This window comes from Carassius gibelio, chromosome A13 (assembly GCF_023724105.1).
Source record: "Carassius gibelio isolate Cgi1373 ecotype wild population from Czech Republic chromosome A13, carGib1.2-hapl.c, whole genome shotgun sequence".
NCBI lineage: Eukaryota > Metazoa > Chordata > Actinopteri > Cypriniformes > Cyprinidae > Carassius > Carassius gibelio.
The window spans coordinates 16132305-16204393 of record NC_068383.1 but is presented as its reverse complement, the minus strand read 5'-3'; the positions used below and the strand labels follow the sequence as shown (position 1 = coordinate 16204393).

Genomic DNA, 72089 nt, shown 5'->3' with positions numbered 1-72089 from the left:
AGCATTCCTGCCAAGCTCATTAAAGCTGAAAACACTCATCCCACAAACACTGTAGCCCTCTCATGCATGGGGTGACGAAACATGTGTCTTTATTTTCCCACTAAGGCTATGATAGTTGCGACTGGAGTGTCAACTGAGGAATCTGCACTCTGTAGAAAAAGTTGCCAGGTTGCCTTGACACTTATTTCTTATTTCTATTACAGTATTACAATCCTCCTTTTCTTAAAACAAATACAAAAATAAAATCTCAGAAAAGAAATCTAGTCACGTTGAGCTATTAACATAGAAAGTGAGCGGGCTAAATCGGTAAAACTTAAATTACTCAGTATTTTTGATGAAAATTTATAGATACAGTACATTATTTAAGTAACAACTTCAAATATATTTTTCTCAAGATGTTGTATAATAAATTATATTTAAATAAATAAAAAACCTGAGGGGACAAAATTTGATGAGGAATGTTAATTTCAGTTAATTACAACGTTAAACCCTACAATGACCATAAAAATAACACATACAACGGTACGGCTGGAATAATACACATTTTCAAGCTTCATGTTGGTTCTGTTTACTTCTACTGTAAGTGCTTTTTTGTGATAATAAATGGTAACTTCTATTGACTGAAACAAACTTGTATTAAACAAGTTCCCACCACTTTAAAATATATATATTTTTTGCTGTCCATTCATCCGCCTGTCGTCCAGTTTATTTTTCCACAATTTTCAACCAAAAGAGACATTTTTGGTGTCTCTCCTGACAAGTACCACAAACAGCAGCAATGAATAAATCTGGTAATGCTGTAAAACTTGACCGACATGAGAGGACTTGTATTTGCATACACAACATTTTGACACGAGATTTAGCATTTCTAAAAGCCTCGAAATGTTTTCACTTAAAAGTGACATGAAAAAGACAAGAAAAAAAAGAATAGAGAATAAAAACAAAATGGCCACCAGGGAGGTTCTTTTTCTGCATGCGAGGAGACATCTGGCATGATTATTTTTGAGCTCTTCTGCTAATCTGCTAGAAGTGTAAACTGGTGAATGGAAGTGCCAAATGGCTTTGGAGTAAGACTGCCTTTTGGACTTGTGGAAGATTCAAATGAGTTTTCATAGAAGCGTTTGCGGCATTATTGGAAAACGCAGTGAAACAATTGTAATTAGTTTTCATGCTGTCACATTTATCATCATTATCCTAGTTTTTAGACATGACAAATTTACTCCACCATTTAATGCCACTGCCATATGCAAGGAAGCCTCAAAATATGCTTTAGCGTATCTGTAGCCCCCCTCCCCCCTTCTTTCCCTTCTCTTTTGAAAACACCAAGCCTTGTCAGATGTATGATATGTGGCACTGATGCTCGGCGATGCTCGTCGCCATGGCTGCATGTCGTGTGGGTACCATTCAGAGGTGGCCTTGCCTCCACTAATCCACTTGTCAGTGCTGACTGCCAAGCAAGTCGTCCCACACACTCGACAATGTGAGTTTATTCAGTGATCTGGGACAGAGAAGGCATCTGCCAACAAGGCCAAAAGAGCCATTGAAAAATGCCCACAAGCCTAAACTCACAGCCATCCACAGCTCGCTTAAAAAGGATCATGAAAAACTCTTTATCTTAAACGCCGTAGCTTCATTTCCAAATGTTCTCGAGTAAACTTTCCATTCTGCCAACTGAGAACTACCGTTTTTTTTTTTTTTTTTTTACTGGATGTAGAAGATGCTGTTTTGTCTGTGTCTGTAAGCTCTTGAAGAACTATTGCTATGTTACAGTACATCCTTTCTGTATTAATCATGTGTACATGTGTAAGTGTAAGAGAAGACAAGGCAAATTTAGTTAAACAGCAGTAATGACTGCTGGTAATTCAGCTTGGCCAAAACAGTCTATTAAAATAGAAAACAGTTATTTGAAATTGTAATGATATTATAAAAATATTTCTTTATAATTACAATAAAACTACTTTTACTGTATTTTTGATTAAACAACTCATTTAAAAAATAAAGAAAAATTAATAAACATTTAAATGATTCTGAATTTTTCATTAAGTATTGTAGTATCTAGTACATCTATGCTAAAAAAAATTCTGCATTTATTTAATAAAAATACAGTAAGCTTATAATATAAAACAACACATTTAAAGTTTTTGTTTTCCCCTTTATTATTTGGGACAACTATTTGTTATGGACCCTTGTACTCCTTTTACTATCAAAATGCAAACACATTCTGATCTCAGAAGTTCTGTATGTCTTTGAATACTGTCCCACTTCAAACTCAAAGATATAAAGAGTCCTAAAGAGACCGTAAAACACTGGGTTACAAAAACAATTAGGCTTATTCATCCACTTGCTTTGACATATACAGGAACATGTTCTGCATTACACTGTGGAAGTTTAGATGGAGCTTTTTTAATACTGAGAATGAGGGATGGGCACAATCCACTGAAGTGTGCCGTCTACACTGATCTCTGAATCCCCCTTTGACTTCAAACAAACTTCCACAATTTACAGAGAGTGATGCATTTGACGGAGGTTATAACGGTGGAGTCACAACAATGCTAAAACAGCGTGGCGTGATAGATTGGGCTTCTGTAATTGTTCTCAGTTGCCGTTTCATAAATCTTCAATGGGCCACTGACCTCAGTCCCAAACACTTCATAAATCAACATATTCAACATTGAAGCGACGGAAGGGGGGAAGGGGGAAAATGCAGCAGGGATCATGTTTAATCTAACTTTGCAGCTATTTAAAGCATGCTTCAAGTTCACAAAGGCAGGGTTCACAGATGCACAGGGAGCCACCTGTTGAACAATCATTTAGGAAGTAATAAATTGTGAGTCTTGATAAAGAAGAACCGAGGCAGGCATCTGCTGCTGATTACAATTGCATAAATTAACAATGAAGAGGATGCGTTTGATGTCAAGTATTAAAGCAAGGCTTACTGTTGTTTTAGTGCAGCTTTCACTTGTGCATAAGGTGTGCGATTCATTTAAGTCTCTCAATTTTGCATTCCGGTCAACATGCTGTAACCTAGGAGCTAAATTATCTGAAAATGTTTGTATCTGTTTGTACGGGGTAGTGGTTGCTTGGTACCTGCCAGGACTTTAAATGGATGAGTGCTTGTGCGCCCATCTGAACAAGATTGCTTGCTGAACAGAAAAATCAAATACCTAAGAGTTTTTGGATTGTCTACTTAAAAGCGGAAAATTTGTTATTAGTGTTTCTAATGTGCCGTCTGCAATTAAAAGAGTGAAAGGCCATAAAAAAGTAACATTTAATTTTCTATGCTTATGAAACTTAAGTGGATAATGGTTGAGACTGGTTGATTTCTGTTTAAACGGCCAAATTCAGATTCCATGGCTAAAACAGTAGCACCTGGGCAGAAGAATTCTCTGCATACCTTGGCGTCTGAACGTGAGGCTCTAAGCAGATCATGTGAAACCTGCACTGTCTGAAGAAGTTACAATTATTAAACAGGATTGGAGTTCATAAGCACATTCAAAGCACATAAATGGCTAGTTTAAATAAATCAGATTTAATGAAATCATACTGTTTCCTCTTCCTGAAAGAGGTAAACAAAGTCTGTATGTAGTTCAGTTTCTCACCAGCAGGGGCAGTAGAAATGTTACTCCACAAAAACGTTTCTAAAAAATTATGTCATAATTTACTCAGCCTCATGTTGTGCCAAACCAATAAAACATTCTAAAAAGTTCATAAAAGTTGTGAAAAGTCTTAGGAATAAGATACTGTTGCTTAATCTTAAGAACAAATTTTATTATTTTAATTTGATTTACAGATTTAACCAAAGTCTTATGGATTTGAAGTGATTTAAGGGTGAATAAATTATGGCATAATATACATTTTCTAACTAACCATTTAAGTTACATTCAGGATATTACCATTATATTATTTTTTGGAAAACCATGTTTAATCATGATAAATAAATAAATGAATAAATAAATAAATACAAATTTAATAATTTTTTTTTAATAAATTTAATAAATGATTATTTCAGGTTAAAACAGAAAAATGTAGAATAATTTGTCTAATAATGTTACAAAGTGAGTCAGGACTGCCAGTGGTGTCTTCTCAAAAAGAAAATTGGTGCATGATTCTTCCGCAGTAAAGGTTTGTTATGTATCTAAAGGTGCATTTCAAGGCCTTACAGAAACTTTCATCAAAATATGCCTCAAACAGGAATGGGGCTGTTATTCATCCCAGCTGTGCATCCCTACACTTCAATATCCTTTGCACTCACCTGCCCCCATTAATCCTAATATCTAAGTTATTTCACTCGGGCAGTATCTACAACAACATTAATAATCTCTGAGAGCGGGAGAGAGAGAGAGCGAGAGACATGAGGGCCTGTCATATGCAACACAGTCTTAATCATTGCATCAAAGTGTTATTGTGCAGCACAGAACTGAGGCAGCCCATGGAGAGCTTTTCTGGATTCTCCATGTCAGATGGACTATTAATATGAAATACAGGCTGGTTGAGGAGACTAATATTTAAACCTGCTGTGACGCTTGGAGGGCAAAGATACTAAAACATGGTTATGTTCTGCAGACAATCACAGCACTAAGCTTTTAGTGAGAAAACTGCCACATAACAATGTCGGACAATCACAGTGCCTGCTGTGACCGTTGTGAAATGCTGTTTTTTATTATTGAGATTCAGTTTTTGTATGATATGTCGAGTAAATGACATTTTAGAGCATCATTGATTATATTTAAACATAGGCAGCGAAATTAACCAAGAAATTAACCAAGATTAACCAAGAAATACACCCTTCAAAATAAAGGTTCTTTATTGAAATATGCAGCAAACACTTCTGATTCAATCAAAATGTCCTAAATGTGCAAGGCTAGAGCATTTCATTGTTTTAAATCATATGCATTAATAACTGTTACTTCATATAATTAATATCCAAGTGTTCAGTCTGACAATTTATTTAACCTATTTGAAATTAATTCAAACTTTTTATTATAAATGGATGGACATGTTTCACATGGTAAGGGAAAATGCACTTATACAAGTAAAAATGGCCATGAAAATTAGATATGATTTCAGAAATGTCATTCATGTGAAGTGTAATTCATACAGACCAATGAAAGCTTCCATTTAAATGGAATATTGCACAATATTGCACCATACTAGAGGTGCTGCGGGAGGGAATGATCCAGCGATGAGCAGATTAAGGGAATAGCTACGGCAAAAATGAAGGGGTGTAACTCGATGTGTGTGACCCTGGACGACAAAACCAGTCTCCAGTTGTTGGGGTTTATTTGTACCAATAGCCAAAAAAAAACATTGTATGTGTCAAAATTATCGATTGTTCTTTTATGCCAAAAGTCATTAGTATATTGAGTCCAGATAATGAAGATATTTTGTAAATGTTCTAAAGTAAATATATCAAACCTAAATTTTTGTTTATCAATATGCATTGCTAAAAGTTCATTTGGACAACTTTAAAGGGGTTTGTCTCAGTATTTGGATTTTCTTTTTTCACCCACAGATTCCAGATTTTGAAATAGTTGTATCTTTGCCGAGTTAAAAATCAATGGAAAGCTTTCAGATGATGTATAAATTTCAATTTTGAAAAATTTACACTTAAGACGGATTTTGTGGTCCATGGTCACACACACACACCCACGTGCGCACACACACACACGTTTGTTTTTGTGAAAAGTGGGGACATCCCATAGGTGTAATGGTTTTTATACTGTACAAACTGTATATTCTAAGGCCCTACACCAACCCTACACCTAACCATAACCCTCACTGGAAACTTTGTGCATTTTTACTTTCTCAAAAAACTCATTCTTTATGATATATAAGCATTTTGAAAAATGGGGACATGGGTTATGTCCTCGTAAGTCACTACAGAGTTGTGTCCTGATAAGTCACAAAAACAAGAGCACACACACACACACACACACACACACACACACACACACAGTATATATCAAACCATATTGCCAATTTTCATTTAATTCATTAGATTAGATTGTTTCAGAGAAAATGAAATACACAGGAGCTGTAATATAGGTGCATGGCATTGTCTGTTTGTGTATAGGGACATGTGTGTATATGAGATTTGACGCATTAATGCACTTTTCTCATTTGAATGTATCAAACACAACACAATATACTGCTGTCTGTATTTACTTGAACTTGAATCCTCAAATCGGTTAAGGTGTTTGCATGCTAAACGCTTTTTACCGAGTCTCTGTAGTATGTAAACACTTTTTTTTCATGCAAATGGTTTAATCTCCCTGAATGTATATATGATTATGATAATGTTTATCCATGTGGATGTATGTGCAGCTATGAGCATGATAAATCTATGCTGTTGTCTTACTCATCCTCCGACCCAATTTAAATCCACGGCAGGAGTCAGGGCAGGTCAGGGGTGAGGTGATGTGCATATATTCATGCACATACACAGCAAATGTGTGTGGATGGGGTAGTGTATCTGTGTTAGTAAAAAGTGGAACGGAACTCGATAGCATGAGCTGAATCACATTCAATCTGTGTACCAAATTGATGGCGATGAAAATTGGAGAAGAGGGATACAAAAAAACAGTTTTTTTTGCAGATTAATGTTCTGAATGCCGGTCTGTGAGTCTGCCCTTTATGGATGGCTTCACATGTGGTCCTCAAGACCAAGTCTGAGGATTACTTTCAACTCACTCCTGTTACACACACACACACACACACAGTCATACATATACAGATAGCTACAATACCTCCAGTACATATTTTATTGCATCCATAAAATCATCAGCAAGCATTGAAGTAAAAAAATCATAATGCTTGCTTTTTAATTATTTATTTATTTATATATATATTTATTTATTTATTTTAGAAGCATGCAGCTTTTTGCTTCACAAAACATTTATTGATAGACTGTGTCATGTCGATTACTTGTGGAATATCAACATTCACTGCAGAGGATCCAATGATGTTATGCTAAATTTCTTAAACTCTGTTCAAATGAAGAAACAAACTCATCTAACAGTACATCTGGGATGGCCTGAGGGTGACTACATTTACAGCAAATTTTCATTCTTAGGCAAACTATTCATTCAAAGACTAAAAATAATTGAATGTCTTTATGTGCAAATTTAGGGATTAATATGTTTTGGACCCACAGATGTCCCAAATTGAATGTTGGACCTCACAGAATGGGTACATACAGATGAAAAATGTGTCTAAAGACAATAGATTTATTACTTGCTTCTATTTATTGCACTATTTTAAAATGCAATGAATTTATCTTGAGGATTCATACAAATGTCTGTTGACTAACAGCAATAAATAATGCCATAAATATTCAATATTTTTAATCTAGTTTATTATATCCTCCCGTTTTATGCAAATTATGAGTCATTAGCATAATCACATTTGACTACATCCTTATAAACCAAGTGAAAGATTACGGCACATTTTAAAATACATGTATATCAAAGGCGCATATTCAAATGTTAATGTAAACATGGTGTGGACTGTGAAGGAATTAGTGAGCAGTGTGTTCGGGCATTAGTAGACTCATATACGTGTGACAAATCACACAAATTCTAGGTCAGAATGCTCATGAGGAAAGTTTCCAATTGCCTAAATGTTTCATCAGATTGTTTTAAGACCTCACTCTCATATGCTCAAACAATGTAAACTCTATGTGACTTTCTCTGCATTCTTTATCAACTTTTTCCCCTGCAAAATTCATTATCGGATAAACTAGTGTAAATGTGGAGGGGGAACAAATTACAGCGATGGGGAGAGAGAGTGATCGTGAAAAGAACATTATATATATACCTGCACTTAAGTTGACATGGGCCCTGTTAAAGCTTCAGCCAGATATCAGGCTGGATAAAGATGCCAGAAAAAGGCCATTATGTAGCCACAGGAGACTCTCTCCCTCTCCCTTATTTCCCTTGTCCCTCTCTCAATCCCTCTCTCCAACCTTGAACTTGTCAGGAGCTCAGTGGCTGATTTTCTGAGGGGCCTCTCTGGATGCAAGTGAGGAAGAGGTCCCTTTGGATTCATCCGACATCTCGCCAGCCCAGCTTCGTTTTCAGTCTCTTGCCCATCTCTCATCCCAACTTTCAACTCTCTCACACACACATGCACGCAAAAACAACAAACTGAGCTTTATCTTTGCCCCAAACATAACATTAACTACCGAAGAACTGGTAAGACACTATAAATCCGCCCCCAAAAGCCTGGATGGCTTCCTTCTCAAATAAGATCATTATTGCACTAGTAATCCCATTAAATAGATAATTTTGCAAATATATAAATCCAATTAATAATGTGTTTTCAGAGGAGGTGAGGAAAAACAGTATGCTATAGAGAGTTGACACGCTGTGACTCACAGGCCTTTGTTGCCCGCCTCAGCGTTAGCATTTGCACGAAAGGCTGAAAAAATCAAACTTAAGCCTGGAGCGTCATGTTGGGGAAAACAGGATGATGAAAGCCACACTCATTACAGGAAAAAAAAGACATTCACTTTCCACAAGCTTTTTAATTAATGCGTCAGACTCCGAAAAGGCCTTTCCCCAGAATCCATGGTGCTTTAGAGAAGCCAAGCTTTTTTGATATCCATGAACCCTTGAATTCATGAGTCAAGGAGCACTCTGGTTAAGTGAATTAACATGTAATTAAATAAGTGAGCATCTGTTTTGTGGATTTTAGCGATATATATTTTTTGGATTTTCATAAGCACATTCTAAGTACAAGCCAATTAAATGACTAGTCTGAAGATAATTTTAGTAGTCCAGAATGACAGAACCGTGAAATACTGTGCATACTTACCACGGGTGCAATAAATCACGTCTGCTATGAAATAACAGAAGTACAGTTAATTAGAGCAATGCTTTAACAATGACTGCATGCCATGAATTATGCCTTTTGTACAGCAATTTACGATTAATCCACAGTGTCATATAACATTTTTAACAAGTTTATTTATTTTATACAAAAATAGTATTGCATTAAAATTGAGTTTTTTCATAACTTTCAGATATGCTGTTTTAAATATATATATGATTTTCCAGTCATCCAAAGTCATACAGGTTTGAAGCCACATGGTGGTTACTTCAATTTTGACTTTAACAATATATTTAATTTCTTATCAATAAGAGAAAGCTACTCAAAAGTCTATATGAGATCATGTGCAGAATGGCATCATGTTACAATTTCACACTTAATATCACATACAAGCATTTTCAGAAAAATGATAGTGCTAGTTAGTACTTCAGGTGGGGGTCATGAGCAACACGCTACTGTCAGAACACAAGCCTATTAAGAAACAGGAAATAAATGCACAGAAAAGAGAAGCTGTTTATGATGAATATTTGTGACCAGTGAAGATATAGCACCTGTTACTTAATGTTGCCCCTGTATCTAAGCAGTTAAGCTTTACGTACAGTATCTCATTTTCCAGCTCTTCCACAGGAAAAAAAAAAAAAAAAAAACGTGGACATGTTATCTTAAGACAGGAAAAAAGAAAAGCGTCTTGTGCATAAAGAGTGCTGTTTTCATGTGTCTGAACATGCAGATTGCTCCTTCTTGTTTGTTTTGATCAGTTAATGAGTGTGCCATTTAGATCCCTATCATGAATGAGCATTCAAGGCTCACGGCCTTACTGTGCCTGAAGAGGTGTGTGTTACTTTTGGGGAATTTATGCACAGGCACTCATGCTGTTGATTTCATGGTTTTTGCTATCTCTTAGTTAACAAATGTAGTTAACAGAACATTGTTATGGTTGAAAGGAAAAAGAGAGAAGCACTTGAGGGTGGTTATGACATTTCTCTGTGCTTGGCTGTTCTTATTTACACCTTATTTACAAAAAGTTAAAACTAAGAGCTCAAAAATGTAACGATTGTGACCAGCTGCACTGTATTATACTGTGTAACCGAAGTTTGAGAGCATATCTTATTTAAGTATATTCACATAAAAATGTAAATACTGAATATATATAAATTTTTTGAATAAATGTACATATGTACAAACATTGTATATTTTGGCAAAACATAAATACATTGAAAACGGAACTAAAGAGCAGATTTTAACAAAGATAAGTTGTAAAATTAGTAAGAAATACTTCTAGATATATTTTACATGTATTTATTTTTATTTTAAAATAACCTTTTGATTAAAAAAACAATAATAAAAGTAATAATATTAATACTTCCTATTATTATTTCATAATCTAAATGTGTTAGAGTCTCTGCATAAAAGTGCCAGCCAAATGCATAATTTTTGAAAAGTAAAATAAAAATAATAATTATTTAAAAATATATATTGAACAGTTTTTTTGTCACTTTTATTATGCTGTTAAAATATTTTAATTTAAAAAAAATATATAAGCTAGTGGTCTCACACTTTTGGATCCCATGGTACATCTGTAAACTCTTGTCATCATGAAACAGAATCATATTAAACAAACAATCAGTACTAAATGTGTTTTAAAAAGATGATTCTGGCCTTGACAAAACAGCAAAATGAAATGACCAGAAATGACCAATTACCATCATCCCAAAATAAAATCAGGACAAGATAATAGAGGCTAGAGAAAAACATGTTAAGGAAAACGTAAGGGAGAACAGTGAGAGAAAGAGGGAAAGATTCCGAAATGGGAGCTGAATCCGAGCAGAGGTCAAACTCTGGAGGTTAATACCTGCTGTTGAACACGGTGGCGAGCCTGCGCTGAGCTCATCTCACTAATGAAACAGAAACACATCCTCTCCTCAGCTCAAACGCCAATAGCTGCCAGCTAAAAAAGCAGCCCATTCATCCCTCCTGGCAGTCTGTGTTTAAGTATGTGTGCGTGTGTATGTGTGTATAAGGGGAATGTTACCTGCCCTAGTGGAGTTTGATTAATGAAGAGAACAATAGTGCTCTTGTGGATGGCTCCATCAGCCCCACTTGGTTCTGGTCCAGTGAGTCAGAGGCTACTCTATACTCCGGCCTCAAACTCATCCACATCTATGCATCTTGCTATCTGCTTTCTCTCTCAGTATCTATGCTCATCCCTGTCTCTCTTCTTATTCTATTCAGCCCCTTCCTGCTCTTTCAGGATATACAGTGTGTCACGTCCGTGAGTGTGCTGATAAGCATTGGAAACTGATGCAGAGTTTCAGTCCTAATGGACATTCTCTGTCAAGGAACGGGAAAATACCACAGCACTAGTTTATTTAATTTGTATGTTGACATTCAGTATGTGTTATAACGAAAAATGATCTAATACAAATTTCATTGATAGAATAATGTATCCAAAAAAAAAAAAAAAAATTAAAAAAAAAAATAGTTTTTCACTTTAGTGTAATAGTTTTACTTTTTGCACAATTTGATAAAATTACAGCTTGGTTAGAACAAAACAAAATCTGCACAGTAAAAATATGACATTTACTTTTTTTGCCACTAACCTCTGAATACAAATTATTGGGTCACAGAAAAGGAAACTACAAATGAAAGACAGTAGTGAGTTTTGTAAAATATATATACATTTTTTTAACACAAAACATAAAATGGTATATAGTACAATGAATGTACATTTCATTATTATTATAATTTTTTTTTTGATTATCATAGTCTTATTTTTTTATTTATTATCATTCATATTTTTCAAATTGATTTTTATAATGTAAGATCAAAACTCTGACACAAAGATAAAAAAAAATCTATAGATAAAATAAATTCGAAAAGGTGGCAAAAAACATGATGTAAGAGTAAAAATGTAAATTTATAGTGACCAAAAAAAAAAAAAAAAAAAAAAAAAAAAAACCCCGGAGAATACTTTTTGGGGAAATAACCTCATATTATAAACAAGTTATGTCTGTGCTCAAAAAGCAGAATAATAATAAAAATCAATCAACAACAAATAAATAAAATTATATATGCATAAAGATTCTATTCATAAATTCTAGAACATGCAACAAAATACTGTATTGTTTAGATTTGTAGTTTCTTGAAAAATGATGCATCTTTCTTTGCCCTGTTTCTTTTCCTTCTACTATTCAGGTGTATCCTTCTGCTCTTTCAATTCATCATGTGACAGCCAGCAATTACTCCATTTGGATGAGGATATAAGAATCTCCATTCTTACAGTTTGACAGCTTAATTCTCGGCCCGTCAAAACTGATGCCTCACAATTAATTACTCATATTTTCCCAGCTCTCACAGTCAGAGACCCCCTTTGAACCCCCCTCCCTCTATCTGTTGCCTAATTGTATCAAAACACCCCTTCAAATCGAACCACCTGCGAGTAGTTTACAAGGCCGTCTCTTGTGCTCATTTTACTTGCAAATCAAGAAGGTTTCGGAGAAAAACATGGATGGGAAAAAAGAGGGGTGACTGAGGGTCAGTGATATTCCATCTAGCCATTGCTTGATGGCTCATCGCCCAGCTATGTGACACTTGCAAAACATTGGAGAATTTCCACCTTGTTTTCACTGTGGAAACGGAGCGCAAGAGACCCAAATGAGGACATATGGGTGAAAAACGGCCGGAGTGACGCTGTGGGCCTGTTTTGAGAAGTACTGCGCGATTATCTGCCATGTTCTCGTGTTTATAAAATAAACCTTGGCATGTTTGCAAGCACGCCGCTAAGAGGGGATTGTGAGAGCCTGGGGTTGTTGGCCGTGACTGGGAACTGAACGATCATTCTTCATGTCAACACCACAATCATTTAGAAAGTTTGCCACAAAGGCTGAAAAATAAATGAAACATTGGGAGGCCGTATTGGCTCTCCAGGATAATTACAGCATCAAAGGAAGAAGAAGAGACATCTGTGCTGACTCATATTCAGCAATGCTTCGTTTCTGCACCAGAAATTAACTCGGCATGATTTGGCATTGCTGTTTAACATTATAACCGGGGTGACCTCATGACCTTTGGGATTACTTGGAGATGGGTTTTCAGTCCACGTTGTGTTGAAATGGTGTCAAATCAGCAGAGTACTTCTCTAATATAAACGGTCTGGCATACAGAGGGAAGAGAGAGAGAGAGAGAAAATGAGAAAGTCTCTGCATAGCAGAGAAAGAGGCAGACGTGAATGACTCAAGCTAATTCATTTCTTAAACATCACTGTAATCCTCACTGGTAGCAGTTTTATAGTGGGGTAAATGATTGTTTATCTCAGATTAATTTGATTAAAGAGCTTTTAAGTCTCTTCTGTGGAGCGCCCATGGAGCTTTTCTTTGTGAGCAGCGGAAAGCAGCAGTGCATCTTTCCAGCCAGTCATTTTCTGTAGATTAGAGAATTGTAATTAACTGGGCAATTGGCTAATTGTCCTGTTTCTTAATGAGGGACCACCGAGAGACGGATGTCTCCTCTCGCACTGTGACCTTTTTCACGCCGGAGACACTGCCAGTTTTATTCTGCAAATATGTTCGGTCCATGCTCAGCTATAGAGGTGTCTAAAGAATATCCAAACATAAAACATCCCAAAGAATGATTCTATTGAGGTTCAAAAAATGAGAAGAAAGGGAAAGAATACGGCTGGGAAATCATATCACCTGTTGTTAGCGGCTAGCAGAGAGGATTAGAGTGAAATTACACTAAGTATCTTGACACCTCTAATGCAGACAGAGAAATGAGAGTTTTCACATGAGACTGACTGTTAAAGCTTTATAAAGATTTCAGACATAGTGAGATGCAATAAAAGTAAAGTGACATTCAGCCGGATTGATTTTATGCACCTGTAAAACTGAGGTGGCATGTATTAGTGGGATTGGGTCCCCCTATCATGATCTATCAAAACCAAACTCACATATCACTCCACCTGCAGTTTTCTAAAGCAATATCTTCCATCCCATTGAGAAAGATCATACTGCTTCACTTTGTGATGAAGTGCACAGGACCATCATTGGTCTTAAAATTGACATCATAAAAAAATCTAAAGAAAAATCAATAAACAATTGGGATATTTACAGGTGCATCTCAATAAATTAGAATGTTGTGGAAAAGTTCATTTATTTCAGTAATTCAACTCAAATTGTGAAACTCGTGTATTAAATAAATTCAATGCACACAGACCGAAGTAGTCTAAGTCTTTGGTTCTTTTAATTGTGATGATTTTGCCTCACTTTTGACAAAAACCCACCAGTCAGTGAACAGAGAAGAAAGTCCTTAAAAACACTGCATTATTCTACAACCAATAAGATTCAACGACAAACCATAAATCATTGTATGAAAATACAGTAATAATGAAAAATAAGGCATGTACACTGTTTCCTTGATTATGTGTTGACATTATAACACTATGTGGTGCTATTATAACACTGAAACAATGGTTTATGACATATTCTTAAATACACTGCAACCAATACACACTCTCAGAAAAAAGGTACAAAAGGCTTTCACTGGGGCTGTACCTTCTCAAAAGGCACACCTTTGTACCTTAAGAGTCCATATTGGTACCTTAAAGGTGCAAATTATTACCTAAAGTGTACATATTAGTATCTTAAAGGTACAAAAGTGTGCCTTTTGAAAAAGTAACATCCCAGTGACAGCTTTTGTACCTTTTTTTCTGAGAGTGCAGACTAGTCTAGTCACGGTCATCCTGACCTTCTCTCTCTCTGGCATGATCAAGCATCTGAATGTTCCCTCTGTTAGCAACGACACAAAGATGGCAGGCCAGACATTTGCAGACTGGCTAGTTAACAGAATTGCAAACAAAGATTCTCAGAGTTAAAGAATAAATAAACAAACAAACTGTTGCCTAGTTAGCTGATTCTGGCACTCTCAGCCCACCTGAGCCCTCAATAGCCGCATTTTCACTGTCGGGCCAGTGTGAGCCAGGGCTTAAAACGGGCCGGACGGGACTAATAGCCTCGGGCCAGTAGCACCGAGGCCAGAAATGTGCAGGGTTTCCACTGTCGAGCCTGAAGCACTGCTGCGCGTCACTAAAACACACGCCCTTTACACGCCTCTCAGGGACAACGTCACGAAACCCCATCATTTCACCAACAAATATAAGTTATCAGAAAACTAAGAAATAAGACACTGGAACTAGAGAGATCACAAAACGAACATGATAATAGTGGCTGTTTGTTTGCATGCTTTGTTAAATATTTAAATTCAAAAGCATCGATGTTTTACTATAGAATAAGGTATACATTGATCATAATGAATTAATTTATCAGGACTCAAAATTAATCAAACTGAAAAAAAAAATTATGTTATATTTGTTTATTTTAAACGCTTATGAAAATAGCCTGCTTATTCAGTCGAGTCTGTTTCTGTTTATTTGTAGCCACAGTTGCCTTTTATAAAAGCTCCCGAACAAAAAACATTATTATATTTTTATGATAGGCAACGTGGAGCTCTCGAGACGAGACTTTTGACAGATAATATAAGTTCCTTTTCGGGAACTCGAGCTGCGTCGATATCGCTTTGGGGAACGTCCCTGACGAGACCGGCTCTGAACATCGTGTGCAATCTGTCCAATGGACGGGCGTGACGTCACGGAGAGGGGTGACGTAGCGACCAGGAAGCTATATAAGCACGTGCCGTGCAGCTGGCTTCAGCTTCGCTCTGTCAGCAAGCGCTCTGTGTGTGCATGTTAAAAAGTCTGTTCCGTTGGTCCTATTTATTGTTGTCTGTCTCTTAGCCATTAAAAGATCGCTAATACAGCTCAATAATGCCAAAATCAAAGCAAAAGACCAAGTATTTAAAGGGCGATTCCAAGCCACGTTACAGATTGTGTGTTCCTCCCTGCCCTCGCTACATCACGAGCGGGGATACACACAATCTGTGTGTGGCTTGCCTGGGATCGAAGCACGCTGAGTCGGCTCTCGAGGGGGCCGACTGTCCGCATTGCGAGCGATTGCCAATGCGGGCGCTTCGATCCCGGAGGGCTCTCTTCGAGGAGGGAGCCTTCACCAGCGTTCCTCGCGGTGCTGGCCCCGCTTCTGCCGAGGCAGGGCGGCTGCTGCACTCGTGGGGTTCGCAGGTGGATCTGTCAGAGGGAATGGAGACGGGCCAGTCCTTATCTCCTTCCTCATCTGCCAGATCAGGCACCCAAACCCTGGGTTCGGAAGCACGCTCGTCGGTTTCTTCCCCCCAGGGTGAGGGCTCAGCTCTTTGTCTCTCTTCCTCCGAGGAGGTCGATGTGGAGACTGTTGTTGGGGATTCGCCATCCCTGTCGCCCCAGTATGAGGAGCTTTTGGAGGTGGTTACACGGGCAGTAGATAGTTTAAAAATCGAATGGCCTGTAGAAAAACACACTGAGCCGCAGAAAAGCAAACTAGACGAACGCTTTCTGCGGCCGAGGCAACCACCTCCTCGTCGGAGCCTTCCGTTTTTTCCCGATCTCCATGAAGAGCTATCGAGATCGTGGAAACACCCGTATTCAACCCGCCTCTTTGGCCCCGATTCACTAGACTATGGCAACGTGGTGGGGCTGGGAGAGCGGGGTTATAGAACGATGCCACGGGTCGAACAGACGCTCGCGGGCTATCTGTCGCCCGGCTCGGCATCGTCTCTAAAGGCTCCGACGTTGCCCACTAAGCCGCTGCGAGTTACATCATCGCTTGTGGGCAAAGGTTATGTGGCAGCAGGTCAGGCTGGGGCTTGCCTTCACACTATGGCAGTCCTACAAGCTTATCAGGCCGACCTGCTGAGAGATATCGATGAGGGAGAGGGGATTAAGTCAGAAGAGATTGAAGAGCTTAGAAAGACCGCTGATCTCTCCCTCCGCGCCACTAAAGAGACCGCTCGCGCAATTGGGCGGTCTATGGCAGCCTTAGTGGCCACGGAGAGGCATTTGTGGCTGACCCTGTCAGAAATTAAAGAAAGGGACAGGGTCTGCCTTCTGGACGCCCCGCTTCAAGCCTCGGGCCTGTTTGGTGACACAGTCAACACTGTCGTCGACAGGTTCCAGGAGGCACGCAAACAGGCGGCGGCGTTCCAGAATTTCCTCCCTCGTCGCTCTCGTGGTGCATCTGGGCGGGAGATCACCACGCCACATACCGGCTCCTCATACCGGGAAGCGCAAAAACAGAGTGTCGCCGCTCGTGCTCCCCCACGACGGGACCGAGTGCCTCAGCGACGCCCTGAGTCGGGGACTTCCAAAGCTAGAAAGCCTGATTTAAGAACAGTCATCGAGGCCCGGAAGTCCTCGACGAAAAGACCCTGACGCCAGGGTCCAGAGGGTAGCCCCTACTGGGGTAGAGCGCGATCCACCTCAGTATACGGTGCCCGCCTCACCTCAGTGCCCTCAGGAGGTCGATCTGCCAACCCTGCCAGAGTTTCAGGGCGCAGCGGCCTCCCGCGAGCACTACTCCCAGTTATTTCCGCCCGTGAGCGCAGCGGAGCTGGGAGGCTCGCCACCCCTTCGGGGGCCTCTTACACCAGAGGTCAGTCTCGAGAGACTGATTCCCTTAGTAGATTATTTAGCAGCGTGGAAGCTACTGCCAAATGTATCTCGTTGGGTCCTGCGTACAATAGAAAAAGGCTATTGCATTCAGTTCGGTCGTCCACCACCGAAGTTCAACGGGGTTACACCGACTGTGGTCGGCCCCTGGCAGGCTCTGGTTATGGAACAAGAAGTGAATACCCTATTAAGGAAGGAGGCCATCGAGGTGGTCCCTCCTCTAGACAGGGAATCCGGATTCTACAGCCGGTATTTCATAGTTCCAAAGAAGGATGGGGGGTTGCGTCCGATCATAGACTTACGTCACCTGAACCGCTCAGTTATGTCACTGAAGTTCAAAATGCTCACTGTCAAGCAGGTTGTAGCTCAAATCAGATCCGAGGACTGGTTTGTCACCATAGATCTCAAAGACGCATACTTCCACATATCCATCCTTCCACAACACAGGAAGTATCTGAGGTTCGCTTTCGGGGGCAAAGCTTATCAATATCGAGTACTTCCCTTCGGCCTTGCACTCTCACCCCGCACGTTCACGAAATGTGTAGATGCGGCTCTGGTATCCCTCCATATGCAGGGCATCCGCATTCTAAATTATATCGACGATTGGTTGATCCTAGCTCGATCAGAGCAGATGGCGGTTCGACATCGAGATGTCATTCTCGCACACATGGGGGAGCTGGGTTTGAGACTAAACGCCAAGAAGAGTGTACTTTCTCCAGTTCAGAGAACCACCTATCTAGGCGTAGTGTGGGATTCGACCACGATGCAGGCACGTATGTCTCCTGCTCGGATCGAGTCGATCCTCACTTCAGTCGAGAGAGTCAAAGAAGGCCAGTCACTCACTGTCAAACAATTCTAGAGATTGTTAGGGCTCATGGCAGCTGCGTCCAACGTGATACCTTTTGGCCTGCTGCACATGAGACCCCTGCAGTGGTGGCTCAAGTCCAAGGGCTTTTCCCCGAGGGGAAATCCACTTCGAGTTATCAAGGTCACGCGGCGATGCCTTCGTGCCTTAGACATGTGGAAGAAACCTTGGTTCTTGAATCAGGGCCCGGTGCTGGGAGCTCTTCGTCGCCGTGTAACGCTAGCGACAGACGCGTCCCTCACCGGTTGGGGTGCGGTCATGAGTGGCCACCCTGCCCGCGGTCTGTGGAGTGGTCGCCATCTGACATGGCACATCAATTGCCTAGAGATGTTAGCAGTCTATCGAGCATTAAAATATTTCCTCCCAGACCTGAGAGGTCACCATGTGTTGGTGCGCACCGACAACACATCAGTGGTCTCTTATATCAATCACCAGGGGGGTCTGCGCTCACGCCCCTTGTACAAGCTGGCGTACCAGATCCTTCTCTGGTCCCAGGGCAAACTCCTCTCGATCAGAGCAGTGTATATTCCTGGGAGATTGAATGTGGGAGCAGACATACTGTCGAGGCAGGGGCCGAGGCCCGGGGAATGGATGCTTCACCCCGAGGTGGTGAAGCAGATATGGAGAGTGTTTGGCAAAGCCCAGGTGGACCTATTTGCGACTCGAGAGACATCGCAATGTCCCCTCTGGTTCTCTCTAGTTCATCCAGCTCCTCTGGGACTGGACGCTATGGTACAGACCTGGCCGAGGCTTCGTCTGTACGCATTTCCCCTTATCGCTCTGCTCCCGGGAGTTCTGGCGAGAGTACGCCAGGACGGGGTCCGTCTGTTGTTAGTAGCCCCGTGCTGGCCGGGCCGAGTATGGTTCTCAGATCTAGTCTCGCTCCTCGACGACTCTCCGTGGGAGATACCGATCAGGACAGACCTACTCTCACAGGCGCAGGGCACGATAATTCATCCTCGCCCGGAGTCGTTCAAGCTGTTGGTGTGGCCCCTGAGGGGGCACAACTGTTAGCAGCTGGTCTCTCAACCCGAGGTTGTTGAGACCCTACTCCAGTCCAGAGCTCCCTCTACGAGGAAACTGTACGCCCTGAAGTGGACATTCTTCACTTCATGGTGCAGAGATCGCCACCTTGACCCTGTTAACTGCCCAGTTGGTACAGTTCTGGAGTTTTTACAAGCTAGGCTCTCTGCGGGGTTATCCCACTCCACCTTAAAGGTGTACGTGGCGGCCATAGCTGCTTTCCATGTCCCTTTCAATGATCAGTCAGTGGGTAGACACCCCCTAGTTACACGTTTCCTCCGAGGTGCACTGAGGCTGAGACCTCCAGTACGGTCCCGTATTCCCCCATGGGATTTGGTTGTGGTTCTAGAGGCTCTTTGTAAAGCTCCATTCGAGCCAATACAAGATATCTCAGATAGACATCTGACACTTAAAACTGCCCTGCTACTGGCAATCACCTCACTAAAAAGAGTTGGAGATCTCCAGGCCCTTTCGGTGGCCCCTACTTATCTAGACTTTGCCCCTGGTATGGCCAAAGCACTCTTATACCCTCGAGCGGGTTATGTTCCAAAGGTTCCCTCTGTTACACCACAACCTATCGTACTGCAGGCCTTTTGTCCTCCTCCCTTTCGGGAGCCAGACCAAGAGAAGCTAAATTGTATGTGTCCAGTGCGAGCACTGGACGCATACGTCCACAGACCTGCCCTGTGGAGAAAGTCCGACCAATTGCTTGTTTGCTACGGTCCTACTAACAAGGGTTCCCCTGCCTCCAAGCAGACCCTTAGTCGTTGGAAAGTCGAGGCTATCAACGAGTCCTATGAGTCCTCTGGTCTTCCCCCTCCTTTGGGGGCCAAGGCTCACTCTACTCGGGGTATGGCGGCCTCCAAGGCCTTCTCAGCAGGTGTGTCCCTCTTGGACATCTGCAACGCTGCGGGGTGGTCCACGCCCTCTACATTTGTCAGATTCTACGATCTTGATATGCGAGCCACTCCGGGCTCTTCTGTTCTCTCGCCTCAGCTGTGCTCTTCGGACACACACTAGGCAGGGATTTGGTAGTCTGGCAGCGTTGGCACATCGTTCCCCAAAGCGATATCGACGCAGCTCGAGTTCCCGAAAAGGTACGTCCCAAGGTTACGCATGTAACCCTAGTTCCTTGAGGGAACGAGACGCTGCGTCGCAGAGCCATACTCCCGGCACCCCTGCCGGCGCTTGCTTCCCTACTCGAAGCTGAAGCCAGCTGCACGGCACGTGCTTATATAGCTTCCTGGTCGCTACGTCACCCCGCTCCGTGACGTCACGGCCCGTCCATTGGACAGATTGCACACGATGTTCAGAGCCGGTCTCGTCAGGGACGTTCCCCAAAGCGATATCGACGCAGCGTCTCGTTCCCTCAAGCAACTAGGGCTACATGCGTAACCTTGGGGCGTTACTAAATAAATACACAATTGTGATAGAGAATAAGAAGCTGACATCTGACATTTCTTCAAGCGGTCATATTTACCATGTTTACTATGGTAATGTTAATGCCTAGCGTGCACAGTCTTTTGTATCACTTATAAATATTTATGCCTTGAATTGTGATTATAATCCACATCAGATCAAGTTATTTCAAACACTCGCTGCTGACTGAAAGTGAGTTTTGAGCTCAACTTATTTAAAAAAGTTTTTAATGCTTTTCTGAAACGATCCGCAGCGCAGACTCTCTATTTTTATAAAAGGTCCCAACCAAAAATCATTATTATATTTTGATGATATGCTATGCTACTTGGAGCTAAACTCTCGAGACGAGACTTATGACAGATAATATAAGTTACTAAATAAATACACAACACACAACAAACAAGTTTTGCATTTTTATTTGTATAATTACTTTTTTTTTTCACAACGGTTCTGTATCATTTGTGACGGTGAATTAAAACAACAACAACAACAACAAAAAAAAAACACTACCATTCAAAAGTTTTGGGTCTGATTTTTGTTTAAAGGAAATACTTTTATTTACCCAAAAATCCTGTTATATCACTGTTTACAGAAGAACATTTAGCAGCACAACTGTTTTCAGCATTGATAATAATAAGAAACGTTCCTCAAGCACCAAACCCAGCATATTAGAATGATTTCTGATGGATAATGTGACACTGAAGAATACAGTACTGATGCTGATAATTCAGTTTTGCCAACACAGGAATAAATTACATTTTAAAGTTCAAATATAAAAAACTTTAATTGTATAATATTTCATAATATTACCATTTTTACTTTTAGCCTTTTTATATTTGATCTAGATTTTTAGGCTCTAATGTTAGTGTTATCTGTAAGCACCAGGGATCTGAGGGTAACACAATTTCGTTTCTCTGTATGTATGTACTGTACATGTGGAAGAATTGACAATAAAGCAGACTTGACTTGACTTGACTAAACAAGCCCTCTCTCAAAAACATTTAAAATCTTAGCCACCTCAAAAATTTAAACGGCAGGGTACATATATTTCACATACCATTGGGTTTAGAGTAATTTAGCAAAAAGCCTGAAATGTATTTGAGAGAGCTGAAAATGTAATCTCTCACAAGTCCTTTGGAAGAAAAATTATATGAATATTCCCTTTACTGAACATCGTTCTGCTGAAATATCATTAACCACATTAAGCACAGAACAGCTTTTCCTAATGTGCATCTAAATCCATCCAACTTCAATTCTTCATCGTATTTTCAGTTATCAGAAACAGAAAAGGAAGATGCTCATTTAAAAACCACATTCCCACACTAATTTGTCAGCAAGGTACTGGAAGAATAAAAATTTATGACAATGAAGAAAACAGAGATGTATATATATATATATATATATATATATATATATAGAGAGAGAGAGAGAGAGAGAGAGAGAGAGAGAGAGAGAGAGAGAGAGAGAGAGAGAGAGAGAGAGATAGAGAGAGAGAGAGAGAGAGAGAGAGAGAGAGAGAGAGAGATTTTTTTTTTTTTTGATTTTCACAATCGATTTATTATAAAATTTTTAATATAACACTTTACACACACTTGAAAAAAAAAAAAAAAAAATAAAAAAAATAATAAAAAAAAAAAAATAAAAAAAAATAAAAATAAATAAATAATAATAATATATATATATATTACATTAAATCTCTTGCAAAGACAATTTCTTCATTTTCAACTGAAACCAGAGCATAATTACAACACCACTGAGTTTCAAAAACCTTTAACGTACTCATCAATTTATGAAAATTAAAATCAATAAGTATTCTTGATTTTACCAAATTTTTAAAAACTAAAACAACATCTTGTCCTGACTTCTCTTCAATCTTATTTCTCCTAGTGATATAAACAGCATATTTTGCTTGTCCCACAATAAAATTGATGACTTGACATTTGAACTTTTGTTTTGAATTGTAAAAAAAACCCAAAATATAATTTTGTTTTGAAAAACTAGTATTAAAATAATCTAAAAAAACACTTAATAAGTCAAAAAGAGGGTTTAGTCGCTTACAATACATGAAGCAATGAAAAATAGTCTCTCGTTCTGAACAAAAAGGACATTTGTCGCTTACAGTGGGGTTTAAAATAGACACAAATGCATTTACAGCAATGGCTCCATGTAAAATCCGCCACTGCAAATCACCAATATTCTTTTTTAATGGTGGTTTGTAAAGTGCTCGCCAGACAGGTTTAGTTTCAGAATTGATTCCTAATTTTTCTCTCCATACTGTATCTGTTTTAGTACTTAAATTTTGCTGATGAGTAACTTTAACAATGCATTTATATAATATTTTCCCTTCTACTGTACAAAAATCAATATAATCATTACTTCCAAAATTGAACAGGGGGCTATTAAAACAAAACTCATCTATAACAGGGAAAATTTCAAGTTCAGGAAAAAGATCTTTACTATCAGGGCTTAAAGTCCCTGCACCAAACTCTTGTAAAAGTATCTTCTCTTCATCAGTTAAAATCATAGTTAATTTTTCTAGAAATTTTTTTACAAACCGTATTGATCGAACTCCTAATAGGTTAGCTACTTTTTCAGCTCTCAGTAAATTATAACCTGATTCATTTATAATGTGTTTTAGTTTAAAAAGCTTTTTATTACATAATAAATCTGTTAAACCAGGAAAATCTTCTGCCGAAGTATCAAACCTAGCTCCAAAAACAACTGGTTCTTCCAATAACCAATGAAGAGAAGTTGCTGGTTCCATCCAGCGATGTTTAAAGAAACCCCACACTTTGAACAGATTTTGATAGAAAGAAGGAATTTCATTAAAAGTCAATCTTTTATGGTCCATTAGAAACAATGTTAAATCCACTTCCATATTGCCAACTCTTCTCAAGATACTTAAGGCCAGTGGTCTCCACACCAATGAATAAGGTCCCATCATAAGTTTCTGTATATATTGGAGACGGTAAGTGGCTCTTCTACAAGCGAGATTTACAAGACCTTGACCTCCTTCCTCTTTGGGCAAAAAGAGAATGCTTTGAGGAGTCCAATGATACTTGTCCCAAAAAAAGTTCACCAATTCTCTTTGAATATTAACAAGGAGTCCGTTTGGAGGGTCAACACAAGCAAGTTTATGCCATAGTGAGGATGCCACAAGATTATTAATTATAAGAATACGTCCTCTATAAGATATCTGAGGCAGCAACCATTTCCACTTTTCCAATCGACCTTTTATTTTCTCTATTAAACCTTCCCAATTTTTCCTAATAAAGTTTTCATTTCCTAGATAGACACCAAGGTATTTTAAACCTCCTCTTTTCCAAATCAGTCCTCCAGGTAAAGCAGGAAGATCTCCACTCCAATTTCCCACCATTATAGCTTCACTTTTCCTCCAATTTACTTTGGCAGAGGAAACTAGTTTAAAATCATTTACAATTTTTTCTAGCTTAATAACATCTTCCTTCTCATTTACAAAAACAATAACATCATCAGCATATGCAGAAAGGTGTAAAGAATTATTACAATCAGGAAAACTCAAACCTTTTAAATGAATTCGTAGTTTTTGCAGTAAGGGTTCAATTGCCAGGGAGTACAACATACCAGACATAGGACATCCCTGCCTGACCCCCCTTTCAACTTTAAAAGGAGCACACAAACCACCATTAATTTTAAGAACACTCTCAATGTTACAGTACACAGCCTTTAACATTGATATAAACGTATGGTTAAACCCAAAAGCCTTTAAAGTACTCCATAGAAACAAATGTTCAACTCTGTCGAATGCTTTCTCTTGATCAAGAGAAATCATTCCAGAGTTAATTCCCAGGAGTTTAGAAGCATCAAAAACATCTCTTATTAAAGCAATATTATCAAAAATAGACCTGTTGGGAATACAGTAAGTCTGATCACAGTGTATCAATTTGCTTATAATTTTACTAAGTCTCATAGCTAAAGTTTTGGACAAAATTTTGTACTCTGAACATAAAAGTGAAACAGGGCGCCAATTGCTGATATACTGAAGATCCCCTTTTTTGGGTAACAGTGTAATGACTGCTCTTCTGCAGCTTAGAGGCAATAGTCCTCTTTTCAGACTGTCATTAAAAACTGTCAGCAGATCTTCTCCTATGACGGGCCATAGAGTCTTATAGAACTCAACAGGCAGCCCGTCAATTCCTGGAGATTTACCATTATCCAAGCTCATCATGGCAGTATAAAGCTCTTTCAATGACAACGTCTGTTGTAGATCATTGTTAGACTCTTCATCCACCTTTGGCAGTCCTTCAAGAAAATGATCAGCCTCTGCACCCCATTTCCTCAGTTCAGATTTATAAAGGTCAGAAAAAAACTCTACAGCACAGCAACGTATGTCAGTAGGCTCAGTTAATTCTTGTCCTGTAGCTGAGCGTAAAGTATGGATCATTTTACTTTGACCTTTTTTAATTTCTAAATTAAAAAAGAATTTTGAGGGAGCATCCATTTGTGCCACAGTTTGAAACCGTGACCGGACTAAAGCTCCCTTTGCTTTAACTCCCAACAGGTCTACCAAAATAGATTTCTTTTCTTTCAGATCATCAATATGTTTTCTGTTGTTTTTTTTTGATGCTAATAAATCTTGTAAAACAGTAATTTCCGTCTCTAAAATCTTCATTGACTGGGCTAGGTCTCGAGTAACATTAAGAGTGTACTTTTGACAAAAATCTCTAATAAGAACTTTTCCACAATCCCACCATTGCGATAAAGATACATAAAAATGTTTTTGCTGCCTAAAAGTTTTCCAAAAAAAACTAAAATTTTCTAAGAATTTTTCATCATTCAGCAATGAAGTATTAAAAATCCAATAAGCACTTTTATACTTCACACATTTAAACAAAACACTACACAGAACTAAGCTGTGGTCAGAAAAACCCACTGGAATAATTTTACAGAACTTAAAAAGATTTCGTTGATGTTGAACACTATATATTCTGTCAAGCCTTGCTAAGGATATATAATTTTCAGTACTATGAGCCCAAGTATACTGTCTAACATCTTGATTCATATTTCTCCAAATATCACATAAATCATGTGTTTCAATTAATTGTATAAGTATTTTCTGAGAAGCAGCATGTGGTTCTATATGATTTCTATCTAACTTAGAATTTGCGGTACAATTAAAATCCCCACCTATAAATAACATATCATCTGGATTTAAGTCTTTTAAGACAGCATCCACCTTATCAAAAAACAAAACTCTTTCTAACCCCTTTGTAGGAGCATATAAATTCAAAAGCACCATGGTAACTTTCTCATATTTTACTTTGATCTTTAACAAACGACCACCAATTATTTCTTCAACTTCACAAGACAAAGGTAAAATGTGTTTTGAAAACAAAACAGCAACACCTCCACTAACAGAGGATTTATGACTTAGGACAATCTGTCCATCCCATTCTCTTTTCCAGTCGTTCTCATTTTTAAAATCACTGTGTGTTTCTTGTAAAAACAAAATATCAATTTGCTTTTGTCTACTAAATTCATATAACATCATTCTTTTATAACCATCTCTGGCACCATTTAAATTTAAAGTTCCAATTTTAAAATTTGTCATATTTATTTTAGGGACAAGAAAAAAAAATAAAAAAGTTGCCAAAAAAACTATTTTTGGCAAAATTTTAGAAGTTGACAGCTTCATCTTTATTACATTTTTTTTTCAGTTTGTTCACCAATTTTCTAAGACGATAAATCTCCACATCTTGAAAAGCTCCCTCTTTTATTAGATACCTTACATCATTAATAAATTGCTTACTATCAGGGAAGAAATCTTCTACTTGCACTCCTTTTACTCCTTTTGTTTCTTGCAGAAATTTGCTAATATCATTAGCACTATACAAGCAGATCAAGGTTTCATTTTGGGAACTTAGAGACAGATTTGAACATTGAGATATATTGGAATCAGAGGAATCTCCATCACTATCTGATGCCACACTCTCTTCACCACCCTCATCTTTCTTTACTTGTTTAAGTAACTTTTCTTTTCCACCACTTTTTTTCTTTCTTTTAACTGGGATCTTGAAAACAGATTTTGCTTCATTCTCAAAAACTACAGCATTTTCTTGCATATCCATTTCAACAACATCTGTTATGCAAACGTTCTCAGAAGGTTCAGCCTGCTCATAAGGCCTAGCGAATTCATCATTTTTACTAGACATGGTAACAATCTCAGACTCAGTTTTATCAGATCTTAACTCAGCAGCCACAACTGCAACCGGCCCAAGCTCACCGGCTTCGACCACTGACACACCAGCAATGTCAGTGTCATTCACGATCTCAGCCAGCGGAACAACAGACACCCCCATTTCAGTGCTTGTGTTCACAGCTGCATTTTCCTTTTTATTCGGACAATCACGAACAAGATGTCCAATCTTACTGCAATTAAAACATTTAATCGTAGTATCAGATGTTGCAAACACTGTATAATCGAAACCATCAATTTTGAACTTGAACACCAGATCAATCTCATCAATTCCGTTTTTCAACACCATGAAAACTTGTCTTCTAAACGAGACTAAATGTTTCACCAAAGGTGATTTGCACCCAAGAGGAATTTTCTTTATTGATGAAACCAGTTTTCCATACCGAGATAACTCTTGCACCAGTATATCGTCATTAATAAACGGAGGCACGTTGGACAGAATGACCTTTTTGGACGGGCTACTCAACGGTAAAACACTCACGAGTGAACCGTTCAACACAACGCCACTTTGGACAACTTCATTTGCCTTCTCAATTGATTTAAAAAAGATAACAATTGCACTATTCATTCGCGATGCAGAGACAATATAATCATGTCCCACAATCTCTCCCACGGCTAAACATACCTGCTCCACGTTAATCTTAGACTCCACCTTCACTCCATGTCGGCGGGTTAAATCTTTAAAACTCATCGTGTTTTGGTTCGTCATGCCTCCCAGCGCAACGCTGGTTGCAGACGGAAAAAAAGCTTTTAACTCTAACCGATCCAAACACAACAAAACATACAAACAAACACACAGCTCCAAATACAAAAGCACGATGCAGTCACCCTTACCACGCTCAGTTCATGTACTCCGACAGAGAAAGAAAGAGAAAGAAAGAAAAAAAAAAAAAAAAAAAAAAAAACCCACCCAAACCGAAAGAAAAGAAAAGAAAAGAGAAAGAAAAACAAACGTTTTTGCCACAGCGGGCAAAAAACCAGCTTACATTCACCACGCGCTCTCCAGTCTCGCTCAACAGACGCCCACGCATGCGCACGAAAGAGAGAGAGAGAGAGAGAGAGAGAGAGAGAGAGAGAGAGAGAGAGAGAGAGAAGGAAAAAAAATGCAGGCTGCAACTTGCCCCACATTTACAAAGTGGATTATCATGGTTTAGGATGGTGATTTGAGTCTCTGAGAGTTGACAAATCACAGATGTTGCTTTTGAAGAGACCTGTTAAGGCATGGTGGGGAGCCACTCAGACTCCCAGTTTTCATCGCCTCCCTCCGCCCAGTTTGCTGTGATTTTGGGCCATGTTTAGGTGTAAACACCATTACATTTGTCAGTTTGTGATACTATTTGTCTGACAAGCTCTTACACAGGAACCAGTAAAAAATGGTGAAAACATTCTGCCTCTGAAATCCTGCCTCCCCTTTGACACATTAGAATTTATTAGCTGGTAAATCCCGCCTGAGTAATTTGGCTGGTAAGGGGTCCAGCGGTGCGCCGACTGCATGTTAGAGGAAAGGCAGGCAGACAACTGACTGATTGACTGCATTACTCCATGTTTAGCAGCAGATTTGAGAGTAATAGTGCTCAGGAGAGCAAGAGAGAAACCTGCGGGCCCGAGGGAGAGTCGTATCAGCTTAAACCAGAAAATCTGGTACTACCAGATGGGTAGACTATGAAAAATGTAAAGACTGACTAATGATGCATTTACAGATCAACATATACAAACTGATTCATGTAAGTCCTCTTTACCAAACATTCTGTAAATATTTTTTTACCAGAATTTACTAATCATATAATTCAAATTTAAATTAAATCATCCAAAATGAGATTTTAATGGGTAGAAAAAAAAGGTATTTAGTACAAAATTATTATTTAAAAACAGTTTACAATATTGAAGTCAGATTAGCTCAGGGGATACTGAATAAAGTAATCACAAAAAAGATTTCTTCTGTTCATGGTAATGGAAATTCAGTTTTGTAAAAGAGTGTCGAGAGAGAGGATGCAACATACAGGTGCTGGTCATGTAATTAGAATATCATCAAAAAGTTGATTTATTTCACAAATTCCATTCAAAAAGTGCTCAGGTTTTATGAGAGCCCAGGTTGCTCTGATAGTGGCCTTCAGCTCTTCTGCATTCTTGGGTCTGGCGTATCGCATCTTCCTCTTCACAATACCCAATTGATTTTCTATGGGGTTAAGGTCAGGTGAGTTTTCTGGCCAATTAAGAACAGGGATACCATGGTACTTAAACCAGGTACTGGTAGCTTTGGCACTGTGTGCAGGGGACAAGTCCTGTTGGAAAATGAAATCTGCATTTTCATAAAGTTGGTCAGCAGCAGGAAGCATGAAGTGCTCTAAAAATTCCTGGTAAACCGCTGCGTTGACCTTGGACCTCAGAAAACACAGTGGACCAACCCCAGCAGACGACATGGCACCCCAAACCATCACTGACTGTGGAAACTTTACACTGGACCTCATGCAATGTGGACTGTGTGCCTCTCCTCTCTTCCTCCAGACTCTGGGACCCTGATTTCCAAAGAAAATGCTAAATTTACTTTCATCAGAGAACATAACTTTGGACCACTCAACAGCAGTCCAGTCCTTTTTGAAGCGGGAAGCTTCTGACCCTGTCTATTGTTCAAGAGTGGCTTTACATAAGGAATCCGACAGCTGAAACCCATGTCTTGCATACGTCTGTTCATAGTGGTTCTTGAAGCACTTATTCCAGCTGCAGTCCACTCTTTGTGAATCCCCCCCCCCCCTATTTTTGAATGGTTTTTGTTTCACAATCCTCTCCAGGGTGCAGTTATCCCTATTGATGTTAATTTTGCTTTGAGATAGTTTAAGATACTTTAAAATGAAAAAAAAAGCTTATTTTTATTTTTATTTTTTTTTAAATATTACATTGCATTGCATTTTATTTTTATATTGAGTTATTGTGCAGATCTTAAACAATGGTAAGTTATGAGACTTACTGAATGAGGTAGTCTGCTCACTACCTCATTCAGCATGGAACTGATGTCATTCTTCTACCTCATCAGTCAGTTTAAATAAAATAACTGCTCTTGAACCCTTTGTCACTTTAATCAGACTGAATAACCTTTTTTTGCAATAAAAATCTTTTATCTGCACTGTTTGTTCACGTCACTGGTTTGCACTCTATCTGCCATGTGCCTTGCGCTGCTTTATTTAACTTTATTTTTCGTTTTATTATAAGTCTTTTTTGCATGCCCTTATTGTATTGTTGTATCTTATATTTTATATTTGATCTAGATTTTTAGGTTCTATTGTTAGTGTTGTCTGTAATTACCGGGGTTCTGAGAGTAACGCAATTTTGATTCTCTGTATGTATGTACTGTACATGTGGAAGAACTGACAATAAAGCAGATTTGATTTCACTTGACTTCCCTTATAATACATTATACCTATAAGGAATATAATTAATTGTATCTTAAGTGGATGCACCATGTTCATTATATTATAAATCATCATACTCTTTAAATCTATAAACACAAATAATTAAGTATTATAATATATTAAAACTGTTCTTATGATTATTTATGAGATGATCCAACATATTATAAAGGGTTTTATATTCCATTATTCATTCATTATAATGGCTTAAGAATTCCCTATTAAACTTTTATAAATACGGCTTCATAGAAAGTGCTACCAAATATTTATTACAATTTTACATTTTTATTTACTTAATAGTTTTTCATCAACTCACCAAACCACCTGCAATTCCCTCAAGACCCACCAGGGGTTATTGAGCCCTGAAAAAGTCTCTTTGAAATCTTTGTAGAGACATAACTAGTGCTTCTTAAACCTAAATCAACTGCATCCTGCTCAGAAATAAATGAATAAATAATAAATTCATTAATCAAGCAGTCTAATGTTAGCGCGTGAATACTTTGCTTATAATTCTTTGTGCCTTAAAAAGGAAAATATTGCCTGGTAATATATAAATGTTATAATAACATAATAAAAGAGTTTTTATGTTATTATACATAATAATTATAAAATATTATATATTAATGCCTATTTTTATTTATTTATTTTTAAGCAATGGGTGGGCAGGACTGAAGCCACAGAGATGCACAAAAGGCATTAAACAGCATAAGTTATATTTTAGCCCTTTTTGCATCATATAAAGCTGTGCTTCTCTCAAATGAAAGTTCTGTGCACTCTTGTTATACACTAAGAGTTTCCTTGAAAATGTTCCTTATTTTCCCACTTGTACTGACGTCCCTATATTGTGTAAACTTTATCAGTTACCTTTGAATTTCTCTTGGCTTTCTCTTAGCTTCGCCTCAGCTCCTTTCACCTCCTTTTCTTTTAATTGCCTTGTTCATGTGTCTGATTTCCCCTCGTCTTGCACCTCAGGGTGTCATCTGGCCTTTGTTCACCTGATCCAGGACGCGTGGCACCAATCAAGCACACAATGGTACACACAATAGGGCCTGATGGGGGCCCATCCTCATGCTGAGAGGCTCATTTGACACCTAGCCGCGTGCAGGTTTTCCCTATAAACCAAGTGCTTTCTCAGATTAACTTACTGTTCTCTGCTAAATCTTCAGAGCAGGGTGAAAGCCCCAATGGAAGCTAACCTTGACATATGGTTTATGTTAGGTCAGGTTCAGCCAAAGCTGGGGCCATAAGGAGGGGCCGACAGCTCATACTCGAATAGCTCATCCATGTGTTGAATTTCCCTTGTCGAACATCTTGTCACAAAAATTGCTTGGGGTGATTTTCTCTGAATGGACGCGTGCCGGGTGTCACCGATCCCTGCACCATGACGCCCATCCATTTTTAACACCAGCACAGATGAACTGTGGGTCGGCTCAGCCTGCACACGTGTCCCCATAAACGCACGCACCGTCCTGTGGGCTCGAACCACGGCTGTCCATCCTGTAATTTATCATCATGTATCATATAAAGTCCAGCAGAAGGGATGTGATGCGTGCCACATCCACTGGACACTAGACAAAATGAAACAGTATCCCGCAATGAATGTGTTAAAGTTATTGTTCCAATTAGAACAGGTGAAAATGAGATGTAAACCTATGCCAGAACATTTACAGCGTCAGTCATTGCTAATTCATGAAAAGTGAGCAAAAAGGTGCCCCTCATTTATTTTTTAGGATTATGTTACATATTGTGGGCCAATATCAAAATACAGCATGCTCTTGACTTGACCAAAAGAAGATCGCATTTCTGACCCATAGGGAAAAACATTATGCTGTAATGAATGTAACTACTGGCTTTTAGGTGTCCTTCAAAAAGGCTAATTAATGTATTACCAGGCTAAAATGATCCACAGTGCACCTCATTAAACATTACACCTTCCACCCTCTGCATAATCATTAACAGTAATGGTACAAAGTGGAACATTTACCATGACCTTAGAAAGTATTTGGACACTTAATTCACACTTAAACATGCTCAAATGTCATCAGATTTTTTAAACTACTGTATATAAAATTATATAGATTTTATTATCTTAATATATTAAGTACATGTACATAACTCAATATATATAAGTTGCATTGGATAAACACTTAATGAACACATATGCATGTAAAAAAAGAACAATTTTTTCAGTTATCAATTGTTTTATGATACAATTCATAATCGGTACGAATGTCTGTCATTGAGTCTTTACTGACAATTCAGGCTCTGCTTTAAAACACTAAAGTGAAATGAAAGGGAGCTTGCCCAAAGAGAAAGATAGAATGCGGAATTATTAAGCAACAATGGAAATATATTTTACTTCTAAAGGAAGACCCCACACATGACTGACTTTCCATTGCTCTAGTCATGGAAAATTTCACACATTTAAGGATGGTGTATGTTATAATTTAGCAGTCCAATGCTTTTAAACCTCTTTTAAACCGGTTTAAATAGTCAACAAATGTCATTATGTTTAAACAATTATTTTAAGTGAAAGAACAAATGTATTAGTAATGAGTTGTATTGTATTTTGGACTTTACTTATGAATTCTACTTTAAAGGGTGGGTGAAATGCTCGTTTTCACTCAATATCCTGTTAATCTTGAGTACCTATAGAGTAGTACTGCATCCTTCATAACTCCAAAAAGTCTTTAGTTTTATTATATTCATAAGAGAAAGATAGTCTGTACCGAATTTTCCCGGAAAAACACGACCGGCTGGAGGCGTGACGTGTGGGCGGAGCTAAAGAATCACGAGCGCCAGTAGGCTTTTGCGTTGAGAGCATGTGGAAGCTGTGACTTTACCGTGAGGAAAAAACCATCATCCAAAACAAACCATGGCTAACGGTCAGATTCAGCCGTTTATTTATGATCCAGAATCAGATCCAGAGGCTGAAACTGAACGAGAGCAGCAGCAGCAACGACTCGCTTCGAGCGGGGCTCGAACCCGGGTCTCCGGCATGTGAGGGGACGCACTAACAAGGAGGCAGAGATATTTGAAGCAGTTTTACTCACCGCCTGCGGTCCCAACACACGATCGTGACCCTTTTTCGTTGGGATTGCATCATCCTTAAGAAATAAACGATACGCAAATCCGTCATCAAACTGGGCTTTGTTTGTAAAACAAGCATCTTCGAAATGCAGGGAACAAACAAAAACACTTGCACAACTCCGTTGATGCTCTGTAAAAATAAACTCCATCCACTGGTCCCTTAATGCTGTTTTTTGGTAATCTGTGCAGGGTTGTCTTGCCCTGGCAACCAAAAACACACTTATTTTGTGACTTTTCGCGACACTCTCGCTCTGATCAGTGAATGTCTGTTGTGCTCTCAGTGCTCTGCTATACGGGAGCGCGCGCTCTTCCGGGAGAAGTGCCCTCAGGACCCATATAAGGAAATTCCGCTCCATCAACGTCACACAGAGCCATACTCGAAAAAAACTTTCCGAAACTTGTGACAAACCGGAAGGAGTATTTTTGGAACGAAAATACTCCTTCAAACGTACAACTTAATTTCTGAAACTTTGTCCATGTTTAGCATGGGAATCCAACTCTTTAACAGTGTAAAAAAACTCAGTATGCATGAAAAAGCATTTCACCCCCCCCCCCTTTAATGGTTTCCCATACGCCTTTTAGACTTATTAATTAAACGCAGCTAAGCAAAAAATCTCAGAATTCCTTTAAGCACCCTCTATAAGCATCGGTCTAGCACAGTGCATTGTCTCAATTCCAAAGACTTATTGAAGGAACTACTGGAAATCCTTACTATGAGAAGGGTCGTTTCAATGGGTAATTCTGTTCATCTACATCTTATTGAGTCTGAAAAAGCTCCATTTTCATCCAAATGTTGCAGACAGAGAGAGAGAGAGAGAGAGAGAGAGAGAGAGAGAATCTCTGTGTGGATTGTGAAGGGGCCAGTCTTGTGAATGAAGAGCAATGATACTGCTCCTTAGAAAGGAGGAGATGGTAAACCGAGTGGCACTTGTACATGTAGCGGTTTGCATGCGCGCACGCACACGCATGCACGCACACACAGACGCACTTCTGTTACTCAAAAACAAATGAGGCGAGAAGTTTTAACAAGCTACCATATTGTTAAAGAGGCCATTTTATTTTTTTGGTGGACATTAGAATTTACTTCCCATTTATTTCCCTGGAAGAAATCACAGCCAAGAGGTTTGCAGTGTAATGCAAATATAAACATATACTACAAAGTTTGGGGAGATTCATTGCAAAATCTAATTAATTTTGACTATTTATTAAAATTATTGACGTGGACATCAGCAACATGCAACTCAATAAAAACAGATTTTGAGTTTTCCCAGCTTGGAACGTGAAAATGTGTTGCTCTACAACAGGGATAGGCAACTCCGGTCCTGGAGGGCCACTATCCTGCAGAGTTTAGCTTCAGCACCTCATAAAAACCTGCCTGTATCTATCTAGTAATCCCGAAAACACTGATTGCCTTGTTCAGGTATGTTTCATTAGGGTTGGAGCTAAACTCTGCAGGGCAGTGGCCCTCCAGGATCGGAGTTGCCTATCCCTGCCCTACAAGCTTTTACATGTACATCAAAGCAATACAAGACACATGTCATGAAGTACAGGAGATTTATTGAAATGGGCTGTACCATCATTCTCACCCTTTTATATGGTAGACACATAGACAAATACACTCAGATCTCTCTTCTACACTCATTCATGCCACATGCCAAGAATGCAAAGACAGACATATTACTTCCTGATGAATAATCACTACAACTACGCAAAATGTTCAACCACCCTACAGGAAAGTGTCACGTTGATAAAAGTCCTCATAATAACTAGGATTTTAAAATACCATAAGCAAATTTAGAGGGTAAAATTCTATATTCTAAGTAGTGTTATTTACACACTATTGGAAATTCAAGTTTTGGAGGAAAGCTGTATTTTAAAGGAACGAGTGTCTGAGTAGAAAGTAGTTTACAAGAATGGAAACCCATATGATACAGAACACTGAAAAACTGGTACAAACATACTGTATATATATGATATGATATGATTTTGCAGCACCAGAGATTAATGTAGAAGACACCAAATGGTGTATTTTTTTTGTGTGTGTGTGTGTGTGTTGATACTGATGCTTTCATGTGTTTTCATTTTACTCTTACGCTGCTACTATCCTTCATAGAGGGGAAAAAATTTTTTCCCATTCTGATTTATCAGGTCTCAATGAAGCTATTTTAACAGATCCAAACCCTCTATGGGGGAAATAGCAGGATAATAGCAGCATACAAACATAATCACTGTAATACATTTAGAATTAAACGGCTATAAACCTCTAAATAAACAACCAATCAAAGATCAACAGCCAAACAAGAAGTAAAAAAAAAAAAAAAAAAAAAAAAAAAAAAATGTACTCCCATTGCCAGTTATTATTAATATTAGTGAAAGCAAACAATGTATCATCATCATTTTAGCTACTGTATATATACTGTGAAAAGTGATCAAAGAAGTGCTAGTTAATATTTACACAGGGTGATCAACACTGTTTGTGATTACAGACATTGCTGATTGGTACATTCAGCGTATCACACAGAATTGCTCTTGATAGAGATGCATAGCAGTTCCAGATCAATGAGACAAAACAGACAGAAGTGCTCCGCTGAATACAATCAATGTTACTGAAACAATTTTGAAACTTATTTGATCGAAAGCTCAAAGAGAAAGCTTAAAGAGAAAATTTAAATACATAGAAGTACTGACATAAGACAACAGAGAGAGAGAGAGAGAGAGAGAGAGAGAGAGAAATTAAATATAGCTAACTATAAGTACTATAGCTATGTACCTTTACTCTTCATCGTATTTCATTGTATTTTTCTGAAACATTTTTGGCCAGTGACAAATACAATGCAGAAAATCATTAAGAAATAGCATGCTCTCTGTGTAAATAACGTGAGCCTGGCGTACAACATTTCTACATGATTTGTAAGTAAATCCTTTAACACATTTATCCGTATTACAAAGGTTACAAAATTTAGCATGTAAACAGAACTATAATGGAAAAAACTAGCTTTCTGCCTGCTTGCACAAAACTGAATGGTCTCATTTTTAGAAAAAAATGAAGCATGTAACTAGGGCTCTATTAATGTCAGCACTGTGTAACACTGTACATGGCACTGAATGATTTTAACACGAAGAGTCAATTACACACATGTAAACTTCTCCAAATACATGAAATGTAAGTAAATAAAATGTTAAATAAACAAAACATGAATAATTTACAGCTACAATACATCACCTGCTCGTTGCGATATTAATAATATTTCCAGCATTATAGAAATATTATACGAGACTTCCTTTCCAGCACAGTGTTTTATAATGTTGTTCAGACAAACTACTTCTGGGAAGCTTTCTGCAGAGCTATATAAAAAAAGAACATATATACTACTGTCTCTTACAAAATATCAAAAAGGGGTATTATGGCCTAAAGAATTGCCCTGTGTCAGTTTTGTTCTTCAAATAAAGGGGTGAAATATTAAAATGGGTTATTTTACAGACTATATTACCAGTACAATTATTCTAGTTTTCTCAAATGTACATTTTTAAGTATGCGGTTGCCACATGCACCACTACTGCACAGTATTTCACTACACAGATGCTCCAGTGTAACAGCCAAAAAGTGCAAAACATATGCTCTGTTACCTAGAATGATAGCCATTATCATTTTCTCACCAGATATGTACTAGAGATGACACAAGATGAGAAAAATCACAGTAAGCACTAAGACGTGTCCTACAAGAAGAGCATTGGGAAAGCAGTACAATGTCAGAGTACTGCATTGAAACTATAAAGCAATCTGTAAACCATTGTTTAGTTTTTGTCTACATTTTGTTGCACAAAGCATGCTATACATTGTAATGAATCAATCAAAAATGTTTCATAATAAGGCATCCAGACATGCCAAATCAATCCATTATTTGCTGTGGTTTTACATAAGTATGGGCTAGATTTGCTCTGGTAAAATTAGAAATTAAAAACGGGGCCATTTACTACTTCTGTGCTTGACTGACTAACCGACTAGCTTAAATATAATCAAAACCATCAACACTTTGGTGTAGTCAACCGTAGGCAGTCCACAGATTTGGACAGTTCTGCGGTATACTGAAGACATTCAGCATCAGTACATTCCAGTTCAACTGAATGACATCCAGAATGAAGTCTTTGGAGACTGGATGCTCTTTTCTACACTTCTGTCGTCACTGTATATAACAGAGGCAGGTTGATCTTTAAACACTGTTATTCAAAAACATTTTTCTCATTGCAATCAAGCTCAAATAAATATTAGTAGTGTAATTCTGTACCAGTGTATTATTTTATAGATGTATGATTTGGAAAAAGTACCAAAAGGTTCCATTACCTACATTTTGTAACTAATTTATCAATATGGCACCAGACACATGTCAATATCATTCTTGAGTCTGATCACTTTTCATTTTCAGTGTAAACACCCTCATGAGCAATAGGAGAGTTATCCTGTCAAACCCAACATGGCCTTCCAGTAAACCAATACGCTCCGGTGCTAAAACATCCAGTAAACATTCACGTCTATGTCCTGTGGTACCACCAATCCAAGTTTTTCCTTGCTTCACCACACATTTGTCCACTTTGTGATGCAGTCAAGGCCTACAGGGTATAGAGACAGACTTGTAAACCGAAGGTTGCGGGTTCGAGTCTCAGGTCCTGCAGGGATAGTGAATGTACAGCTCAAAACCACGACTGAGGTGAGACCCTTGAGCAAGGCAATGAACCCCCAACTGCTCCCTGGGTGCCACAGCACACCACATGTCACTTCACTTTCACTTCCAATTGATCTGGTACAGCTTTTGAATTCAGTCACAGCAAATCGAAGGCCTCATGTGGACAATCCATCCCAGTGAGCATCGCAAAACACAGTGAGAGTATTAAGTGCTCAATTCTATTATACTGACTGAATCCAAAGAAAAAGTCAACTTAAACACAGTTATTTTCGGTAAAAACATAACATTGGTCTCTTCGCGCTATGAATGGCTGCTTGAGAATATCTTCTAAAACGTATTGGACAACAGCTCCAAAGATTATTAAAAAATAAAATAAAATAAAGGAAAAATCTAATAGGGGGTTTGGCATCACCACATTTACTGCCCATCTTTCTTCACAATATATTCGGTTGTTCTTGAAAACCTAAGAGTATCTTTATGGCATGAAACCTGTTTGTGTCTGAACAAATATTCTTGTGTTCTGTCAGAACCAACATACCAACAGTGTCCTTTTACAAGCAATATATATTTTGCCAGAAAACTTAAGTTACAGCATGCTTTTGGGATCCTTTACTTCTTTAAGATCTTCCCAGCTCTTCTCTTGGGCTCATATGGCGTTCTCAGGATGCTGGGTGTCTCTTCCATCACCCTGACCAGCAGGTTATCAATGTAGTCCTCCAGCTCCCGAATATGAGCATCTTTCTTTCTTACCACCTCTTTCTGCTTGATGAGATCTTGCACAACTTCCTCAAAGGAGAGATTGCTGTAGGCCGCCATATTCACCTGCAGATGTTCAGACTCCTACAGGTGAGGAAGAATACATGACAAATGGTATTAAATATCTACTTTTTATTGTCTATAACATGCAGGGAATTCAAAAAATAAACTATGCTTTTTGAATAATAATTTGATACTTACAATTTCCAATAAGAAAAATGCTCATTAAAATACTGTTCAATGTGTATGTGGATAAGCAATAATGCTACATACAGTAGAACCTGGACTAATATCTTTGGGACACCTAAGTAAATTATATAGGGGCAAAATATTTTAGGAGACAAAATTGAAATAAACATGTTATTTAATGCTGCCTTCAGAGCTCACTTGATAAATATGCTTTTATAAAAGGTATTGCTCTAAACACTCAAGGATCAGTTCTCTCAAGCAGAGCGACTCAAGCAGTGTTGACGTGAAAAGTGTCTGCGTCTGACTTCACAATGATATTGAGGAAACAGGCAATTTAGGAACATTTGCTCATCTGATATCAAGTGTTTGACAAATTCTCACTTCTTGCTGCCAAGGTGAAAACAAGCACTAAATGCGGTCAGTTGATATCATCTCATGGAGAGCTCATCCATTTCATTGGTGTCAAAATATGAGTGGATGATTCTCAGTCATGCCTAATTAGTAATTACGGATGCTTAGTTAATAAAAATTAAATAAAATTGCCACCCAAAATCAACATCAACAGGACACAGACCTGAAATTCATCTAATTACCAAACAATCCAAATAGCTCAAGAAATGAAGTACTTACACCAAATCTACACGGATAAGGTTATCTGTGTTTAAGGAAATTAAATTTAAGACTAAGGAAGTCATTATAATAAATACAATCAAGCCATTAAATAAAGTTTAACAGGGACTAAAACCTTTAAACAACATCGGCGTGATTACTTCAGCTGTGAATAGTGATTAGGGCTTATACTATTCACTAAATAATTAATGGAAGAGATGCATACATCCATACATACATTTATATACATATATGAATACACTTGTTATACACTTGTTAAAGAAAATAATATTGGCAAGAACAAGCATCAGCACTTTTAACCTGAAGCTTTGGTCTGAGCTGGGTTTGAACTTGATCCAGCATATCTGTTTATACATGTGACACTTTGATTATGATTATCCTCCTTAGATTACGATAGTGAAAACAAAACATTCCTTCTCTTTTTCCCCTGAGGAAACAGCGGAGCAAATTTGACTCCATAAAACTGTCATTCTAGAAACTAAAGCAAAAATATAATGGCCATAAAAAAGTATTTAGTTGGAAAGTATTTAAAATATAAAAGTACAGTTAAAAAGGTACACCTTTTACATGCTCTGAGTAGTATTGTACAGTAAAAGTTATTTTCCTTAAACAGGAAAGTAACGTTCTTAGAATTGACAGACATTTGACACTGAGAGGTCAAGTAAACACTTACAGCGGATCTAAATATTTATAATTACTCATAACTATAATAAACTATTGATTATTCATAATTTCCCCTTTGAGCTGAAGCGCAACAGTGTGTTTGTTGAGTTGAGTGTTTGGTAATGCTGGTCAACATACAACGCAAGCCAAAACAACACTCTGGCAAATACAGAACAGCGAACAGTGAATCAAAGGAAAATTTAGAGAAAGAGATGCTGCATGAATAGCAAAACCACCAAGGCACAAGCTAGCGGGGGCAGGAAAAGAGCCCAGGAAATGACCATGAACTGGCAAGCAGCTGATGAGCAGATTTAGGCAATCAGCAGTGTGGGAGCGATAAGACTTCCACTTGGCATTCTTCAGTTGTCTCATTATGGGCACTAATGAAGGCTTTTGCGTTGAAAATCTAAAACTCAAAGTCCTTTGAAATGCCTCGGCTGGCACTCCCCCCCCCCCTTTAATTAAGGCCAGAGACACTATTTCACGGATGCAGTGTTAACACATCCTCGAAAATGGGTGAGGAAAGCCATTTTCAGCAACCCGTCTCCAGTTTCAACATCACTTCAGTGGCTATTCTCACACAGCAGGCAAGCAAACATTGTGTTACTCCGCATTGGACACAATGACGATCACAATCAGTATAAATATGACAACGTGAGAGAGGGCCTCTTACCACGTTTAACGCTGACCGTGGTTTGACCTATAGTGTAAAATTAGCCCAGTGACAAATTGTGTATTATTAATGGTTAGATTTCCAATTATTGAGTGAGAGAACATACGGTCCAAGATGGCTCGCTAACGAAATGGAAGCGCACTAATAGCATCACACTACTTCGAATTACATGCAGAGCAAAGACGATGACCACCCATTTCAGCTGTTAATTAGATGAACGGCCCTCCAAGCTGAGCGCCACAAGTGATACTCAGTCAGAGATCAGCATCAATGACTTCCACTTATAATAGGGATGCAATAAATCACCAATTAAAACTTTGGGCAAGTTTTGAAAACTTATAAGAAATATGGTCAAAATTTGTCTGGACAGTGACTATGTGAAAATACACAGTTGTTAAGCAATGAATAGAAATGGAAAAATATATTCTTACATCTTGCTTAGTCACATGTAAGTCAGGTTTATATGTTATATTTTACAAAATACTGTAAAATAGAAAAGACATACAGTGTACACTACTTATTTCGAATGAACTTACATTTCGCATGCCGTGCTTCTTTTCGGGAGAGGTTCTGAATCTCTGTGTAAGGTCCTCATTGCTAGTGGGATTTCTCATGTTATCACTGTTAGACACAAAAAAAAGGCAAAACGATTACTTCAATAAATACATAAAATGGACTTTCATCTTATAGGAAACCCCTTCATTTAAAATGCGAATCAATTTAAAATTAATGAAATCTTGATTGATATAAAGCACTACTATAATGAAACACATCACAACCTTTAATGCACCTGCTACCTGCCTGCAAAAGTTCTTTTGAGTTGACTTTTAGCTATCTGACTGAGGGTCAGGAAATGGTTTTACACCCCCTCACACGCAAACAGCAAGTCTACATATCATTTCTCAACAATCGGTCACTGACCACAACAAAGGCATTGCAGCCAGTTACGGCACTCAGTCAGTGGGCGGTGTGACCAAAATTGTTTATCACAGTATGAGCAATTTTATACCCCAGTAACGGTATATTTATATTATAAAAAAAATTGTGGTGGAAAGTTTTTGAAGAAAGTCTGTTATGCTCAACAAGACTGAATTTATTTGATAAAAAATCCAGTAAAAACAGTAATACTGTCAAATATTTCTACAATTGAAAATAAATATTAAAAAAAATTTTTTTAAATGTAATTTATTCCTATGATGGTAAAGCTGAGTTTTCAGCATCATTACTCCAGTCTTCAGTGTCACATGATCCTTCACAATGATTTTCTGCTCAAGAAACCTCTCTTATTATTAGCAACTTTTAAAAAAGTTATGCTGCTTAATATTTTTGTGGAAACTGTGATACATTTGATACATCAGGAATAGTTGATAAGTATTAAAAACAGCATTTGTTTAAAATAGACATGCTTTGCATTTTAGCATTGTAAAAGTCATATATGTGTCCTGCCTATTATAATTTCTTTCTGAAAAACAAAAAAAACAAAACATACTTTTGAATAGTTGTGTATCTTATATGCAATGTAATTATGTCTATTAGACAATCTAGTGGCATAAATATATTTATGAAATGTATGTAAAAAAATGTAGCTACACTGAAAATGCTTATCTGCAACACTTATCTGCAACAGTATCCAATATTGTTATATAGATAGACAGATAGATCGATAGATAGATAGTCTGATGTTGAATTTGTCTTGTTTATTATAACAGGAAATTGGGAAATTCAACCAGCTGACACATTTCTTCCACCCATACCACACCCATCAAACACTACTGCAACTTGCAAGAAAATATACTGACTTTATGCTTACATGGGCTTACCGTTATGAGTAGTGGTTCAATCATTTAATGACAAAACATTTTGAATGGATGGGATCCATTAAATATGCCTGTTATCAATAGTCAGTTAATGTATAATGATGCAAAGGTCTCATAGATCTTTAAAAACTAGACAACCTTAAGCAGGCTTGTTAAATGTATTTTTAGCCAACCTGTGACCTCTGAAAGACCTTTGATCTTAGATGAGAGAGAGTTTCTGGAGAGGATGAAGGGCCTGGTAAGCTACGGGCAGATGAACTGTTAACTGAATGGTCCATCTCTCGTTCAGATCTCATCTCATTGAGCCTAATGACACTGATAAGGTCATCCTAAAAACAGATTTCTCTGACAAACATCAAGTGCTCAACTGTCTTCATCTAACTCTACTACTGACAAAAGAGCAGAGGTTGGAAATGACAAGCAGAAGTAACAGAAGACACATTCCTCAGCAATTATTTTAAAAGAATGAATAACACTATTCAAATAAATATTTTACATATATATTATTTAAACCGTAATGGAAGCTTAAACTAGCTGTAATAATAATAATAATAATACATTTTATTTATATTGCTCTTTTCTTATACCCAAAGCGCTACAAGCACAGAACAAAAGTCAATATACAAAAAAAAAAAGAAAAAAATTCCCATGTACATCCAGTGTCACCAATCAAGACACAAACACCATCTTAAAAAAAGAGTTGGCAGAGCGGAGAGAACGAGAGGGCATATATGGCGTAATTAAATCACATTTATATGATGGTGCAGTTCAATGCACAGCTTTTTATGTTAATATAAGAGTTTTAAAATCAATACGGACATGGACTGGAAGCCAATGCAAGTTCCTAAGCACCCCAGAGATATGCTGACAAGAAGGAGTATGTGTAAGAACACGAGCAGTGGAGTTCTGTTTGTGTTGCAGTCGCTTAATAAACTTTGCAGGTAGGCCAAGATAAAGGGCATTACAATATTCAACCCTAGAGGTAACAAGTGCATGGACAAGCCTTTCTGCACCAGGTAATGAGAGAAAGGCCTAATCCTGGCAATATTCCTTAGATGGAAAAATGCAGATTTTGAAATGTTCTTGATATGTGCTTCAAGTGTCAAATGGGTATCAAAAATTACACCAAGGTTGCGAACTTGACGTTACGGAGATACTACATTATTTTCAAGGTGTAAATTAAACAGGGGTACCAACTAAAAGAACCTCAGACTTTGTACCATTCAATTTAAGAAAATTGTGGTACATCCATAATTTAATCTTTAATAATAATTTAATGCAGACAGTCAGATAGGGTTGCTGATATACCTGTGATATTAGTTTTCGTGCTAATATAAATCTGAGTATCATTAGCATAGAAGTGGAACCCCAAACCATGCTTTCTAATAATCTGCCCTAAATGAAGCATGTAAATATTAAAAAGTATCGGGCCAAGAACAGACCCCTGAGGAACACCATGAAGAACCTGTCCAACGTTAGATTTATTGTTTTCTAAAATGACAAACTGTGTACGATCAGTGAGATAAGTAACATAAAAGGCAACAACAAAACGGCTAAAAGCTAGTCTTACCTGGATCTGTAGTGTGAAATGAAAGGGTTGGTTTCACTTGTAAAGGGGTTTGGAGATCGCAGGTCTCCAGAGCTTCCTATTCGCATTCCAGTGGCCGTTTTCTTTCCTTCTTTCTTACCAGTCACTCTGCCCAGAAGACCCACTTTCTTCTCCTTCTCTCTCTTGTCTGCCCCCCACAGCATGCCCTGATCTCCCTCGAAGGGATTGCGGTTGCGTGGGAGAGTGGCGTATTTCTGGGGCATGTTGTCTCCGATGTCGGAAAAGGGGTCAGATGGAACATCGCTGGTTGGGCAACCATATCCATCGCTCTGAGAGTGTCTGTGATATGCAGCTGTGGATGAGAAGGACAGAACATTTTCTTTAGTGATTTTCCACAGAGTGCTACAGGGATGATGCATTTTTGTAGGCCAAACCCAGAGACGATTAAGCATTTTCCTGCTTCCGGTTCCATCATCCTGAAGTCAATGAGATTTGGTCGCCTGAAATACTGCTTGTGTGTGACACAAGCTCAAGATTTTTTCACATTTTATTCTACATCATAAAATACATCAATAATAACTTCTAAGATTTTATTTGCTAACTCACTGAATGGGACTAAAGAGGTTGCTGCAGATATTAAACGTCATCTCTCAAACAGTTAAACCCATCTGCTCGCTAGTCAGCTTTTTAAGCCTTATTGTGTTTATAATCATCTGCTTGAAAACTATTCTAACTCAAAGTTTCAGGGAATTTTTTGTATTTTATTTCTTTAATAAAGACAGACAATATTGTCGGAAGCTTAATGGTGGTGACACTGAATGCATGCGACTGGTGAAGTTTGTTTATAGCCTATGTTTTTACTTCTGGCTTTTTTTTGGTTAATTTGTGAAGATCATCAAGATAAACAAAATATTTGGTCACTGTGTTTATTTTTTAGCAATAATCCAAAAACCAGGGGAAAAAATCCTACTGGGCTTCAATCCAGAGAACCAGGGTGATGCTAACTTCCAGGTAGGCCTATAAAATCTGTCATCACTGCAGCACTCTATACTGAACAATACTCAATGCTGCTAAAACCACACAATTAAAAACATAAAAGAATAAATAAAGTGCTATACAGAGCACTGTTCTACAGTGAACTACTTAAACAGAGCATGCACTGTAGGTCCTCACCTTTCTCTTCAATAGAATTAATGGAGTCGAGTTTGGGCCTGAAGTGAGTTCCTATCAGATCAGACATGGAGTGAGCAGCAGAAAGTTTCTGCGTCCCAGTGAGCAGCGAGCGTTTTGGTTTGGGTTCAGGTGCAGCCTGAGGGTGCCGGTGCTGGTCTGGCAGAGAATCAGTCTCGCTCTGTCCTGAGCGTGGAAGGATGGCGGAAGATGTATCTGAAAAGGCACCATCGTGCTTGCGACCCTTCATCTTTTCCTTGAGTTTGGAGAACGGCGATCTGGGTTTGTCTCGCATAGACAAATCAAACATGCTGGCCGTCATGTTGTTCCGCATGAACTGAATGCTAACTTGAATCTTGCCTCGGTCTTTCCTCTTCTTACCTGGCCGGGAGTCTAGTGTGTACCAGCTGACAATAAAAGAGACAGGAAGTATAAGACATATAGCAAACATAAAACTGTCAGAAATTCAGGTATAACAGTAAAAAAAAAAAAAAAATCGCACACAACTGAATTGATAAGAGCAGATATGCTTAATGCCACTTTGAAGGACTGGGATATAATTTATTTTTCAATCAACTTTTTGATTGATTGATTGTTCAAATATTTTGTTGATCACAGAGTTTATTATCTGTAAAAATTCATAAGTCTGTGTAAAAATCAGTTTTTGTCGAGGGAACCAGGGTGACGCTAACTTACTGTTTTTTAGAATTAAAAAAATGGAATGCTTGATATTTTTTTATTTTTACATATTTCTTTTTAGAAAAAATACGTGAAATAATATTTATAGAAATGTACAATTATTTATTTAGATTACTATTATTTCCACGGCAAAATGGCAGAAAGCATTTTGAATTGTCCAACAACATTTATATACTAACCAGTTTGCAATTTTCCAGTTAATACAACCTGTGCACAAAGGTCAACTAGTCATCTAAAACACAGTTAGTCAAGTTTACTAGCTTATCTATATTTCTAATAATAAATAAATAAAAAAACCTGTTGGAAAAGTTGGTACAAATCAAAGCATATTTAAATTCCAAGCACAGCCAATACAGAGCTACACCTCCTTTGCTGTTGTGTCACAAGTGTGGTTGGCCTCTAAGGTGTTATTAAAAACAGCTAGTGGTACATGCACCAGTAATTTGCAGATGTTCCAGTGTACTTTCACAGCTTGATAAAAACAAACAGGAGAAAACCGCACACTCTTTCACTTCTTCTTTTCTGTGAAACCCCCTGGTGGGAAGACTCTCTTTCAGGCTTTGCCGTATGTATAATTCATACAAAAACGACATGGGGGCAAAATGTTTGTCCGGCCAGAAACCCAATTTCACTTCACACAAGTCTACAGCATAGTCCATTTAGTCCATTTGAAAGCCTTCCACCTTCCTGAGACTGCATAAAATAGTAGGGATAAACATAATTTCCTGGTAACTGCAAAGGTTTGGGCCACATAAAGAATGTGAAGTAATACGCCTCCATCTAGGCCGTTCCTTGGCTCCTGTTTATTTAACCTCTTGCTCTTTTTTTCTGCTGGAAGTAATGTGATTGATGCTGTAACTGTGTGAAAAGGAGGTGGCATTTACACAAATCTGGCCTTTGTTCTTTGATGCTCACACCGGTATTTGGAGATTATGAAATGGACCATATTTCAGCAGAGGCACATGAATCTGAAGAGTGGCTGAATATTGATGCTATTGCAGTTCAAGACACTTGGAGCATAATCATTAATTTAGAAATGATGGTCATGAACATTTAAGGTATAGTTACAATACTAGACAGTTTTTTTTTGTTGTTTTTTTAATACAGGGCCAAAGATTTTAAGTGAGCGGATGCCATACATCATTTTACACCAGCCAAATGTATGGTGGAAACCCATATTTCCAAAATATATTTTCAATTACATATTTTTTTTCATTGATGTCAGTCAATAATATCCAATACTGCATATTTTTTGTGCCGGTGAATAAAAGCCATATATATATATATATATATATATGTACACACATTTAAAAATAGCAATACAAAAATAAAAATGAAAAAATGCATAACAAAATTGCTAAAACTTTTAAATTAAGATGAAAAGGGAAACAAAAAAAATCTAAATACTACTGAACTAAAATAAACAATAACACATACAGTACTGATTAACTGTATAATTTAAGTAATTTTCTTATGAAAATGTATTGCTATTGTAATAATATTTTTTTATAATAATATATATTTTTTATTTGCTTATTATTTTAAATGATTATATATACGTTAAGGTGGGAAAGTTCTGTATTTTGTCTTGTTCCTTTGAATAGTATATATATAAAATTGTAATACTTAGCAAATCTCAAAATGACTATCTATTTTTCCATAAACTTCATTATAAATGTGTGAGGTCTAAACTCACTTTTATTTAAATTGACTGATTTTTGTGTTTTGCAATTTATTAATACTGAATGGTATAAAATTTTGATAATGCCCTCACATGAAAATAATTATTGGCTTATCTGTATGTATCTGTATGGCACCCATATCCAAATGACAAAGGGAGATTTTGAATGATACATTCAGCACAGTCCATCCAAATGTGCTAAAAAAAAACGCTTATGACGATATACATTAAGGCCCCGTCCACACGGAGAGCGTTTCTGTGAATACGCACAAATTTTTTATCGGATAGGCGTTTCGTCCACACGGATCCGGCGTTTTCATCAGGTGAAACCGCTATTTTTTGAAACCGGGTCCCAGAGTGGATAAATTTGAAAACGCCGTCTTTGCGTTTTCGTCTGGACAGCTAATCCATATATTTTCTGAAACGATGACGTCATCAGCCCACGTCTCCCCCCAGTCAGACACCTCTACGTCACGTAACAGCAACAAAAACATGAACAAACACTGAACGATTGTCGTTTTATTAACTAACATTAACACTGATTAATAAATGTATTGTTCCTTGTTCGTTTGTGTACCACGCGGAAGGTTTATGAGCATAGTCCCAAGTCTTCTTCTCTGTTTTTAGTGTATCTCTGTTGCAGAATTACAGCGCCACATACTGGTCTGGCATGTATACTACTTCATTTTGCGGTTTCGTGTGGATGCGGATATTTCTTGAGACGCGGAAAAAAAGATCGGATTGGGGTAAGCTCCGTCTCCGTGTGGACGGGGCCTAAAACTGCTTTATTTAAAACCTGATAAACTGAGTAGAGTGTGATTTGTTTTTCTTTGTAAAAATATCAATCAGGCCTTTTCTTGACCTGACTGATTAAAAACACACAAACCAGCCTCCTAGAAATGCAGTTCAACACTTCTGACCTAGAGGCAGGTCTTTCATGCAAACACTACTGTAAACACTCCTTCAGTATCGGAACACACTCCCCTCTGGGGTTGTCACAGGCTGCCATCTTGCCGAGTGCTCTTCTTCCATCATGGCACAGCTAGTGAATGTTGATTATGTTTCTTTTCAAGACCATCCACACACTGGGGAGCTTGTAGATCCGAGGGAAGAGGGTTTACCTGGTCTCAGGCCCAGTGAGGGAACTCTGATCTGGGCATGTGGAGAGCCAGACAGCCCCTGTTCTTCACATGGGAGTCAAGGCCAAGATAAATCTTCTTCTGTTTGGAACCGCAATACTCCCACTCTGCGAGGGCCGCTGGGAACCACCGTACAATCAACAAACACAGGTGTGCGATAATTAGGGCCTGTGAACTCCAGTGTCGAAACGGACTCTTGTACCATTGCGTCAGTTAGAGGAAACCCTTCCAAGAACAGAATCAATGGGGACTGCTTACCCTGAGAGACTTTTCAGGGGATGCAAGGTTGGTAGAGTGATTTGAGTCACAATCATGACATATTTGTCAATGATTAAGCTTGGAGGAAGTGTAAGGATGCATCAGTAATAATATTCTAGCAAATACCAATAAGCCCATAACTATTTTCATGCACATTGAAATAGACTATGGATGTAGTATCTGCCTATAACTGATATGGTACCGATATGTGACCCTGGACCACAAAAGTCTTAACTTCCATGGGAATGTTTGTAGCAATAGCCAAAAATTATTTTAAAAAAAATATTTTGTAAATTTCCTACCATAATGATATCAAAACTTCATTTTTGATTTGTAATTTGCATTGCTAAGGACTTCATTTGAACAAATGTAAAGGTGGTTTTCTTAATATTTTGATTTGTTTTGCACCCTCAGATTCCAGATTTTCAAATAGTTGTATCTCAGCCAAATATTGTCTGATTCTAATAAACTATACATCAATTGAATGCTTATTTATTCAGTATTTATTCATGTATAAATCTCAATTTTGAAAAAATTGACACTTAAGGTTTTGTGGCCCAGGGTCACATATATTGTGAATTATTACTACAGTGCAAAACTGACTTACATGCAAATGGAGAGCAAATATCAGTATTCTAAAATCTAAATTTTTTTAACTGAGTTCTGTCACTTGTCACTTTCTTTAACATCAGGTATGCAAGACACTGGCACTGCCTTTTCTAGTTCAGCCAGCCATACTGGTTTCTCTCATAATGCTCAAACAACCTATAGTTTGTACATATCCAAAAAAGCTAAATCAGAAAATAAGACTCTCTTATGAGCAGTTTTGACATTTAGTTACAGAAAGTAGCCTATGTCATATCTGACAATAAAATTAGAGGAAGTCAGAAGACAGAAGAACACAAGACACAGTTTCCTTGAAGCAAACATACCTGTTAGTCACCAGGACCTGACAAACAGAGAGGAAAATATAATAGCAAGCAGTACAATCATCCTCACTAGACCTGTTCATCTACCACAGGATTGTGACTCAAACTGCAGGGAGTCAAAAGGCTTTTATGTGAGTTTCATACCAGAACAAAACTGTCCCGCATGAGATGGCTGCCCTCCTATAGTAATGCACAGCAATAGCATGTCCATAGACTTTTAAAACTCAAACAACAGGTTTTATAAACAAAGACAGGATTACGTCAGAAGATTACTTCAAATGAAACTGCATAACCTATTGTAACAGAAGTTAAAAATAGCCCAGGTCATTACAAAACCTTTATGTTAGAATTTGAATACTATTAACTGACTTGGCTTTAAAATGCAGACAATCCTAAAACACTGGGGTCTGTATGCTGATATGTCATAGCGATGTCTGCTCTTAAATAATCAGAGAGAGAGAGAGGCCTGTGATTTCAAAAGAATCACAGAAAAGAAAGGATTGCATAAATACAATTTAAACAAGATTTCTCAATTGTAATACCAGAAAGGGGAAGCCATTTAGTGTTAGGTACCTCTTTTAAGTTGCACTTCTGCTTATTTAAAAAATGCTACATCTGTATAATTTACACAACTTTTGACAGCTCCTTAAAAGATAAAAAAAAAAAGAATTAAGTATTTAACTCACTTACTCAGTTTTTCGCCGTTCCTTGTTGTCAAATATTTCATTTAAGTTGATGATTTTTTGGCCCAGAAATTTATCCAATCCAACCAGGGACCTATGCATGACTGTGAAACACAGCTCATAAACCTCTGGATTGCTCTCCATCAGCAGCCCTGGCAGTTCAAATGAAGCCTCTTCTCTCCACACTGGGCTGAGGGTCTTCTCCGCCACCGATGTGGAGTACTTCTCTTTGCCCAGCTGGATAATGGTGTAGGCATCGTTGGTACCATTCTTGCCCTTTGGTTGCAGGTCTGTGGCTTGAAGAACAGTGGCTTGGACATGAGTTGGAAACCACTTCTGTGACTGTTCGCCCAATGACATGATGAATTCAGGTGTAAAATTATGGATTCTGATGTATGGAATGATACGTATATTACTTCAATTTGGCCTTGGCAATTTGTTTAGCTTCTAATCACAGGAAAATAACAACCAAGAGTCGATAAAAAATTTACGTTATGTTTAAAAGCGTGGGAAGAACATATTTGTCATTTCAAAAGCTGTGTCTATTAACAGAGCAGGAAATGATGTTATTACACTCTGCAAACACTCCACACATTCACCCTGCTCCAACTCAGGTCACCTAAACCAAAGAAGAAGAAAAAAATCAGTCTTTTTTATATAATTCAAATATAATATATATAATTCAAAAATTATATTAAAACTTAAATTCATATTACAAATGACCCAGAAATTACAATTGTAACTTAAATCATCAAACTCAAAAAGGTAAAAAATAAAATAGAAGCAAGCGATTTTTTTCTTTCTTACTAGTTTTATTGTGGAGACCAGAAAGTCTGAATGTTTTTTTTTTTTTTTGGCTACTAAACATTGCCAAAAGTTTTTGGCAGTGACAAATTTTGTGTTTTGCAAAGCTTTCTGCTTAAGCTGTTGTGGTGTTTGTTCACATCGTTTCTAGATTATTGATGCATTTTAAATAATTGCTAAAAGCTTCATTGGCCAAAAAAAAATCCTGACACAAAATGAGCAGCTAACATTAATTGACTAATCATATCAGCAGCACATGTGAAAGTGTGAATGAGTACTAGTCAGGTGAAATCACTATCATACTAATTCAAATTGTAAGAGCAGATGGATTTTTACAAAAGGAGAGAAGAAGTGCTTCCAATCATTGTGTTCTTGTTAGCAATGGTTACCTCCAAAGAAACACTTGCAGCCAATATCGCTTTGCACCAGAATGGCTTCACATGCAAGGATATTGCTACAAAGAATATTGCACTTAAAAGACCCATTTACCGGATCATCAAGAACTTCAAAGAGAGCGGTTTGAATGCAGTGAAGTAGTCATCAGGATGTCCCAGAGTGTCCAGCAAGCGCCAGGAAACCGTCTCTTCCTGAGGAGTCCACTACAGAACCGTGTCTCCAGCAGTGCAGCGCTTGCTCAGGAATGGCAGCAGGTTTGTGTGAGAGCATTTGCATGCACAGCGAGGCCAAGACATTTGGACAATGGCCTGGTGTCATGAAGGGCAGCAAAGAAGCCACTTCTCTCCAAGAAAACATCAAGGATAGACTGAAATTCTGCATGAAGTACAAGAATTGGACCGCAGAAGACTGGTGCAAAGTTATTTTCTCTGATGAAGCTCCCTTCCGACTATATGGGACATCTGGAAAATCGATTGTTTGGAGAAGAAAAGGTGAACGCTACCATGAGTCCTGTGTCATGCCAACAGAGCAGCATCCTGAGGCCATTCATGTGTGGGGTTGCTTTTCAACCAAGGGAGCAGGCGCTCTCATAATTCTGCCTAAAAAAACACTGCCATACATAAAGAATGGTATCAAAATGTCCTGCAAAAGCGACCTCTTCCAATGATCCATGAGCAATTTGGTGATTTCTGCATGATGGAGCACCATGTCACAAAGCAAGAGTGATAAAGAAGTGGCTTAAAGATCATTACATTCAAAATTTTGGATTCATGGGCAGGCAACTTCCCAGATATCAATCCCATAGAGAACCTGAGGTCAGTCCTCAAAAGGCTAGTGGACAAGCTCACAAATTGTGATCCATTCTGAAAACTTATGAGGCGAGAATGGATGGCCATCAGTCAGGATTTGGCGCAGAAGCTAATATCCAGCATGAGTGAATTGCAGAGGTTATGAAGAACAAGGGTCAACAATGTAAATACTGACTCATTGATTCATATATACCGGATTTATTTGTTTTTGACAATAAAAGCCTTTAAAACTTATGATATACTTATCATTGTTTCTCAGTATACTATAGAAACATGTGGAAAAATAGAAATCTACAAATACTGAAGCTGCAAACTTTGCAAAACACAAAATGTGTCACTGCCAAAACTTTTGGCCATGACTGTATATCTAAAACTTATATCATTCACATATATCGTTTGAAATTTAAAGTGGTTTAACAAGTATATTAAACAGCGTAAATTCATGTCAAATACATATAATGCTGTTGTTACAGCCGACACTACTGGGCTGTAACTGGAAAAAAAGCCCATGGATTTATTATGGTAATCAAACTGTCCAAAATATTAACTATGTTCCATCACCTAATTAATTTTAAAATGTTTAATTCAAAATGGTAATCCCACAGGAAACCTTGGCATTCAATTAATTATGTAACTTAGCTTATACACCGTGGCACTATTATTATTATTATTATTATTATTATTTATTTTTAATGCAGATTAAAAAAAGGTGCGAGGTTTACTGTATACTGTATATAAAATTATAAATGTGTACATCAAATAAGAGAACCGGGTGTTAAAATAGATACCAGCTCTGTCATTTAACAGTAAATGTATAATCGAGACCAGAACGTTTTAATTATATCATTTATTTTCATTATATTTACTGTATTTTTAATTGATTGCTCTGTTCTGTTAATCCTTTATATTTCAAAACAGAGACTTACAACTTTTACTTTTACCTCAGGAGGGAGATCATGGCTCAAACTCACCCAGTGCTTAAAAAAAAAAACCATACGCGGTCTCTCCTTATTTAATCCAGTTAGAAACACCACTGTTAGGTTTATTACCCCCAGATACTGCTGCTGTCAAACAGTCATCCAGCACAAGGCTCTGATATTTACCTCTGAAGCATCTTTCTCGAACACAGCTAGCGACGCCACTGCATGAGGAATGACCGCTTATGCCAATCGGTATCAATTCTCTTCATCTGTGGTGAATGAAAATGAATAAATTGCTGTAAACGACACTAATGCATCTTAAACAAATGTGTGGTATTCCAAATCAGCCGTGCACTCCACTTCCTAGTTCCTCATTTCCGCCGATGTGGTGACGGGTCGAAGTGCAAACTCCTCCTCTGTTGCCGTGGAAACTCAGGATTTGATCGGCGCGCGCCTGGCGCTGTTCCTGGGATTCGAATGACTGCGAGGCTTATGAGAGTTTGCGTGCTTCGTTTCCCTTCTGTTGTTAATTTTGTCGAGGAAAGAAACTGATAGAAGAATAAACAGCTTGTTTGTAAATCATTGTAATGCTGATTAGAATAATTAAAAATGGGTCAAATGAAACATCATAACAATTAATATCATTATAACATCCTATAGGCCTATATTTTAGATAACTTGGATAGTGTTTTATATAAATGACCTTTAAATAAAATAATGTAAAATTATTGTAGGCTACTCAATCAGTAATATTAGTTTTTATTTTTATTAGCAGGTCAGAAATCAGCAGTAGCAACGGGGAAAAGAATGAAAAAGGGCTATATAGTAACAGAATGGAAAATATATACATATATATATATATATATATATATATATATATATATATATATATATATATATATATATATATATATATATATATATATATATATATATATATATATAATTAATGCATCAGAAGGTTAATGACTTTAGAATAAGGGAAACCGAATCCAAATGAACAAGAGTTGCATAAATTGTGGAAAACAAATAAAATGTAGAGGGAAGATCAAAATCACCTCTCTGAAAAAGCTGAATGGAATCCTGTTCAGGCTATCTGGCATAGGCCTACTCATAATGTCCACTCAATAAAGTCAATAAATGTCTATTGGAGGCTCTTGACAAAACTAAACCAACCAAACATGTTAACATATTGCCTGTCCATGTTTCTTGGGAGGGGACGTTGAGGTGCTGATAAGAGGAGCTCATTTAAATGAGAACAGACGTGTGTGTCATCCCAGTTGACAGGTACATCTTAACTAAACACACCTGCTCTTTCATTTTATTCTCTTTATCTCTCCTTATCCCCATCAGCATGCCATAACCTCAGTGCATTGTGTACATACCAGAGTCAGAGGCATGAGCCTGGCACATTCGTCACACATAGATTATAACTCTTATCTGGAGTGTATCTCAGGATGAAAACAGGCCTGGTGTGGGGAAATATTAGGTCATATAAAATGCATTTAAGACAGCTTAAACTGAGGAGAGGCTCCTCCATGTGCCATTTCGATTTATGCCTCACTGCAAACACCAGGAAACAGCTGAGGAACCAGAGCAGAAGACTCTCACTGAAGATATCTGTATGGTCCTTTCATGAACCAATCAATCAATATTTAATATATGTATGTACACAGTCATTTCTTGTTTCACTCTGTTATTTATTTTTACGCAATGCAGACAGACAGTTACATTGTTATACCAATAGGTGGCGATACATTTTTATAATGAGTGAGTCCATTGAATTATTCACTGAAATGATTTATACACAAATTATAATTCAAAAACTATAATTCAATCAAGAACTGAACTACTGTGTTTATGAGTGAGTCATTAATTGATGTATTCAGGAATGCAAGAAGTGGTTGTCTTTATGAATAAGTCACTGAATCATTTATTTAAACAATTCTTCTTCTTCTTCTTCTTTTTCCACTATAAATAATTTCTTATGCAATGGAAAGTTTCCATGGATATTAAAGGTTCTTCATGGATCCATATATGCAAATTAATTTAGTTTTAAAAATGTTTTTGCGCTTTAGAAACCCTATGTTCGAATTTTGACTTGTGAACCTTTCCGATCCCATCTCCAGTTTACTTCTTGTCAACTTTCTAATTATCCCATGTAAATAAGTGCCAAAATAATAATCAGAAATACTACTACTGTGGGGTTGCATGGTTGTGGCTTTGTTTTAAACTATTTTTACTGGTGGAGCTAAAACAGACAAAATAAAGATGATAGGAAAGAATAAAGTTTTTTTCCTCTCCATTCCATAAATTTAGTTCTCAATTTTGCACTGTGCAGTTCTAAAGAATCTCATGGGGGGGAAGAGGCTCATGGCCGTAAAGAGACACCATCAGGGGTCATGACACCAATCCTTAATTTGACAATTTGTTCGACACTTTCATGTATTACTTTCTAAGACCATAATACGTCTGTGTGCCTCTGGAGTGGGATAAAAACATGAAAGGCTCTACATTCCAACCTCACCTGCTTCCTTTTATTGTTCGCCTCTGATAGACTATATAAAGGAAAAAAAATCCATCAAGTCATAAATTAGCCTAGAGTAATGTATGGCCTCAGTCCACTTTTCCAGAGGAATGATGTTGTAGCCCATAAACTGTCCAATATACAAAAGGACCCTGTATTGCATATCAGTAAGGGCCACGTGTTGGCCTGCATTAGGAATAATCTTTATGGGCCTGGATCCTCTGTAAGGTCTCTTGCCACAATCAGACAGCTGGATCTTCTTTATGCCCCTTTCTTCAACACTATATAGGTTGTTTTACATTTATTAAACACTTTTAAGCATCGCTGGCTGCAAGATTGCCCATCTGTGTGGAGGGAGCACGTGAAGGTGAGGGGATGCCATTGTAACTTCAATAAGGCTCATAATGCACTTCAGGTTTACAGACAAGTTGTGAGATTGATTTAAAAGTCTGTGCTTTTAGTCAAGAGGACATTCAGATTACAGATGCAAAATTTAATAATAAAAAAGTAGGAGAGAAGAGCACAAATCACTGCTGGCGCTGCGCTCTGTGGAATGTTAGGGTGTGCAATCCACATTGATATATAGATCTGCAGATGTGCATGTTGCCTGCGACGGCTGGAGTAGAAATTGTTGGGAGTGTGCGGCTGCCGAAAGGTCCATTGTGTGGAACAATACTTCAAGAGTGTTTATTTGAGTATCACTAAAGGGTATAACCTCTCACCCCTTCATAGCCGCCTGTCACAGAAGTTCAGAAGTTGCACTTTGAGCATCGAGGAAAAACTCTGAGGCCGAATCATAAACGGTGATGGGTTTAAAAAAAAAACACATTTATCAAAAGTAACATTAAGATGATTTATGAGGACATATTTCTCTTATCTTATCTTGTGTGAGCACAGATTCTCTTTGTGATGCAACTGTGCGTGTGTGTGTATTTTGTGTGCATTCATATGTCTGTCTGAATAATCACATGAGGATATTGAGGTTGCCATATATTTTATAACTACAATCAAACAACAGTAAATGAAACAGCAAAACAAAACATTCAAAAGTCATATTTTTTTTTGGAATTTTCATGGCTGCACGGCGCAAAACTGCTACTGGTATGATACAGTTGAGCTGTGCTTATTTAATGATGCTGAGCATTGTGAACTGGCAAGCAAGTCATTTGCAAATGTAAACATACTGTTGGTATGTTGCAAGACAAACATTATGAAATAAACAGGTTATAGCATTTGCCAAAGTGGATTCGATCTATGTATTTCACTGCATGAATCGAGTGCTGCTTTTGAATGCTGTTCTCTATGCATGAGAGGATGTGCAGACCAGGGATATTGCAAACAAATTAAACAAATGAGAGTGATTAAAACAGCTGGATCCACACATGGCATGACCAATTCAGGGAATTATGGAGGCAAAATGCATGCAATTATAGCAAATGAAGTACACCCACTTTGCGCTACTCAGATGTTGCATTCATTTAAATGGTCTGTTTCTGCAGTGCAATTCATATTACATTCAATAAGCAATAGAATCCCCTGTGTCCTTCTGCTGTAATTCAGCTGAAGTTTTCGTAAAGATCTTCTCGCCAAAGGAAATCATTTGCAGTCAGAGATCATGATGCTGAAATCCTCAAATGGCATTGCATTTCATAATATTGTTGGGAAATTTGGAAAGAACACTAATATGGTTGGTTTTTAGCTGTTGTGATATTCTTATAATTTAATCAAAACTAACTTTGGCTTTCTGAGAAGTGATTTTGTAATTGTTGGGAGTCCACCATAGTTTTATTTGATTTATGGACTTTTTCAAGACAAGAAACTGGGGGAGAGAAGTGGGGTAGTCTTCATTTCAGTAACAAGTGAAGGTTGCTTACTATAAAAAAAAGAGAGATATGGATTATCGTTATTATTATTTTTTATTTTTTTTTAAAGAAGCAACCTTTACTTTTTACCTCAAGGGTATATTTCTATTCAGACTAGTCCAATAACTGCTCAACTACTGTAAACTAACTTGCCAAGTTGATTTAGAATATAACCCAATTGATTTACTTGTATGAAATGCATTGTTATGTTATATGAAAAACATTTCCCTCTCATTTCAAACTGCTTTTACACTACTGTATCTTTTCAATTGAAAAGCATGTCTAAACATATCACGTTTTTACCCAGTCATTCCATTCCCAATAAGTCAGTGAATGGTTAGCTGCTGCCATGTGTTCAACAGCCAGGATGCTGAGAGATTGACAGCTCATGTCTTCAGGGGGCAAGGGAACAGGTGTTCTTCCTGCTGGAGTTTAAGAGAGGTCCCCTGTGCCCCGGCCTGAGAGAGTGAGATAGTAAAGAGAAAGAGAGAGAGAGAAAAGACCCATGTGTGTGCCCCGCGGCCCCTCTTTCCCCCCTTATGTGTGTGTATATGTTAGAGTGATGGAGAGGTATGCAGTGCCATAGTTCAGACACATGCTAATGCGCTCCCAGAAATAATTTGGGAAAAGATGAAGGAGAAAGGCCTTGAAGTTGTTGTGCTAAAGTACACAGGGCTTTCTGAAAGATAATATTGTTATTATTATTTTTGAATAGAACATTATTATATGTTACGACAATTATATCAAAATAACAACCATAAGTAATTTTAAGTGATGCACTGATAGTAGAGCTGCATGATATGTAACATGCAACTGTTGTTTTTCAATTAATAATTTACTCATCTTTCTGACTGCCACATTCTGCCTTTGCGCTATTACGCTTTATATTAATAGACTTCCATTAAATGTTTAAGTGACTGTAAAAAGAGCAAACCCCTCTCAGTTTCACACTTGATGAAAGAAAACGTGCCAAGTCCATATCAAAGGTCTGTCTGTTAACAGAAGAGCCGAGTGAGTTGATCTCTCAGTAAGATCTCTCTGTCGGTGCTTGAAGAGTTAAGCTATTGCATGTCACTAATTCTGATGCCTGATGACATGTGCTGGGCCACTGAAGATCGACGGAAACCGACCTGTCAGATTTCACAAGCCAAAAATTCAGCTGGAATTTCATAATGCATCTCTTCCTTCTTGTGAGATTTCAGCTTAATGTGTTTGTTTTTGACACAGTATAATAACATTTCATTTATAGATCACTATTATACCACAGTACTAAAAAGAATACTTTAATAAGGATGGCTTTTAAGGGTTATGATTCTATCCTTTCATTTTATCAAAACTACTTTAGGCTTTCTGAGAAGTGATTTTGTAATTTTTGAGAGTGATTTTGAGAGTTTTAAACCATAGTTCTATATCAACATTTCACACTTCAGCATATCAAAAATGATCAGTTTATAGTTTAGAAAATGGTAATAAAATATGCCAAGAAGAACAAATTGATCTTGATAATTTCAGATAGCACTTATCTGAAAAAAATGATTGGCTCAAAGTGTCTGAATAATTTGTTTGTATCAGTTTTACTGGTAGTCCACTGTATGAATAATTTTATAAATTAACTTACATAAATGAACTATAGTGTCCTGCACCCAATTTATAAAATTATATCTGGTGTCTGAATATTTTTTTTTTCACTGTATATATATATATGTTATTGTAATTATTTAATGTTCACACAACACTCACAAACAAAATATGTCAATTAATTTATAATGTAAAAATAATCACACTCGCTCACATGCACGCAGACATGCACACATGCATGTACGCACACACACACATATGCGTTTGTGTGTGTGTGTGTGTGTGTGTGTGCTCTTGTTTTTGTGACATATCAGGACACAACTCTGTATAATGACATGGGTATGACACAGGTATTACAAGGAGAGGGTGACTTATGAGGACATAACCCATGTCCCCATTTTTCAAAACGCTTATAAACCATACAGAATGAGTTTTTTTGAGAAAGTAAAAATGCACAAAGTTTCCTGTGAGGGTTAGGGTTAGGTGTAGAGCCATAGAATATACAGTTTGTACAGTATAAAAACCATTACGCCTATGGGTTGTCCCCATTTTTCACAAAAATGTGTCTGTGTGTGTGTGTGTCTTTTTTATGTATACAGTGTGAGCAAACATACATCTGTCTTTGAGGTAGTCAGTGAAACCTTTTTGCTCTCAGAATTTGAAATTATTTTTCCACAGTTTTGCTTATAGCCTGAAGTAGGAGAAATGGAGAAAAAGCTGTTGCAGCATTCCATGTTTCCATGTAGGAGTATAAGAGCCTGTGTTATTTGCATACCAGGGACATATTTAAACTGTATTACATGCAGGAGAAGTATAACGGGGAAAGAGGCTATACATCTAAAGTAATGATGAGTTCAAAAATGTGTGAGAAACGGCTTTACCCTGCATGGAAATACACTCTCTGGGATCATGAAGTCTCCTTGGCTTCAAAGTGCAAAAGCGCTCTAGTGAAAGCCTATTAGCAGTCACTGGGAAGCTCAGCTCCGCACTAAACGGCGTGCTGTTTTCATGTCTTCCCTTAGTGATAAAGCCTTATCTATTTAAGATGCTTGAAAACAGCTCATATTCATATTGTGCAGCACATTAGAATAAATTAAATAAACACACACATATATACATACATATATATATATATATATATATATATATATATATATATATATATATATATATATATATATATATATATATATATATATAAATCAAACTCCATTCAGTTAATCACATACACAAAGAAAAGACATCCACATTGAAAGTCTCGCAGAATAAGCAAAATCTTTAAAAAAAGATTTTTTTATTGAATGCACATGGACAGGATTCTGTTAACAGCTTTATAAAACCTAAACATAGACAAACCCATGATGCAATTATAGTAATCGTCACGTGTCATTTTATTTAAAAAATGCACAACTGAAAACACACTTTTACATTGTACTGAATGCACAACTGATTCAGATTATAGATTAAGGAATGTACAGGTTCACACACTATGGTGTAAAAATTGATTAAATACAGAATAATATATGATTTATTTTTCTTCATCATTGACATAATTTGCATATCAATTCCATATAGTTTGCATATTGAAATGAGGTCATCTTTAAATAATAATCATAATAAATTTTTTATTAATAATAAATAATAATTTACTATTATTTAGAACATGCACACATTCGTATAAAAACTGTTTCACAACTTTACAGACAGCCTTCATTTGGTGCAACACATAGAACAGAAATATATTTATCCATCATATATTATCTAAGCTGGTAATGTCAGTGCAGTCCTCTTTTGTAAAATATGAGATAAGTAGATACATCCCTTTTATTGGTAACATTTAGCTAAATTGGTGCCCTTTGTGTGCACCTGGAGCCAAAGGTTAGCATTGTGGCGAAGGTCTTCTCTCTCCACAAGGATGCGTTCAGCCGATAAAGGTTGTCTCGACTTGCAATGCACAAGCGATACCGTAACTGATATATTGTTGCATCGTGGGTAGGAGTAGATTCAACACACTTCCGACTGGATATCACAAATGTATATTTGTGCATATTAGATTTTATAAAAGAAAGCCTCATTTTAGGGAATGTGAATAAGAATTAAAAGAGATTTTTGTCAATAAACATCCAAATTAATATAATATAGTTTCAACATTTTTATTGATCAAGCGGGTTTTTAAAGCAACAAATATTATCAGTCAATGGCCTGTAAAAAAAAAAAAAGAAAAAAAAAAAAGATAATTCTCACACATTTATTATTATTACTATTATTTCTTACTTTTATTTATTCATTTTAAATCATTTAGATTGAGATTTCTTAAAAAAAAAAGTAATCTATGAGCAATTCATTTTTTTAAACACATAGTTCAAACAAAAAAAAAAATGGTTAAATACTTTAAAAACAATTAATAATCCATAGCAATATACATAACAAATGCATTTAGTTATACACAGTTTCTTTGAATATGCCTTTTCCATTACCTGTTTTGTCAGATAGCATGATGAGAGTGGAGGCAGACAGGCACATCGGGTGAAGTTCTGCTCCAGCTAGAACAGCACACTCATCTAATCCCTGAAGCAGAAGAGAGCGCCGCACAAAACTACTGTACACACACTCACACGTCTTCACTCTGCAGCTGTGATGAAGTCATCTAGGGGTCTTGACACGCTTTAGTCTAGCTTAGAAATCATTTTCAAATGTTTTGGGACTGGTGTCCATGCTAGACAGTTACAAGGCTAGTACTGCACAAACCCACTGGCAAAGTCAGAGCTATTTATGGTTGCTTAATACCGCAAATGGTGTTTTCAGGAACCTGCAACAGCCATGTACTCATAAATCAAGTTTTGCTGATCCATCTGGTATGTGCATGTGAAAAAATGTCTGTGATGTTAAATCAATAAGATCATAATCTATATATTCACAAAATGTTTTTGTGATTTTAACTTTAACTAAAATGCTACAATATAAACCTGCTTTTCTTGGTTAACAGTAAATTTTATTACTGATAAACTGCAATAGATCTAACTTAACATTCATGTAATTTTCATGTTAAACTGTTAAGTTTGTGCACATGAAAAAAGAACAAGTCATCTTATAATCTGCAGTGCAAAAAACATTAAATGACATTCCCAGAACTCCATGTGAGACATTTCACGTTTGATGGTATTTTGTTTAAAGGTGTTTTTCATGTCAGTTATTTATATTGAGTTTTCTGCTATAAATTATGTTGTTTAATAATTATTTATTGCATAATTTCCATACTGTGTGTTAAATTAATGGTGTTTTTTATTTGTGTGTATGACACCTTATATATATTAGTATTTACATCAGCTTGTGGAAAAGTAACAAAACAGATTTTAGACATATAAACATATATATCACACTCATATAACATTATATGTGTGCGTGTGTGTGTGTGTGTGGGGGGGGGGGGGGTATATATATTTCCAAACTTAACATTTTACATTACTTTATTTATATTATTATATATTTTATAAGTTTGGACTTGCACACTAAAATGTAGTACGTTGCAGTGAAAATGTCTAAACTTGTTTTTTAATAACTCCCGTAGCTGTCATAGGTATTGTTAAAAATTCTTCCCAGGTGTCCCAGGAGTACTATCACAGGAGGGTCAGCGAGTCACAGCACTGCTTAACCGTCACCATCACTCTTTATCCCCCGCTCCTCAAGACGTGTTAGTGACCTTACCAAAAAAATCACTTATATCTGACCAGACCGCTAATGCACTATCCAGATGTTATGCATTCGGCTTCATGTTTGATGTTTTTGTACATCTACTCTGTGTCTTATCCTGAACATGGCCTGCAGATCATATTTTTCTTTCTTTATTTCTTTCTGTCTTTCTTATTATTTTGTACTTTTCATAGTCTGAAAACAAATGGGGAGACTGCATACAAATGTGAAAGTCTTTATATTACAAACCACATAATTATATTTTATAAACAAAGGGCATCTTTCATCAAAAAAGGTGTTTCCATTTAAAGAAAAAACGATGTCTTAAAACACTAAAGGTTACCAAGATGACACAATGCTTCTTAGACGCGTTTGACTGACACATTTATTTAATTTTTTTTAGGTTTATGACCTCAGAGGTGAAGCTTCTGAACTAGAAGTCCGAGACAGAGAGACAGAGCGGAGATAATTACAATATTGTACTATTAAAGAAATATTCTTGGGGAGGACAAACAAAGAGCAGTAGGTCAGTTTAAGTCAGCGGTTGTTAGGGTCACGAATCGACAGAGTTCATTTAAATTAGTTTCAAGCATTTGAAACTGAATGTCAAGCCAATTTGATTTTGAGCATTCAAGCTCCTATGACATTGATTCTCTGTGAATAAAAAGCAAAATGCATTCAATATTTCTATATTTTGCTAATCATTTAATTATTCCACCCACTCTGAGAGTGGATTAGAATTATTTCGACAGAGAATATAGTACCTAGTCACTTACCACTGTTAGAGAATCAACACTATATACATTAAAGGGAACACTTGGCGGAGCTGCATCCGTGCTTGATACTGCCTCCTATCTAAATGGCTAATCCATGCAATGTGTGGGTGGGGTGATTAACACTCACACAACCGCATGAAAAAAAATATTTGCTTTGAAACTTTGAATACAGTCGGCATGAATATGCAACTATGAATAATTGGCAGAGAATAGCAGCTGGCTTGGATTAACAACTCAAAATGCAGTTTATGACTAATTGTGTTAAGTGAAAATAAACTGGCACTTTTGTTCCCGGGATAATTAGCTTTTTAATGTTTGCCGGAGTGATTGTGGGAGCTGTGCTCTGGCGCCTGTTCTTTTTTCAAGTGGGCCCTCTAGCTTTCCTGAGGGGAATGAGACTTTGGTTTGTGTGAGCATGTGTGTTGAGGACTTTTATTATTGGGGAAAAGTGGCTTTCTAGCTTTAAATAACTTTGTAGTGCAGCATATTTGTTTGGTTAAACTTCTTTTAGATTTTATGCTTGAGGCATTGTACATATTTTAATGGACTTGCATTAATAGGTTTGCTGCTTTTGAATAGCCCTTTCATTCATGCTTAAAACACATTTATGGAGCAAAAATTGCTTTGTGTTTTTGTGTTTTTTTTTTTTTTTTACAGTGTATATTATTTTCAATTATATATCAGTGTAAAATATATTTCATATTTTGGTAGCCTAAATACATTTTCCAAGTTTTTAATTTTCTGTAAATTATATTTTATAAAATGTTTTTGATATTGTCCTTGATAGCCTCTTATAATGTCTTTGATGCATGAAATAATCTGTGTGTGTGTGTGTGTCAGTTAAACTATTAAACTACAAACATGGCTCAAAGATGCATATATTTATTTGTATGTATTTTACATGCAGGTGTGTGTGTGTGTGTTGGGGGGGGGGGGGGGGGGGGGGTTGTGTACATATAACTACTTTTCATAATTACTTTTACTAATGTTATATTAAATTTAATGGTAAAAGTAATTATATGTATACACAGATGTATAAATTATATATGTACAATAATTATTAGTTGGTTATAATTATTTCTATTGATTATATAATAATTATCCTCTTCTTTACCATCAACTTAATTTAGAAAAAAACTATTTCAAAATTATTGTGAAGCACAAAAGTGACATTTTAATTTCCCCGATAGAAAAACAACAACAACAAAAAAAAAACACATCCCAGTGATTCTGTTTTTCAAACAGCTTCTAGAATCTTCTGCAGAATGCGCTCATGCACGATTGAGAGTCTCGAGGACCTCTCTTTCACTTTAAACCCTGTTCTTTTTCCCACTTTCTAAGTGCAGCTCGGTCTTGCACTGAGACTTGCGCTGTGTTCCTCTGCAAGAGGGGCACGGGGTAATTGGAATCAGTTATTCAAAACATCTCTAAATGTAATTTAAATGGCGAGGATTTATTAACATAGAAGGAAACCATTAAAAGGGGGTTCGGAACGGGGAGCGGGGAATTCCGTTTTGGGAGAGGAGTGGGGGCAGGACGGACTGCAGAGTGAAGAAGGAAGGGGAAGGGGAGAACGAGGGGGAGAAGAGAAAGCAATTACTGGATGTAAAGGCCGCGAACAGAGCTCCCGCCGTCACTGAGAAATCAAATCTGTCAGCAATTAGAAGGATCTGAGGGGGCCATGCAGCACTCGCCGCTGGACAATAGGAGTGCTGGGACTCTGAAGAGGAGAAGGGGGCCAGAGCAATTATGAGAGCTGATAGAGTAGCTTTATTTATCTAAACAGCAGGTTAGTCTCTCATTCTGCCTCTTTTGTCACTTGTTGCGGATGTGAAAGGGGCACCACTTCATCCAAACGCTGTTCGACCCAATTGGCATTGTCCGGCCAGTTAGTGTCTGAAGTGGCTCTGCTTTTCACTACCCTGCTGGGATAAACCAGTGCTTGATCTCATGCCCCAGCAATGCTAACCCTTCACCTTCAAGAGCAGATCTCCATACCTTACGTTTGAAGCTACATAATAAGACATTGCTGCGCTCATCTACAACCAGTCCTCAATATCAAAGGGCACAGGCTCAATGAATGCGTCAAAAGGCCCTTGTTTAGGACAGAGGCTCAGGAAAAGTATTAAAGCTGGGTAGTCTAATGTTAGTCTTCATATAATTGGAGTAACAGAGAATTGCACTGACGCAATGTTGAGAATCCCATCTAAGTTAAACTTATTAACAGATTTGTGAAGAACTGTTAAGTGATGAATGATGTGATCTATTGCAAATTATTACCATAAATCTTGTTTCTTTTTATTTAAATTTTTTTATTAGGAAAATCAGAGATGTTTACATTTAAATTTATATGTATGTAGATTAGATTTTCTGACAAAACAAGAACAATATGGTATCTGTATCTTCCTTTATCTATGAAGACAGGAAATATTGTAAATATAGTAAAATATTGTGAGCATAATAAATACCATAATAATTTTTTTACTACTATTTTAATAATAATATTATTATTATCATCTCTGTCTCTCTATACACACTCCACTATAACTTTTCGCAAATTTCTTTCAAATTCATTCTTCAGTAAGTGTTCAATATGATTATTACCCCCCCCCCCCCCCATTAAATATTTTATAACCCCTTTTGATTAACATGAACAAATAGCTGGATTTCAAATCATCAAGCTGCTATGTAAAATTTGGATTAAGTATCCAAATACAAAATGAAAATAAACTTCAGATAATCAGAATAAATTTTATTTTGTAAATATAATGCCAGAAACAACAACAACAACAATAATAATTGAGAAAAATGTATTTAAAAGATTATTCACTAACACAAATCCACATGTGGTCAAATCTACATGTGATCTAAATTACACAGAATGTCCACTAAGGTCACCATGCACCGCACAGATCTTTTAACGAGGACCAGATGTTTGAAAATGAAATTCTATAAATTATTTCAAGTTGATTATTAGCCCTCATCATCTCAGAGTTGAAAAATGTGCCAGGACATCACTCATAGTCTATAAGCACAGATTTTTCCTCGATTAAAGACCCACATATTTTCTTTATAGTGCCCTCGGTTATGTGGTTTCGTAGACTGGACCCACAGAAAAGAATCCAATAATCTGAGGGAACCAAAGCTTGTGGATATAAAAGCCTGTGTACATCTCACACACATGCAAACATGTGCTTTCTGGCCACTACACTCTGTCCTGGCCTAAAGGGATTATGAACATCACTGTCATAATCTCATACCAAAACATAACAAAAATGGAAAGTGTGTCATTAATTATGAGAAATAAATATTTTCTAAGGTAATATTAAAAGCAGTGGCAATATTAGTTTTTAAAAGACATTCGCCTCTGTAATGGATTCACTTTTACTTGGTTTCAAAGCAGTAAACTGTTCTCTGGGAATCCCTGATAGAGTATCCCTAATTTTCAGGTTTAGCATTTGGAATATGTTATGAGGCACGCAGTCTTACTCTTTTCAAAATGCTTTTACAGCTTAAACAAATTTAATCAGAGGAGCTTTGAGTGACATGGGGGAGCTCTCCCACAATGCTCTCTTTTTGCCCAGCACTCCTCCGACTCGGCAGCAGCTGTGCAGACCTGCTAGTAGAGGTGCGTCTTAACCCAACGCTTGAATTTCTCTCCGATGGCATTATGAAAACATTCCTTATTCAAATGCCAGTAGAATAATAGTATGTGGCGGTCATGATAGACTACCTGTTTTAACATTGCCTTCTGCTTTAATGGTGTACATCTTCAATTTTCTAAAGTGCATGAACAAATTTTATGCATACAGCCTCACAGAAATTAAAATGATACTGAATGTATGTACTCTATATATATCTATATCTATATCTATCTCTCTCTCTCTCTCTCTCTCTCTCTCTCTATATATATATATATATATATATATATACATATCTTTACTTACCAACTGATGTTCAGCAAGGCTGCTTTTATTTAATCAAAAACAGGAAAGAATGTTATTATAGTGTAAAACAAATTTTTTTAATTCAATTCAAGTTTATTTGTATAGTGCTTTTCATGATACAAATAGTTGCAAAGCAAGTTTACAGAAAATTACATTTCTTAAATATACTTAGTAGTAGCTTATCAGTGGTGACTGTCAGTTAATGTACATATGGCAGAAATGTATGGAAAAATCTATTAAAGGTGTAATCAAAAAGACGATGAACACTATTAACAGCAATTATTATATCTTGCAATCGAATAGCTAAATTTGGTATTGTATGTTGTTTCAGGGTTTGCATCATCTGAGGTCCTCTGAGGTGTTGGCATCATCTCTTCTCTGTGTGTTCTGGATCCAGACTGAAGCTTGTGTAAATCCTAGTTACCACAGGATATCATCTGGCAGAAACAGAGAAACAAATAGAGACATAATTAGCGTTGCTGTTATTCCAACCAAGCAAAATTTATTTGTTTAACCCAAGCTAAACAATAATAATGTGCATTTAATCTGATATAACAGCAGGACAAGATTATGAGATGCATTATTCAAATGCTTGGCCTGTCAGGATTGGACCTGTTGTCATGTGTGTCAGTTCCGGTTTTTTCTTATTTGGTATTCATGGAGAATATTCACTCAAGGGTCATATCAGACTGCTTCTGGCCATATCCCATCTTACCACCTACCTGGCAGTGCGCTCTGCTCGTTATATGAAGTAAGCCTCTCACCATTGCAATTCACCATCGGCCCTGAGAAGGATCTCGCTAAATCCACCCCAGTCAAAGTTCCCAGCCCACCATCTCCCCACGGTGCAAAGCATCAGCTCGAGCCCACCGATGATGGAGAGCCCATCACTGCCTAGATCAATGGGCCAATGCTATGCGGAGCTATAGATTGGAGTATCGCCCTGGATATGGAGCCCAACCCGTCAGACCTGCTGCAAGAGCCAGCTACAGTGTCCACGCAAGGGAGACAGCCGCAGATAGTGTGAGCACGGAGTGGAGCTCCGCCCTCTGCATCACGGAATCGGAACTGGAAAATGAACTGCCCCCTCTTCTCTTCTCTCTGTTGTCTCTGCTGGTCCCATCCAGCCCTCCTTTGTCCTTGGTTTCCTCGTCCTCCTCCAGTGCCAGTTCCTAGAAAGTGTCCTCCAGTGCCAGTTCCTTGAAAGTGTCCTCCAGCGACTGCTCCTCGAAAATAAACCCCCCTCCCACCGGCTCCAACCTCCTCCACCTCTGTCGTCTGGCAGCCCCTCTGCTCACCTTCAGCCCACCATCATTGCAGTGCAAGCCCCGCGGGTCTGCCATCCTCCAGTGTCACTATGGTCGGAGTCTCCCTCACCTCCACCTCCAGCCTCCTCAGCCTGGACTCTGCCTTGGCCTGTAGACCCAGCGGATCCACCCCAGCTCCTAGCTCCCTCGCCTCCACCGTCAACCAGCTCCATTGATTCTCTGTCTCAGGTTCCTCCACCTGCACTGCAACCATTGGTCGGCACCCTTGAGTCGGCGGCCATTCCTCCTCCATAGATCCTCCCACCTTCGGCTCCACCCTGGGCCATCATTATGGCTGTGGCCTGGGTCCAGCTGGACTCCTCCTGCTCAAAGCTAATCCTGTCTCCTCCCTGGCTCCTCCCTCCATCGTCTGTCTGCCTGGTCCCTCCCGGGGATCTGTCCTACACCTGAGCCTCCTCATAAGCTCCCACCTATGCCCCTTTCTGTTGTTGCCTACGGTGCGAGGACGCATCTTCTGGGAGGGGGGCGAAATGTTAGGATTGGACATGTTGTCATGTGTGTCAGTTCCTGGTTTTTCCTTATTTGGTCTGTTTCCTGTCCTTGTTTAGTTTGATCATTAATTGATTCCCCACACCTGTCAGTTCCATCATTATCCTGTCTTTATAACCCTAGTCCTTTCAGTTCAGTTTTGTCGGGTCTACCAACCAAGTACGTGTGTCTTTCTCCTGTTCTCCATGTTGGATTTACCCCTGTGTTGAATTAATAAAGACTCTTTCGATTATTCTAGGCTCCGTGTTCCTTCCGGCAGCGTAGTGTGACATGGCCAAATAGATGTGTCTTTAATCTAGATTTAAACAGAGAGAGTGTGTATGAACCCTGAAATTTATCCGAAAGGTTATTCCAGAGTTTAGGAGCCAAATGCGAGAAAGCTCTACATAGGGCTGAACGATATATCGTTATCGTATCTATACCTAGATATGAACTTTCAAGATATTACTTTGGAAAAAAGCAACGATATAGACGATATAGATTTCACCTCTCCGCGCTCGCCCTGCATACAACTCATGCAGTCACAACAAACATCAGTTTTACAAGTGCCCTTGAATGCACCGCTAAAGCCAGCGCACACACTACCAGGGACGTGGGAACTATATTGTGAGGGGGGGGCGGCGTTTCCATGGTGACGCGTCATTGCTTGTCACGTGACACACTGCAGCAGCAACAGCGCTGAATGAATGATGATCTGCTTTTACAATTTTCCTTTTTTATTCAGAATATTCACAAATGTGTTAGCTATGGCATGAAATGATATTCCGATTGTCAAATACATGCAAGTGGAAGTATATTGTTGTTTAAACACCTTTATAACGATCGTGTTCGTTGAGCTGTATGCGCGATGGGCGCCGCCGTGTTAGTTTGTGCCGCAGACGCAGTTCAGAGAATCGGATCTGTTAGATTTACAACTTCTATCTTTACAACACGTGAATTCATCCACTTCTCCCAAAATACTTAAAAGTAAGTGGCTGGTGAACTAGGAATAGAATAAAGTAAACATTGAAGTTACTTACACAATGTGTATCTGATATGAATAAAACGTGTCGAATTATAATGGAAATGATTATTATTACCTCTTCCATAGACATCAGTGTGTATTTTACAAATCTAGTACTTATGTGAATTTATACGTTTGAAAACTAAAATAAACTAAAAACTAAAAAAGGTGTGATATATGACAGCTCTGAGCGCGCCTGTTTTTGGCTAAATTCAACATTTGAATTTAGCAGTTGATCATGTGATGCACTTGATCGTATGCTCCAGGGACCAGGCCAGACTGATTACACCTGTGTTATCGTACGTGCGAAAGGCTTAAAAACAATACATTTTCTGACACAAAATTTTGAAATGTAGGCATTAAATCAAACACATTTTAATTCAGATTCTGTATATATATATATATATATATATATATATATATATATATATATATATATATATATATATATATATATATATATATATATATATTTATATATATAAACAACGGAAAACAAAAACAACGAACAACCCCCCAAGCTGCCTGACCCCGAGAGGGGTGGGGAAAGGGGGAGTCCCAAACCTATATTAACTTATTTCTTGTGCTGAACACAAAAGAAGATATTTTGAAGAATCTGTGTAACTAAACAGTTGCTGGTCTACATTGACTTTGACAGTTAGAAAAAAAAAATACTATGGATGTCACTTTGGACCAGCAAGTGTCTGATTTTCCACCTTCTTCGAAATAGCATTTATGTTTAGCAGAAGAAGGAAACTCATTCAGGTTTAAAAAAACTTTTGAGTGAGTACGTGAAGGTATATAAAAACTAAAACACCTATTTTATTCCTTTAATGTTAATAAAACACCAAACACACAGAAAAAAAATCACTCAATACACTTGACTAAAAACTTTAATACAGTTGCTTTAATAGGAATTAATGTATATAGTGTTTTATTTAATTTGTTTTAATGCTCCTGCTAAATACACCTATTGTACCTGAAAATAAAACACTATTTTATTTGTATAATATCTGTTTTTGTAAT

The 72089-nt window shown here is 37.6% G+C and overlaps 1 protein-coding gene across 3 annotated transcripts; it reads right to left on the bottom strand.

Moving 5' to 3' along the window:
* Positions 1-34956: 34956 nt before the first annotated feature.
* On the bottom strand, positions 34957-54269 carry LOC128026301 (rab11 family-interacting protein 2). Of its 3 annotated transcripts, XM_052613272.1 has the most exons (7): positions 54047-54269; positions 51508-51553; positions 50942-51322; positions 45549-45952; positions 44397-44727; positions 41546-41630; positions 34957-38938 (listed from the first exon to the last, which is right to left on the bottom strand). In XM_052613272.1, exons 3-7 carry the CDS (start codon positions 51292-51294, stop codon positions 38708-38710), a joined length of 1404 nt encoding a protein of 467 aa, XP_052469232.1. In that variant the 5' UTR covers positions 51295-51322; positions 51508-51553; positions 54047-54269; the 3' UTR covers positions 34957-38707. The 3 variants fall into 3 exon arrangements, with proteins under 3 accessions (XP_052469232.1, XP_052469231.1, XP_052469233.1); XM_052613271.1 differs by having other exon boundaries at positions 50942-51553; positions 54047-54268; XM_052613273.1 differs by lacking the exons at positions 50942-51322; positions 51508-51553; positions 54047-54269 and adding an exon at positions 50255-50526.
* Positions 54270-72089: the final 17820 nt, after the last annotated feature.

Coding starts and splice junctions, on each gene's coding strand:
- LOC128026301 (XM_052613272.1), bottom strand. CDS start 51,294: ATGTCATTGGGCGAACAGTCACAGAAGTGGTTTCCAACTCATGTCCAA. Junction 45,953..50,941: donor AAGGAACGGCGAAAAACTGA/GTAAGTGAGTTA, acceptor TTTTATTGTCAG/CTGGTACACACTAGACTCCC. Junction 38,939..41,545: donor AGAAGCACGGCATGCGAAAT/GTAAGTTCATTC, acceptor CCTCACCTGTAG/GAGTCTGAACATCTGCAGGT.